Source organism: Chaetodon auriga, chromosome 15 (assembly GCF_051107435.1).
Source record: "Chaetodon auriga isolate fChaAug3 chromosome 15, fChaAug3.hap1, whole genome shotgun sequence".
Taxonomy (NCBI): domain Eukaryota; kingdom Metazoa; phylum Chordata; class Actinopteri; order Chaetodontiformes; family Chaetodontidae; genus Chaetodon; species Chaetodon auriga.
The window spans coordinates 5,446,181-5,497,668 of record NC_135088.1 but is presented as its reverse complement, the minus strand read 5'-3'; the positions used below and the strand labels follow the sequence as shown (position 1 = coordinate 5,497,668).

Below are 51,488 nucleotides of genomic sequence, written 5' to 3'. Positions count from 1 at the left end.
TGAGGGGTCTGCAGGAGTGTGGGGGCAGTAAGGCTGATACTACAACTCATTCAGTCCTCGTATAACCAGGGTGAGAGCTGAGCCTGTACCCTCAGCTTTCTGTGATTTTCATGGACAGAATGTGAAGCTCCTTCATCAGACGGTGACCTTCAGCAAACACTGAGATGGATTACAGAGTGGTGAGGATGAGAGTCAGCACCCCAAAGTCTGAGGTAACGCTTCACTGCAGGAGAAGCTTTGATTGGTCCCGTCTGGTTAGAGTGAGTCACTGCCTCACATTCAAGTATCTCAGGGTCTTCAGGTTCAGTTTCAGATGGAGCTCAGCAGGTGGACTGGCGTTGGGTTCCTGAAGGTGTTATGAGCTTCGGGTAGTCACTGAAAGAATGAGACGGTGGATCTGAACAATGACTTTCCTTGGCAGGGTGTCTGGGCTCAGTCTTAGAGACAGGATATAACTCATGTTGAGGTAGGCAGCTAAGGAGGTTTGGCATCTGTTTTAGACACCTCCTGGACATCTCCCCACGAAGGTATTCCAGGTATATAAAACTTGGAGAAGAGACTTTAGGGATTACATTTCCCATCAGGCCTGGGAACGCCTTGGGATCCTCCAGGAATAGCTGGAGGACATGGTTTGGAAGAAGGAAGGATTGCCTATGGTTAGCTTACAGCCACAGCGATCCAGACCTGGAAGATGGACGGCTGGATGTCAACAACAAATGAGGAAGTAGAGCGATGTACTGTGAAACCTCTCACTCCAGTCCGGACTGGTGTTCATTCCATTAACGAAAACTGCGACAAAATGATGTGTGTTGGTTGTTCCTGCCGTTCAAACTCGATAAAGGTTTGATTTTAGACTCTTTCCAAAGCTTCCACTGAGAGATCAACGATTTGAAATGTGACATATTGGTTTGGACAGCAGAGAGGAGCAGCACCTCCTCAACTTTGTCCTGGTTCCCGTCATCAAGCACTGAACTCCATGTCATGACGTGTTGATAAAACTTGTTGAAAATGACTTTGACTGAAAAACGACTGCTGATGAACTGTTTCATTCACACTATTCCACCATTCTTCATCATCCTGGTTTTGATTCAGTTCTGCTGTTCATGCTTTTATTTTCCTAAGGTGTGTTTGTCTGGTGTCTTTGCAACCTGTGGCCGGAGGCACGGACGTCTCTTTCTGTCTTTCTGTCTATTTTTAGGTTTGTTTATCTCCACGGGGACGAGCCTCTTTCTCTCTGTTTCTCTCTCTGTCTTCCTGTCACTCATCTTTTCTGCTTGGCTTCCTCTTTTCGAGCCTCCTCCTCGCTCCTCTCTCCAGGGAGGGAGAGGGGGAGCGAAGCGGAGCTGATTGGTCAGCAGAGTTCAGACAACAGGAAGCTGCATCGAAAGCCTGAAATCGACTCAACCTCAACTGGAACATTAAACCAAAGTTCAGAATCTGTTTCTCAAAGGACGTGAAGCTGTTTCACAAGCTGCCAGCGCCCCCCACAGGACGCACGCCTCATTACAGACAAACCACCAGCAAATGTGGGGATTCATGACTGTTCTGGAGCTTTCAGTCGTGTCACCTGATCTTCATTGGCAGGTGGACTTTGCGAGTAAACGTTTGCTGAGCAGCTCTGCCTGTTGGTATGTCTGGACTGTCCCACTGTGATGTCCTGTAACACCTGACTGAGGCCACAGCAGAGCACTGGGAACACTGGCCTGGTGGTAAACATATGTAATGGCATATGGTGGTCAAACATCAACAGATGTGACACTGTTACCTATTTGCCCATCTGTCCCACTGTAGCGAGCCGCATTGATCCACAGGTCATGTGATCAGATTACTGGTTTTCTGGAGTTCTGACGGTCGTCAGGCGGGAGGATCACCGAGCGCGCCTGTTTGATATTCGAAACATTTCAATCAAACGACTGAAAAGAGAAACAAAACGAGAAAAAATACAAAGAGACTCAAAATGAGCAGAATCAAGTTTCTGCTCTCATCAGAAACTTGAACTTTGAGAATGTTTGTTTCAGGTGGACGTCACTGAACAGGCAGCAAACCACCACAAACTGCTACCAGTGAATGTTGAAGCGTCCCACAGCTCCCACTTTACCCTCTGAGCCCAATCCCAGTCCAGCTGTGCGTTTACTCCCATGCTCTTCATCATCCGTCTGTCCTGCTGAAATATCAGTCATACAGCTGCTAACGTTCCTGTGACAGACATGAAGACAGACAGCTAAAAAACGTCTCTGTAGAATGAGACGAGGTCATGTGACAGTCGTGACCATCATGACGTCACACCTGTCACCTGCAGAAAGTCTGAGGTTTCTCTGCTGAAATATGAGCAGCTGACGATGAGGATGATGAAGACGCTCTGCTGAACAGGCTGAGGGTGACCTGTACGACTCGTCCCAGGTGTGTGTGCAGGAGATGAATCAGCCTCAGATCTGGATGAAGGCGTGTGTGTTCGTGCTCTGTGATCTTGACTCTCTGAGAAGCTTCATCGTGTTCCTGGAATCTGATTTACTGATGATTTCACTGTTTCAGGAGTTCAGTGAGTTTAACATCGGGTGCTTTTTGCTTCACGCCGTGAATACTGTCAGAATATCAGAAGACTCATTTAAATAAATAATAAATAAATAAATATGCCTCCGAGCAGAAAGTGACTCACATTAAGTCCAACTTCCAATAAAAACTTTCTAAATGTGATCATGTCTCAGGCTTTTCTTCTTCTGCTGTTATTCTCAGACTGTAGGTGGCTGTGCGGCCAGCAGGGGACGCGGCTCACACACACACACTGATGGTGAAGCAGGCTTTTCTGGAAGAAGTACTCACATTATTTACCTCAGTAAAGTACTAATACTACAATGTGATACTACTCCTGCATTCAACACCTTTCTGCAGTAAAAGTATGTGAGTATTATCAGCAGAATGCAGTAGAAGTACTCGTGTGTCAGTGAAGTGCTGCTGTCAGAGTGCTTCTATCTGCCGTTTGTGGATTCATATTCCTGCTGCATTCATGTGTTTGCTGCATTTTATTGCTGTAGATGTTTCAACTTGAGCTCATATGAACTACTTTATATCCTGTTGGCTGCCTTAACCTACAGCAATGCATCACATTCAAGAAGATCATCATATGATTGCAGCGCAGCCGTCCTGTGAGAACCACGCATCTCCAAAAAGTCTGACGAGCTCAGAAAAACAGGCTGTTTTCAGCTTTGTGACGATGCATTTTCAGCTGATCCAAGAGGCTTTTTTAAGAGTTTGTTGAGTTGAAGAAGGAGGAGGATTTCCTGATCCTCCTTCTGGAGGAGGAGGATTTCCTCCTTCTGGTTCCCGATGATTCCGTTTTTTTCCACCTTCAACATAAAAAACAAGAATCAAAGACGTAGAAAGAAGAAATTTATTCCCACATCAGATTCATCATGACAACAAAGTCAAAACCAGCTCAACACGACTTTGTGGTTCACGTCGTCGCTTCCTTCAACCCACGTAAACCATTAACGCATAGAGCTCTGCGGTGATTAGTGGAAGTGTCACATGATCACTTAGATTGTTAAAGGTAGAGTTTTGGGGTCAGGGCTGGTTGGTAGGTTCTTCTAGGTGGTTACTGTGGTGTCCTGACTCGAGTCCAGAGACTAACCTTTACAGTTCAAAGAGTCCAAGTATCCAGGTCTACAGAGTCCAGAGTCTACAGCAGGGCTTTTCAAAGTCTGACACTGTGGCCCCCCTTCAGACAAAATCCAGATAACCTGACCTGACTATCCTTGTCTCCACTTCAACTCCCCCAAAACCCGGAGAGGAGCCTGACACTCTGAAAAACCCTGATCTAGAGTCCATAGATCCAGAACTGACGAATGTGTCCATCCTTGTTCAATACCCCTAAACAACCCGCTGACCCTCTACCTGCTCCTGACCTCTGACCCCTTGCTGAAGTGTGAATCTGATTGGGAGGATTATCAGCTCCAGATCTTGGTTTTGGTTTAAAGAGTCAAAGTTTTCTGAGAGCAGAAGGACACCTGCTAATTCCTGCAGGATGAACCAATCAGGACTGGGAGACTGGGTCCTGGACAGGTTCTGCAGAGACCTCGATTGGTCCTGCTGGCTCCTGGACTAGTTCTGTGGGGCCCTGGACTGGTTCTGCAGAATCTCCGACTGGTCCTGCTGGAATCTGAACTGGTTCTGCAGAATCTCCGACTGGTCCTGCTGGATCCTGGCCTGGTTCTGTGGGGCCCTGGACTGGTTCTGCAGAATCTCCGACTGGTCCTGCTGGATCCTGGACTGGTTCTGTGGGGCCCTGGACTGGTTCTGCAGAATCTCCGACTGGTCCTTCTGGATCCTGGACTGATCCTGCAAGTTTCTTAAGAGGTTCTAAGAGTTCTGGACTCAGTTTTCGGGTCTCTGCGATGAGTCGTTTGACACCGACCATCCATTGGCTGACTTCGGTCACGTGATCGACCATCAGAGAGCGATGGATCTCATCAGCTGAGTCCCACCGACCTGCCTGTAACTCTGGAGGACAGAGGGACAGACAGACAGGTGAGTATGCAGACAGGTGTTCATGAAGACAGACAGGTAGGTCTGTAGTGAGAGCGGTTACCCAGAGACAGGGCGTCCATGCGTCTCCTGACAGGTAGGCTCAGTCTACCTGCCCTCCAGCTGTCCTCCAGGAGGCGGAGCCTTTTCGCCACATCATTACACACCTGATCCTGCACACAGAGGTCAAAGGTCACACAGTCAATCAGAACTAAGCTGTTCTCCTATTGGGCACCAGTTTAAGTTGCTCTTCGTCATGAGTGACAGCCTCCTCATCTTCATCAGTTTCTAGAGTCTGAGTTGAACTCTGAAACTGCCGCTCCGCCGGCGTTTACTTTTTCATTTGTCTTTTGTTTAAATGATGAAACTTTTATGTGACTCCATCAAACACATTCGCACACAAACACAAGTTTTTGTTTGTCTGTGACTTCCTGTCTCCATCAGTTATTGTTCTTATCGTGAGTGTAGAAAAGCTTTTCTGTCAGTTCAACTGAAGTTCGGTCGCTGCTGCGCTGTGAAACAACTTATTTCTAATTTCACTTTATGTTTTGCTGTTTTGGAAATCAGATCCACGGTCAGCTGTCTTACACTGTTATCATGTGAAAAACAGTTTAATTATTGAGGCCAAGCAACATATTTACACCTTTCTGAGGCCTCTGTGTGGCGCCCCCTGCTGCTGTGGAGGCTTAGCACTCACTTTAACAGTCTGTCTGCAGGCGGTGAGCGCTTGGTTCAACACCGACACCACGTCATCTATGTTGGGCTCACTCTTTGATTGGCTGCTGTCAGCCTCTCTCTGATTTTTCATTGGCCCCAGAGGAGGAGGAGGTGTGGCCACACAGGCGGGAGGAGGACCAGCTGCAGGGAAGAGACGAGGACTTCAGAGACATTTAAAGCTACAGTAGGTAACGTGTATAAAAGTAATTTTTTGTCGTATTTGCTAAAACTGTCCCTATGCTCAGACAGCAGTACATGAAACATGTATTCTGTGGAAAAAAAACAGCTCCATTGGTCCCACCTATTGCTGCTGATGTGGAACTTGTGTTGGTTCAAATTTTCAGGCTAAGTCTGCTCTCTTCTCCATCTTAGCTACTGCAGCTTTAAGTAATCAAGACCTGAGGTTTGGTTCTGCATCACGTCCATTTAAGAACCTTCTTCTTCTGCTTCTTACCTGAGTGGAGAGGGGGTGGGGCTACAGCATTTGGAGGTGGAGCCAGGGGATTGGAAGAGGGAGGGGTCATGGGGGGGGCTCCTGCACCTGAGGACCAATCAGAGGCGAGATGTTTGAGACATGAAGAGTTGAGAATGATAAAGTCTTGAGCTTCATGAATTCAATGTCTGTCAGTCAGTGCCAACAATAGCAGGACGAGGTCGAGTGAATCTAACAGAAACAAAGACATCTGACACCACTCAGAATAAATAAAACATCAGCTGACAAACTATTGTGACAAAACTTGTCACCTTCAACTTTTATCTTTATTTAATTTAGTTTAAGTTCTTCAATTCAAAATGCTCCCTAACATGTCCTTTAAGATGAACTTCAGTTCCCTCTACTGTGTAGTGAGAGCAGTGCAGCATCCTGATGGTGATGGAGACAAACACTTCTGACATCTCTGCACGTCAAATTAACTTTATTAACAGCATGAAACTCTCAGTTCTAAAATCAGATTTGCAGCAGATGAATCTGGTGTGTGTGTGTGAACCGCTTCACTGCAGGAAGTCCCACACAAACCAGCTGCAACCACAAACAGCTGCGTCGCTCAACATGCTGCCTTCGCTTTCAACTGTCAGAACTGTGGTGCAGGAGCCTGAGCTCCTGGTCTGGTTCAACAGTCCCTGGAGCCAGAACCAGAGCCGGAACCAGAACCAGAACTGGAACCTGAACCTGAACATGGGTGGACGGCGGTGTTTTCTGACCTGAAGCTGCTGCTGGAGCTGCTCTCTTGTTCAGGAGATTCCTCTGTGGACCTTGGGCCATCTGAAGGCCATATGAGAACTGAGGGGGGTCATTCCAACCCCGCTCCTGGTTACCTAGATAACACAGGCAGAGACACAAGTTACCTTTAAGAGGAACAGTTTGACATCCAAAGTCCACCGGGTCTGGACACATCAATAGAGGGTGGAGGCTACTTCAGCCTGGAGGCTGTCCTGACCCCACTGAAGAAACATGTCAATCATATTCATTGAACCTTTATTCAGACAAATGAAGAGAAGTAAAGTGTCAGCTTCAGAAATGCTGTCGAGTAAAAGAACCAAGAGGCATGAAAAGAAAATACTCAAGGAAAGTACAAGTACCTCCACTTTGTACTTGTTCCATTCCAGCACTGCTGTGATGGAAGAAACAAGTGACACCTCATCAAGCTCCATCATTAATCATTTAAATGTCAAGCGAGTCCGACCAAACTCCATTGAATATTTGGCTTCTTTTCGATCGGGACAGGACGACTCGACACGTTCAGGAATCGACAGTTTCTGCCACTAATGTTTGAATCAGATGATTAAACACACCAATTCAGTTCAGCACAGTCTTCTAATGAAACGTTAAAGTTGATTTATTCCACGACACGACGTTCACGAAGCCGCCATAATGCTGTTTATCGCTGAGTAAATACGGAGTGAGAAAACAGGACAATGACTAATAAACCTTCAATTCTGACCCGAACAATTACTGTCTGGTGAATCATTTGAGTGCCGAATTGAAAACAACATCTAATTAATTGTAAATGTCTTGTTTATGTCTACAAAGACAGAACTGCTTGCGTGCAGGCTCAAATGAACATTAACGTGCCTGAATTTTGAATGACGTTCGTGGAACCGGTTCTGTCAACAACACGACTCCCATTTCGAGGATGAAAGCAGGTGTTAATCTGACAGTAAAAAAACAACTGCAGACTTTATTAGCGATAATTTCACTTCATTAATCAGTGACACGAGCCGGTCAGTGAGGCTAACTCTTACCTGGTTTAATGTACATGTCCTCCATGTTGGACTCCAAACAAATAAACGGAGCTTCTTCTTCGGGCGGCTAAGCTAACGGCTAAGCTAATGGCTAAACTGACCCGAAGAGTCAAAACAACATTAAAGGTTTCAGTAACTTTGTGTTGAAACTAAATTCTTGTTGTACAGACACAAAACTCCTTCGATGAATATTACCTTTACTTTAACTGAGCTATGGCTCTGTGAAGTTTCTAGCACTAAACACAACAACTTCCGGTCAGGGTTTCAAAGTAAGACTTGTTGGCGCTCAACGTACAACAACATTACTATAATGTTTATATGTGCTTTATGTTATTCTTTCATATGATCTCTTCTTCTTATTATTGTTCCCAAACATTGTTCATTCTCTGACATTACACTTAGCTCAATATTTGTTAATATTAACATTTAATATATTTATTAATATCAAATCATGCTTGAATAATCAATCACAGCATCCAGAATGTGTCACCACAGGGAAAGGAAGGACTGTTGTGCTGCAGACAAATCAGACTCTCCTGATGTGAGGTCTCAAGAATCCATCAACATTTTTATTTTTCAGTGAAAAATTAAATGGAAAAAAATACTTTTCAAAGTAAAACGATGACTCTCTGCCAAAGATTTTGATCTGAGGTAATAAAATCTAGCTGAGTAAAAACATTTTTAAATTTGATCATTTAACACTTTAAGATTTGAAGTTGTCATTTTAAATAGAATTGAAGTTTTTATCATTTCGCATTTTTCACTCATTATTTGTTTATTTAGTAAATCATCGTCTTGTTGGAGGACATGAGCAGCATGCAGCATATTTGGCAGCTGTGGCTCAGGAGGTAGAGCAGTTGTCCTTCGATCAGGAGGTCAGCAGTTCAATCCCTGGCCTCTGCAGTCCACATGCCGAAGTATTCTTGGGCAAGATACTGAACCCTGAAGCTGCGCCATCAGTGTGTCAATTCATATGCACGTCAATTTGGATATACAAATAATATCCAGATATAAAATCTGGATATTATTTGTTGTTGTACTCTGTTAAATGTTAATTTCTACGGTTGCACTAAACTGTAGGCTTTTACCTTGAAGGAGTCCTGGTCAGACTTCCTGTAATGTTCTTGACCTTCACAGCTCCCTGCTGGGAAAACTTTTCCGGACACGTGGCCACTGTGTCAGACCAACTATGACATCATCCAGTGGTGAGTTGGTCAGGTGAAACATGTCAGGTGATGAAATCCTTGTTTCTTATTGAAGAAGGAGAAGAATATTAAAGGTGAAGAAAAGAAACAAAAAGTGCAGCGAGTCAATTATGAAATGAAACCTTAAATATTAAAACACATGAAAGCTCAGTTTGCTTATGGCGCTGCAGAGACGTGAGGACGGAGACACTCATACATCCCATAATATAATATATACTAAATATGTTCTGGCTGCTCTGGAAATGTCATTTTTTACAGTGAAGGTCGAGCGAGGCAGAGAGTCAGAGAGGGAGGGGAGTGATGACATCAGCATGAGGGAGGAGAGAGAGGAGAGAGAGATGGGAGGGTGAGGAGGAGGAGGAGGAAAACAGCATCCTTCATCAGACAGAGAGGAGAGAGAGAGGACGAGCGACAGAGTGGAGGGACGAATGAGAGGAGAGAGGGAGAGAGAAAACGCCGGGACGGAAATAAAATAAAGAGGAAGAAGAAGAAGACTGATGGTGTCGTTTGAGAGAGGGACAGAAGGAGGGACGAGAGACACCGAGACAGACAGACAGGACAGACAGAGAGAGAGAGAGAGAGAGACAGGCAGAGGGAGGCTTTAACATCTGTCATCTGGGCCTGTGTGTGTGTGTGTGTGTGTGTGTGTGTTACAAGACCATCAGCTGATTGGACCACACACGTTGGAGGGCGGAGCCATGATGGGCAAGGATTACATGTTGGCAATCCTCATAGTCAACTATGACGGTGAGACACACACACACACACACAGACACACACACACACACACACACCCTCCTGCAGTCCCTCTGTCGTTTGTGGATCAGCTGCAGACACAAACATGTGAAAATGGGAGGCTGTGACTGATTGGAGCTTACTTACCTGCTGTGGTCAGACTGTGACCTGGTCTGTCCCATCGTCCTGTTCACCTGTCAGCCAACACCTGCCTGCCTCGACAGGTGTGGCCTGTTTCACCAGCTTTACGTCATTGAACGATGAAGCTGCTCAGTCAATCACGGACACATCATCTTCATCTTAACTTCTCTGGCGATGATGTTTGACCTTCCGTTTAAAGCCGCTTTGTCTCTCATGCTCCATTGTCTTTGAACATTTAGCTAAATCAAGACAAACAAGCTAACGGATAAAAATAACTCATCAAAAGGCTCGTAAACTGGGACGAAACATCACGACTGGTGAAAACTCCACAGTCTTCAGCTACAGCTCGTACAAACAGTGACATCATCAACACAGGCTAAGACAGCACCATCATCTGATTGGGCAGATGAAGTCATAACAAACATAATGACGGATTTAAGCTAACTTTAGCATGGCTGGCTAACTCCCTCATTACCTGCAGACTCATAGCTTTCAGGCAGCGAGCAGCAGCATGCTGGGTTTACCCTGAGCCTTCCAGCCTGAACTCCACAGACTGCTGCTACATCTGTTGCAGCCGAACAGGCTGGAGCTTAAAACAGAAGAAGTGGTGATCAATAACCTGTTATAGCCCTGGAACATGTTAGCTTTAGCCTCTGTTAGCAAGAACATGTTTAAGAGCCACAGGACCCCATTTTAAAGTTAGCTGGAATCATTAGAAAGCAGCTGGACACAGTTTTAGCATGAATGTTAGCATAAAGCAGTTAGCTTAAAGCTATTAAAATTTTCTGCTGTCTGACCTCAAGGTTCACAGTAAAGTGTTTGTGCTGAGTGACACGAAAAAAACAGACAGGTAAGCAAGAGTAACTGAAGGCGGGGCTTAGTGAACGGCCAGTTACAGCATTCTGACCATCTGATAGGTCACTGGATACCCTCTACCAGTCACATGACCTCACTCTGGACAAAGATAGAAGTACAAGAGCACACAGACACACACACACGTATATGCATACACACACGCATACACTCACATATACACATGCACACACATACACACACATATACACATGCACACACATGCACACACACACACACATGAACACACACACACGGGTGTGGCAGTGCTGTGTCATGAGGGATTCTGGGACGACAGAAGGACAAACTGTGTGTGAATGAGGTCACACTCTGACACACTTCCTGGTGAGTCACTGCAGAGTAAACGATGGACACCGTCCTCCAATGAGAAACAAGTGAATCAGCTGTTCGTGAGAAAACCAGCGACCTCCTATGGTTTGAGTGAAACAGAATCGCCGTCAGGATCAAGTCCATCTTCTTTTTGAGGTGGACAAAGTGCTGCATGTTTGTGTCGGGAGGTGGACGATGGACGTGCAGAGTTCAGGGGTCACATGTGTGAACAAGGCATCGCTGACCAATAACAAGCAGACGAAACATCAGGCGGGAGGTGAAAGCATTGTGAGGTCGCTGGACGGTTCTGATCATGTCAATGGTTCAGCTGGTGTTTCTGCCTGTTTTGAACGACCAGTGAACACTGAGCATTTGACAAGCACATCTGCTGAAGCACGCTGACATCATCACACTGACATCATCACGCTGACACCATCACTATCAATCCTCTGAACCTTTTCTCCATGCAGGTAAAGGTGTGAAATCATTTGAACTCCGAACTTCAGTCTGTCCAGTGGTTTGTTTCACACACACACACACACACACACACACACACACACACACACACACACTTCCCCCACTCATATCATCGTCTCTCAATCAGCTGATTCAGCATTTTGTGTTTAAAGGTTCATTAATTATTCAGATCGTCTTGGGTTTCTCTTCCTGTCCAGCAGATCGTCCTCTGATCACTTTGTCGTTCTCTCAGTGGACGAAGACACGATATTAAAATTCCCAAAAGACGATCAAAGACAACTTTGAGTGGACAAGTGTCAGCAAAACAGGAGGACTATGAAGACAGCGAGTCCTTCCTCTGTGGAGACACTGAGTCCTTCCTCTGTGGACATCACATGGTTCTCTATAGATTCACAGTCCACTGTGAGAACGTGTGATGGAGTTACTGATTCAGACATGAAGAAACAGTCCAGTCTGGAACACAAAGAGGACACATTGTAAAGTGTACTGTAGTTTGAGTGTACTGCAGTTTGTAGCTTGAGTGTACTGTAGTTTGACTGTACTGCAGGGTGGAGGGGAGATGCTCCTGCAGGGGCAGTTCAGGGTGGAGGAGCACTGGAGGTCATTCCTCTGAACTCGTTCTCAGTCATGAAAACGTGAAAACATGTTGGCTTAAATTGTGTGATGTCACTTCCTGAACAGATCATTCTCCAATCATTTTCCAATGATCATCCAGAACAAACCTCCAGAAACCAGAACGGAAGCAGAAAAATCACAGAAAGCAGTTGAACTGTCAGAAACGTCCTCCTTATTGGACATCCGGCTCTCCGTCCACACACAGCTCAGCTCTGTCAGGACGCCTGTCCATTGGTCAATAGTACAAACTTCCAGGTCAAAACTGACCTCAGGTCAGATCCTTTGTGCTTAATTGAGTTAAAGTTAAAGCTTCATCATGTGTCTGTGCAGACAACATCTGGACCGACCAGAACCTGCTGCTGGATCCAGACCTTCCCTCTGGCTGGAGAACCATCAAAGACTCAACAGGAACCTACTACTGGCACGTTCCCACCGGCGCCACCCAGTGGCAACACCCCCGCCTCAGCAGTACACCACAGCTGCCCGTCACCCAGGTCAGACCCTGTTTAATGAAACCAGTTAGTCGTCAGTTAGTTAGTTAGTGTGAACTTTGCTCACTTTAGCTCAGGTCTGTCTGATTCATGTCTTATTCTGTGGTTTTTCTGAGCAGGAGGAGGCTGGACAGCAGAACTCCAACAGTGAGACAGACGGACAACCTGAGGCCAGGTGAGGGCACACACACACACACACACACACACACACACATACACATACACACACACACACACACACACACACTGTCCTGGTCAATGATTTTTTTATGATTTTTTTTCTCAGGTCTTCGTGGCATGAAGATTGTCTCCCCAACAACGACCCCAACTCCAAGGTAAGATAAGATAAGATAAGATAAGATAAGATAAGATAAGATGAAATGAACTACATATATGTACATAATAATAATAAAATGAAAGCAGAGGTTAGTTCAGATCTACTCTAATCTCTCTCTCTCTCCCCCCCTTGTTTGTGTCTACCTCGCTCTACCACAGTTTTAAACAGCATTAATCTGATTTAATCTGTCTCTGTCTGTCTGTCTGTCTGTCTGTCTGTCTGTCTGTGTCCTGGTTTCTCTGTTTGTCACCCAACAACTCACTGACCACTTAATCTCATCACCTCTCTCCCTCTCTGTCTGTCTGCCTGTCTGTCTGTCTGTCTCTCTTCCTGTCTGTCTGTCTGTCTGTCTGTCTGTCTGTCTGACTGTCTGTCTGTCTCTCAGTGCTTTGCAGTGCGTTCTCTGGGCTGGCTGGAGGTGGAGGAGGAGGACTTGTCTCCTGGTCGCAGCAGTCTTGCTGTCAGTAATGTCATCCAGCAGCTGTCTCACTGCAGCAGTCCTGAACAGAGAGACAGACCAGGAGCCTGGGGGGAGGTGAGACACCTACTGTACCTGTCTGTCTGTCTGTCTGTCTGTCTGTCTGTCTGCGAGTTCTTAACAAACTGACCCTGAATGAGTTCAGCTGTTGATATTTTTTAAGTTTCTAAAAAGTGTAAAATGTTTTAAAACATTTTAGTTCTGTCCTCTTAGACCCAGTTCAGACTGTCAGGATCTGGTTTAAACCTTGTCAGACGGTCAGGATCTGGTTTAAACTGGTTCAGACTGTCAGGATCTGGTTCAAACCTGTTCAGACAGTCAGGATCTGGTTTAAACTGGTTCAGACTGTCAGAATCTGGTTTAAACTGGTTCAGACTGTCAGGATCTGGTTCAAACCTGTTCATACTGTCAGGATCTGGTTTAAACTGGTTTAGGGTGTCCAGATCTAGTTTAAACTGGTTTAGAGTATCAGGATCTGGTTTAAACCTGTTCAGACTGTCAAGATCTGGTTCAGTCTCAGGATTTCGTTTTTGTCGTCCCCTGTCTCGGCCTGTGCGTCTGTCTGCAGGGTCGGGAGATGATGCTGGTTCTGAAGAAAGACACTCTGACCCTGTTGGACCCTTTAGACCACAGCCCCCTGCACTGTCAACCAATCATCAACATCCGTGTCTGGGGGGTGGGCTGTAACAATGGCAGGTGAGCCAATCAGAGAGCAGCTGACTGATCTGGGATCAGCCTCATAGCAGAATTTAGTTAACTGTTATTAATCATTAAACACAAAATTAGAAAAATGTATTTCCAAAAAAACTATCTGATGGACGTGGAGGATAAATGAATTGATTAAAAAAATGATTAATTATTTCTTCATTGTAAAAACGGCTTCAATGCGTTTATGATTTCACCCGTTCACTGCAGTCTGACTGTGGTGGCGCACCTGAAGCCCCACCTGAGCAACAGGTCCATCTGTGATGTCACAGTCAACCTGAATGAAATCCTATACATGTGCACCCACTCATTCATTCATCAGACTCATTCATTCATCAAACTGAGACGAGACACTGACACAAGGAGCGAGGAGCAGCAGGAGCACACCTGTTCAGTAAATGTACAACACAAGCTAGGCTAACTGGTCCCCCTGCTTCCAGTCTTTGCACTAAGCTAAGCTAAGCTAACCCCTGACAGCACCCACTCACAGTGTGATGTTTCAGCATGCTAAGAGGTTAAAATCAAACGCACCTTTCAGTTTGTTTTCCTGTCTGTTTGCACTAACACCGTGTTTCTCTCTGTTTCTTTAACACGCCCCCCCCCCCCCCACCCTTCCACCTGGGCAGGGACAGGTAAACCACTCTACCTTTACCTCCTCACATCCAGACTCACAGATGTTCTCACTCATCCTCACAACCACCTGTTTATGTTAGGGCCATTTACTGATTTCACCTGCTGATCACATGATCATCGGTCCATCAGCTGCTCAAGCACACCTTGACCAATGCATCTATTTATGTGTGTGTGTGTGTGTGTGATGTGTGTGCTTGTTGCGTTCAGGGACTTTGCCTTCGTGGCGGGTGATAAGGACAGCTGCGTGCTGAAGTGTCATGTGTTTCGCTGCAACGCTCCGGCTAAAGCCATCGCCACGGCGCTGCACGAGATGTGCTCCAAGGTCAGGTGATCAGCGAGACGTAACCTCATGTTCACCGTCTTAGTTTTGTGTGTTAGCATGCTAACATTTGCTAAATAGCAGTAAACACTGTTTTTTTCATAAACCAACTGAAATCTGTCAGTAACATTTGATCCTACATTTCCCAAAATGCAATTTGATAGTTTTTGTGATAAAGTGTTTGATAACATGTTTAAGGGTGTAGCCTCATCATTACGTCAGAGTGATGACATCATCGTGCCAGAGTGATGACATCACTGTGTCAGAGTGATGATGTCATCATGTCAAAGTGATGACATCACCACGTCAGAGTGATGTCACTGCCACTTGATGGCAGCACGATAGAAAATGACGAAGCTTCCGGCAGCTGAACTAAATATCTGTAATGTCTTTTCAAAGATGAAGTCTTCAGAAGGAACCAATGATCTCAGAGCTGAGAGCCACAGACAGGAAGTGAGAAAATACTGAGACGTGTTGTTGAGGAGACCGAACCTAAAAACGTCTTTGTGTGCATCTGCAGATGATGTCGGAGAAGACGCTGATGAGACAGTCTCGCTCTCTGACAATGGAGAGCATCTCACCTGAGGACTTGCCCAGACAAGGTGACTCACCTGTTCTGTTCCCGGACGTCACCTGCTGCTCTCTGATTGGTTCTCTGTTGATTCCTCCTCTTTGTTGTGTTTCAGTGGAGTTTCTGGAGGCGGTTCGGCAGCAGGTCCAGAAGTTCCAGGTCCAGTACATTGGAAACCTGCCGGTGTCAAGAGCAATGGGTAGGACAGATCACACCTGTTACACCTGAACGCGTCAGCATTCAGCATGATGACCTACCTGGTGATACCTGCTGTTACCATGGTAACCAGCAGGTATCACCAGGTAAACCTTGCAGGTGTTTACCTGGTGAAGTGAAGGTGTGTTTGTGTGATGTGTGCAGGTATGGAGGTGTTGAACCGAGCCATAGAAAGCATCATGAACTCGACAGACAGAGACGAGTGGGAGCCAACCGTCGTCCACGTCACTGATAACGTCCTGTCTCTGTGGAAGGGACAGGTAACCTCATCATCATCACCATCATCATCATCATCATCATCCAGCAGGTTAGAGGTCATCACGCCTCACTCTGTTTCATCTTTCTGATTGGATCCTGGCAGGAAGGGGAGGAGCCTTTCTGGGAGTGTCAGGTACGTTTCCTCACCTTTCTGGGCGTCGGCCACGACAGCCACACCTTCGCCGTGATCGTCGATGGTGGCACACAGCAATTCGAGTGTCACGTGTTCTGGTGTGAGCCGGATGCAGGAAACCTCTCTGAGGCGGTCCAGGCGGCGTGCATGGTGAGTAACGACGAGGACCTGAACATCACAGGTGTGCCCCCCTTGGACTTGAGAAGCACCTGACATTCCACCTGCACTCTCAGGTCCTCAGGCTTAATTCAGGGTCACGTCATGGATTACAGTATTTAAGGATTTTCAATAAATACATTCCTTTAAGGTTTAAAGGCGTTTGGCCCATCAACCTTTACATTCACCAAACAGCATGAAAATAAACCTTTAAATCATAAATCCAATTAAAATACCTCAACAGGTTATAACTGATTCATTCATACATTAAACGTCCACTTGAGGTCCATTCAAACACGTGAGGACAGCTGAAGAGGTTTTAGAGACAGTCAAACAGCTGAAGAAGCATTTCTGAATTTACACTTTGAGGAATAATTAAAGTCTTTTGAGGTTTAAGGCATTTAGCTTTTTTTTTTGTTTTTTTTGACATTTCTATCATTTCTAATGAAGCGAGCAGCGTCTGTCTCTTTGGCCTTGTCTCATCTCGGCCTGCTGCAGGAAGGTCCAGGATGCCGTCACGTCGTCTTTCTGGCTTGCGGACTCTCTGGCTCAGAATGTGCTGAATCAGGACCTGCTGATTCTGGAATGGAAGAGTTCTGTCCCCAATCTGAGAGGCAGCACAGATGGTCGTCCACCTGTTGCCTCCTTCAGGACAGAGAACCTCGTCCATGTTTCCATCAGTGGGATCTCCTGATTCAGTCCACCACCCGTCAGTGGCCTCCGAGCAGCTGAACACACTGAAACACACTCACTGTCTTTATAGCTCAGTTCGCACAGCGTTCATATCAAACGATAAATATAAAAAAGAAAACAGGAACTGCTGCCATCATCGACACTTCTACACAACAAGCCCTGAACGTCTTGTTTAGATTCTCCCACCTGCCGATTTTCCTTCAGAGCAATGCATGATGGTATATATCACTTGGCTGGTGACCATTGGCTGAACATTACTTTAACAATGCATTATGGGATTCCACTATATCAGGTCTCATTATTCAGACTAATCGTTGTCCAACATATTGGACTGTCTGACTGTCTGACTGGTGAGGGGTGAGTGATTTCAGACACAGCTGTAGTGTCAGGTAGTGGTCAGCGCCTCCTGCCACCTGGTGAGCCAATCAGAGGTAGAGTAGGGTGGGTCTTGCTAAGAAGAACAGTTGGATCCATAATCATGCGTCACTCTCGCTGATGTCATGACTCCATTTCCTCAAACAGTCCTTTTCCCTCCTTCAGGTTCAGTATCAGAAGTGTCTGGTGGCTCAGACTCCGCCTCCCAGGACCAAGTCGTGGCGTGTGACCCCATCAAAGGTCAAACGGGCCAACTCCATGGATGGCGCCGTCTTCCCTCCTCTCACATCCCGTCACCATGGCGGCAGCAGTGGTGCCATGATGCCGAGGATAACCAAGGGCAATGGCGGCAGCAGCAATGTGAGGAAAGGGATGTTGGCATTCTTCGAAACTTTCCGGAACAAACAGGCCGCCACCTCCTAATGATGGGGGCGGGACCATCAGAGACATGTGACAGCAGAGACCACTGATCGTCCAGGACTAAAACATGTTTGCCAGGACCACGACAGAGGCTCCAAACCAACATGTGACTGGCTGAACTCTGTGTCCACACGGCTCTGGTGGTCCGACTGGCCGATGCTGCCGCCCTGACAACACCAGCGACGCCCAGAGGCCGCATTCGCCCTGTCTCCTGTTTATCGGACCAGAAATATACCTGTGTGAACTTATTGTTCGTCTCTCCAATGCTGCAATGCCATTGGTTAACTTAGCTCAGTAATGGTGTTGCTAGCTACGTGACTGCAGGTAGAGCAGCATGAATGGACCGAACAGGCTGTGAAAGACCAGACCAGGAACAACAAACAACTATGGGACCTGCAAAAAGGTCACATGAGTGGATCCAAGCAGCTGTCCGTCAACTGAAGTCTGGTCAGTCCGCCAACACCTGGATTACCTGTTACCAGTTACCTGAAGATCAGCAGAGCTGTGGAGGATCATCTGACCCAAAACTGAAAGACAAACTGGCTGAAATAGAAACTATAATGAAATTATGTGACTCTCGATGATTGGCCGTAAATAAATGTTGAAAAAAAAGGATATTAAGAAATTATCAAAGGATCAGCTGACTCCACTTTAATCAGTAAAAAACGTAGAAATAACAAACCAATATGTAACGTGATACTTCCCCGCCACTGTCATGTGACCATGACGATTGTCTGAACCTTCAAACCCTGAAAACTCCTTAATTTTCTCCTTAAATTTCTCCTTAAACTTCTCCTTAAATTTCTCCTTAAATATCTCCTTGAAACGGCTGAAACGTAGAGACGTAGAGAAACGATAGAGAAGCATCTTTCCTGTATGTATTCAAGCTTCTATTTAGAGAAATATTCAAGTGTAACGGTTTTAAAGCTGCAGTACGTGATTCTGTCCACCAGAGGGCACAAAGACAAACACACATAATACTGATGACTCACCTGTCTCCTCTTCCATGTCACATGGGACGGCAGGTAAGAGGTTACCATGGTGACAGCTGTTCCCATCCTTCATTACAACTCAGGATGGCATCTGTCAGAGTTTCTGATGAGGAGAGACACAAAATCAGTTTCCTTTAAGTCAACTTGTTAATTTAGACACTTCATTCAGAAACAGAGAATCAGGGCCACGACGGACATTTAGAGTCGTAATTTTGAGACAAACAAACTGTTTTTCCTGAAATATCATGACTGTAAAACCTGAGTTTTCTCTTCTGTTATGAGTTTTCTTCATCTGAACCGATCCTCCATCATACATGGAGCTGTTCAAGGTGGTTTAGATTAAATAAGACTCGAAAACAGAAGAAAAAACAAAGGAAGAAGAAGAGTCTCACAGTATCTGAGCTCTTAAACGCCTCGTGAACCCAACATAAATTAACATTTCTTTCCTTCTGACTTTAGTAAAAAGATAAACAGCAGTTTGCATGTCGGGCACGAATGACTGCATGGAAGGTCATTGAAAATATCCTGGAAATGATTTCATGAAGAACTTTAACGTCATGATCAGACGCGTCCACTAGCTTCATGTTACTGAATGTACAGCTGGACGAGATGCTGACAAATGTATAACATACTCCACACATATTTAATAGAAAGTGACAGTGACGGTCCAGCTGCCTCCTGATTGGCTGAGCACCTGTAGATAGAGGCTTTAGTGTGTTTAATGTCAGTAGGAAATTTCAGTGACAGGTTTGAGTGTGTTAATACAACAGAGACATGTTCAGAGTCCAAACTGTCCCAGAAGTGTTTGACAATCGGTTTCCAGCTCGACGTGATGAAACACTTCTCACCTGGTTTCTCTCTTCAAGTCTGCAAGAACTCGTGAGAAACCAATGATGTCATGTACAAATGAACCAAAAATGTCAATAAACAAATGAACATCTGCTGCTGTCTGCTGGTGTTGATTCGTGTGAATGAACGGCTAGTTTAGCTAATGCTACATTAGCTAAACTGTGTGGTGGTTTAAACATGACCAGAGCGACGTCTTTGTATTTTAACGTGGATTAAACTCGACTGTTGCTGCTAATCTTATATATGCTAACATGCTAACGCCAACATACAGACCCTTTAACAGCTCAGTTCAAACCTGTGACTGATATTATAGATGAAACTACACATCAACCAGTCAAGAGGAGGAGGCGGGAGGGAAGTGAGGAAGGAAAGAGGAGGAGGGAGGGAGGTGAGGAAGGAAAGAAGAGGAGGACGGAGGGAGGTGAGGAAGGAAAGAAGAGGGAGGAAAGTGAGGAAGGAAAGAGGAGGAGGAGGGAGGTGAGGAAAGAAAGAAGAGGAGGAGGGGAGGAGAGGAAGGAAAGAGGAGGAAGAAGGAGGGAGGTGGAGTGTCAGTAGCAGTGTTGGGATGCGGACCGCAGACCTCATTAATCACTGATCGATCCGCGGACAGAGAAGCAGCAGAGACAAAGTTCAGCCTGGTCTTGAACTGGAGGTAAGTTCTCGCTCTCTCACACGCACCAGACTCCACTGAAAATATCGACACTTTAAGAAGTTCCTTCATTTGAAATGAGGCTGCGCCGCTCATGTAGCGTAGAATAATCAGCTGATTGTGTTGGGACGGTTACTCTCAGTTCGGCCTTCAAATACTTTAAAAAGTTGCAGCTTTTTCACAGAAATTTCTCCCTCTTTAAACCGCTGACTGCGCCGCCGCTCCGCGCTGAATTGTGACCATGTTATCAGGAAAAACTGAAGTATTGAAATGATTAAAGTCACCACAGCATGGCCGAATGAAAGAACTGAAGCTTTGAATCTGGAAAACGTCGGAAATATTATTTCTCCAGTGTGTGAAGTTTACTGATGCGCCTGAAAACATTAATCTACAGAATCATGAACGGAGTCTGGTGTCACGCATCGAAGGGAACGTCCACTGCACTTTCAGTGTCGTCAGTAGTGTTTGAAGGTTCGTTTCTAACAGTTATAATGAGCTAAAATTAAAGTTTCACGTTCAACATTTACAGTTTGAACATTGTCATCCAATGTTTATTTAACAGCTGCTTAAAGCAGAAAATTAAGGGAAAACGGATATTAAGGAATTAAATGTCAGTTTATAACACAATGTGTATTTGAGATTATGGGATGACTTAGAAGTGTTTTAATAGACACATTCCAAACTTCACTGAAAAAACTAACATTTTAAAAATTCTTTGGTAAAACTAACTGTTACCGCCTGAATTGATCACATCCTGATTAAACTGTTTAAAGTTTGTGTTCATGATTATTTGGAGATTTACTTAGTTTATTTATCACCAATGTGTCTTCAGCACAGATGAACTCTGACGGTTCAAGTGCAGGCAGTTAAAGCAGGAAACATGTTGACCGGCTGATTTTCTCCAAACAATCAAAATGTCTGTTTGACAGACAGAAGACGAGTCACCAACAGAAAGACGACTGTCTGGTCCTATACTGTGGTTGTCATGGAAACCAGAAGATTAGATTACAGCTGGTATGAAGGCAGCTGACCAGACGTTAGACGCAGCCCAGATTATTCATAGAAGAGAAGAAGTCAGGAGTTCAGAAATAAATGAATCAGTTCAAACATTGTTTTTATTCACACTGAAATGATGAAGACTCTGCAGAATGTTTCTTCATCAACCAACAGGCTATCCATCTGCAGCAGGAAGTCATCACAAAAGTCCACCTGTCTGTCTGTCCAGATGAGTGACCTCCCCCCTCCATACATTCCTCACCCCCCCTCAGCTCCCGGCTTCCCTTCAGGTTCGTCTGTCACAATTTAAACATTCAAATTTAAATAAAGTTTGTGTTCATTCTCCATGTTTGAAGCATCGTAGAAGCTGATTGGTTGAGCTGATATTGATCTTCAGGTGTGTCATTGCTCCGTGTCCTCTGTCAGTCCTCTGTCCTCCTCTGGACAAAATAATACACTGAAGACCTCAGGTCTTAGACGAGTCTGACAGATGTGACGGAAGCTGGAACCTGATTGGTCAGAGGCGAACAGCCATCAGCTGTTTCTCCAAATGTTATGACTTCATTCTTGTTTCCTCTTTCGTCTTGAAAGATTTCTTGTTTTCTTCATCCTGTCAGCTGACTTTGACTCTTCGTCACGAGCGTTTAGCTTCATGTTTCAGGAAACTTTATTTGTCCACGTGTTCAGATTTGTGTGGATGTTACTGTGTCCTGTTGATCTGATCATGTGACCTCTCCTTGTCTCTGCAGCTTTGAGCTCTCAACCTTCAGCCTTCGCTGGCTCGCCGTACCAGGTACCCAGCATGCACTGCTGCCGCCTCAGCAAACCTCACCTTCACCGTCAGCAGCCTCCTGTCTGACAGGAAACATCAGAAACACGTCATGTGTTCGTTTCACGTTAAAGAAGCTCAAACTTCCTGTGGTTTGATTTTCCACCACGTTTAGAGCAGAAGCATAAATATTATATTCAATGTGAAACTTTATCAACACGCGAGGCTGAAACACAGAACGCTGCAAACATCATCGAAGAGCACTGACGCAAAATAAACCCGATCAACGAAAACACTTCGAAACTTTAGTTAGAACAATTCAAGATACAACAAGACAAATTGTGTACATATACATGAAATACACACTAAAATACAAATGAAACATCTAGTGAGGACGTGACTGAAGTGTCTGTAAATTAAAGCTTCAGTTTAATGTTTCAACCTGTGTCACATGACCATCTGTGTCACTATGACGACCACACCTGTCTCCTTCCCTCAGACCTACACAGGTGGTGGAGAACACTCCTACTACCAGGCAGCACCGGGGCCGATGGGGCCCCCGGGGACCTACCTGACTCAGCCCAGGTACCAGGGGTATCAGAGCGGGCCCCCAGGAGCCTCCCAGCCCTGGGACAACCCCAAGACCTACGGAGAGGCGCCAAAACACACAGGTAGGTCAGAGGCCAAACACACACACACAGTTTGTTTATTTGTTTGTTTGTTTGAATGTTTTTAGAGTTACCTGATTGACGTTGTGTCTGTCTGTCTTTCTCTGTCTCAGTGTTCGTGGTTGATCAGAATCGTGGTGGCAGTGGCGGTGGCGGTGGTGGCGGCACTGAGCGGTCGTACCTGGCAGCGTGCTCAGCTGCTCTGTGCTGCTGCTGCCTCTGGGACATGTTGACCCGTAACTTCTGCTGACCTCTGACCTTCACTCTGAACCTCGTTTTCCCATCATGCAGCGGGGCAGTCATGCTGACACCTGCTGCTGCTGGGAAACTAATTGTTAGAATAAAACGATCCAAAACGATCCAAAACGACGTTTTCATTTCAAACAAGATCTAAAACTGATCGGACAAAGTGCAGATTTTAACATGTGGCCACATGGTGGATTTGTCTCTCTGTGGTTGTTTTGTGTCTCTTTGTGGTTGTTTTGTCTCTCTGTGGTTGTTTTGTGTATCTTTGTGGTTGTTTTGTGTATCTTTGTGGGTACTGTGTCTGATTGGATGGTCAGCTCAGGCATAAAAACAAAGTCATACTTGGTTTGTATCTTCAGTGTCGTACACAGGAAGCTTGTTTCCATCTCTTCCGTCAGACTTTGTGAAACTTCATTGTTGAAAATATTCCTGCAGCAGTTTTAATTACACAAACACAAAACGTTTCTACAGCTACAAAAACTTTATTACACTTTTTACAAACTCACATGTTCAGATATGTGCATGCATTTTTGTCACATGAACACAAAAGATGAGATAAAACTACAGGCTGTGAGATTATTTTAGATCATTTCAAAACTCTGATTATTTGTCACATTCTCTGCTTCCATATATTTGTCGTACTTAAAACTATTTTCCTTCTGCTGGATTTTTTCAGCTCGGCCAAATTTGACTTCTAAGTCAAAAATGTTGCTGCTACTCTGATAGATGCTACCATGCTAACACCAACATAAATGTGAACCAGTGATGATAGAAACAAATTAAATCCATCAGGAGGACGAAACAAAAGCTACAGGAAGGTTCTGATCTTTCGAACAGACATAAACTGTCTGCTGAAGTAGCCGTTAGCGGCTCCCTTTAGCAGCTCCGTTAATGGCTCCTGTGAGCAGGTCCGTTAGCAGCTCCCGTTAAGAGCTCCGCTAGCGGCTCCTGTTAGCAGCTCCGTTAGCATTGTCCTCATGGATGTACAGACTTTCACTGATTCTCTGTGGTACTGAAGAAACTTACAAACATGAGTTTTTTTCTGCAGCCAGTTTAAACTGGTCTGCAGCCTCAGAACCTTCCAGTGACTTCAGTCACGTTCAGCAGCGCTGATGAATTATTATATGGAATTATGACACTTTAAACTCATGTTGTCAATTATTAAAGGAACACTGACATTTAGTCAAATCGTCTTTCATCTCCAGCTCAGACATTAGCTCTGAACATGCTTAGCTTAGCTTAGCACAAAGACGCAGGGGGAAACTGTTAGCTTAGCTCAATCAAAACAGAAAAACTGCACGGTCTGACAACTTCAAATCTGTGTAATTTACATGTTTTTAGGCATCGATCTATCCTGATTCAGTAGAACACAGCACAAGAGCATATCCACTAAATAAGCTATAGGAAGGAGCACACACACACACACACACACACACACACACACACACACACACACACACACACACACACACACCAGCTGGAATATTTAATATTTATCTGTGTTCAGAGTTTGATCACACAGTAAGTACAGATATAAAAACACTAACCTGCAGTTCCACTAATGTCCACCAGATGCTGCTGTGATCAAAGTCTGGATGAGAAAACCTGAATGTCCTCTACAGACAGTCTGCATCACAGATGATGTCATTTCCTCAGTAGATGAAGGTGAAGGTGTAATATTTACAAAGTGTCCACCTGTCAAAGGTCACTCCAAACACACGGGACAACGTGTCACCACAGTAAAAGCTAACTGCTGCTCACTGCACTCTTTGCTGGGCTGGCATTAGCGAGTTAGCTTAGTTGACAGTAAATCATGTTCTTTCAAATTTGGTTCATGTTTCTACATATTTTAAGTTTATTTTTCTGTCGATTTTCTTTTAAAACCTAAATTTGAAGGACTTCCCGTCAAAATAACTGAAGAAAGATGGCGGACGCTGTCTGTCATTACAGTTAGTTCTGGATGATTATTGATTACTGATTTCAATTTCTGATTCATTGAAAAAGTTCATCATTTTGTTCTTTAAATCTTCGTCTCAGTTCGTGTTGGAGATAAAAGCTTCATCAGTGCAGCGAACACTCCTGATTGGCTGAGACATCAGGTGCTATAAAACGTGTTGAAATGTCAGCTGCTCCAGGTGAGGAGCTCCTCATGTTTCACAGGTGTATTCTTAAGGCTGAGGAGGAGGAGGGGTCAGACATAACTATATCACACCTGAGTGACCTGCACATGTTTTTAAAATCACTTCCTGTCAGTGCGGGGACATGGCCAGCTGAGGCAGCAGGTGTGTCAGTTAGCATTCCTCTGAGGCCGCTCCTCTTCGCTTTGCTCTGACCCTTCATCGCTGCCCCGCGCTGACGTCCAACACCTTCCCGGCATCCTTAGCGAGCGGGGACACGGGGCCGGGCCGGCCTTGTCCCGTCGACCCGGGGAGCAGCTCTCGGTCAGAGGAGGATGGCCAAGGTTGGGGGCGGAGTCTGGAGGCCACGCAGCGTGGGCTGGGGCTGATGGAGGACAGCGTCTGCTGGCTGCCGTTCAGGAAGGACGAGGTGTTGGAGCCCTGCTGGCAGCGGTAGTTGTAATACGCCTGCCACCCCTGACGCTTCTTCTTCCAACGACAGCGAAGGATCCGAATGAATGCCTGAAGACAGAAGAAGAATCAACGAGGACCAACAAGTATGCATCACCAAAGTCACCTGCTGGAACTCTCAGCTAACTCCAGCAGCAAACAGGCAGGACTGTCAGTGGTATCAACACTTTTTGTAGTACTATGAGTGGTGCCGGCTGTACTATGAGTATTACCTGCTTGAATTCGCGGCTGTAGCAGGGGTAGATAATGGGATTCAGGCAGCTGTTGAAGTATCCCAACCAGAAAATGACTTTGAAGAAGGTTTCTGGAGGACGCAGGCTGCTGTTGAATGAGCCTGAACACACAAACAAACACTGTGAATTTTTAGCAAGGAAGTATTTATACACTCAATTAAAATGGTGGACGGTAGATTCAGTGCTCTGCAGTAAACAGGAAGTGACTCTGCTGTCACCTTCTCTGATGCTTCCAAACCTCCAATCTGGTCTTCACACAACGTTCAAGGTGTTTTTTATTCTTTTATGGTTTGAAAAGGAAGTCAGAACATGAACACTGAAAGATGGAGAATGTGTTCATGAGTCTCAGATGGTGGAGTGTCCTTGAACACAGCATCAGGAAGAGCTGGAAAAGCTGTGATTTGATATCATCTTTGAATGTATAAACTGTTTAATGTGCAGGTACTGAGGTTCACCACCGGGGGGCAATGTTCACCACAGCACCACAGCATCACCATCTTCATCATCATCTTCAGGAGCTTCTGCTGCAGCTTTAAAGTTTGCTAATACACAGAACGCTTGGTTGTGATTGGCTGGAGGGTATTAACCAGTGACCTCATCAGTGATGTCAAAGTACAAACAGTCAAACTAACACACACACACTGAAGAGAAAGGGCAACAACATAATAATCAAATCAAATCAATAATCAATCAATCACCAAAATACTCATGATCATTCCTGTTTGGAGCCGATAAACCATCTGATCTTCATCAATAGGACACATACCGATAGGACACATATCTATAGGACACTGTCTCATGACCCCATCAACACCACAGACCAGGACTGGAACCCAAAACTGAGAGAGAGTTAGCAGAAGGTGACGGAACGTAACAGAACATCATGTGACAGATGGTAACACCGTGATGTGACAGTCCCTCATCATTCAGACATTTGCGTCTTTGTACTTCCTCCTTGCGTTACTCGTTTCCTGGACAGCACAGTTTTCAGCTTCCTGTTTCCTGCAGACAGTATTTCTAAAACGTCCCGTTGTTTCTGTCTTGTTCCCAGTTGAACAGCTAGTTTTACTGCTACCTACTGGCCAACACGACTGATAGGATCCTTTATGAAAAAGCGTTGCCTTTATTTGCATCATCACGAATGAATATTTCGGCTCTCTGGTCTTCAGGTGTTTCGTTCTCATCACAAGCTGCTCAAAGCGTTCAAAGATGTCTATGACAGATCAGACCTCGACCTTCTGAAGGAACGTGTACACATATCTGCGCCAGTCGAAGAGCCAATAGGAATGTCCTCTCTCTGAACTGGCCTGTGATTGGCCGAAGTCCACCGTCATGGGTCAGACTTTGTGCAGTCTGAAAGCAGCAAACAGGTGCAGAAGGTTTTCTGCCAGAATAAGATTCTGAAAGTTTAGAGAAGTTTACAGAAGTTTGATTCTTTCTCAGCTGATAACCGATGAGCTCGCTCCGATTATTTCACCTGGAGGTTATGAACACCTGAGGGTCATCAAGGCTGCACAGAGCACAGATGGATGATGTAATATTCCACAGGTCTGACCTCTGACCTCTGTCACCTGACAACAAGAACTTCTCCTCCAATGACAAAATGAACATCTCCTCCTCATGTGAGTCCCTGAAGGAGGAGTCAGAAACGCTCTCATCAGATTCCACTGGTGAAGGACAACAAAAGGTGAGGAGACAAACAGGATGCACAACCACAGGTAGAGTAACACCTGTACCACCTGTACCTGTCCTCACACTCTTCATCAGCATCGTTCAATCCAGTGTCTTTTCCTCTTCTTCACTCATCTCTCCTCCTCTCCTTGTCTCCTCTCCTCCTGTCCCTGGCACCTTCTTCTCTCCTCTCCTTGTTTCCTGCCCTGGTCTCCTTGCCTCCTGCCTCCTTGGGGTCAGAGCGGTGGTGACCTGGAGATGAGGCAGGTGATCTGCAGCATGTTGGAGGTTCTCAGAGGATTAAGGTGGATTTCGGTGGACTTAGGTGGATTTCAGTGGATTTTGGTGGATCAGGTTTTTGATGTTCTTCAGATAGCACCAACTCTGGAGCAGGAGGATTATTTCTCCCTCAGCATGGACTTGTAAGGCCATCCTGTGCCTCAGGCTGCACTCTCTGACTATATATGAAGAATCTGTCATGGGAAAAACATGTGACACCTGACAGTGATGTATTACTGTCCTGTAAAAAACACGTATCTCCAAGTTTGGTGATTCTCCCTCCTGAACGCAGAGGATCCGGGTTAATGGCGTCTGGGTCGCTGCCACGTTCTTCATGTAAATATATTCGCTGTTAACGGTTTCTGGCTGCAGTCCGGAGCCTCGCCACAGCTGTCACACTTTCACTCTTCTTCTCTGGTGTTTTTATGTGACGCACCTTCAAATCAGCTTGCATTTTTCACTGAATTCAGTTTCAGTCCCAAGATCACGGACGTTTAATCTTGTTCCTTCCTCTACAGATCCAGCAGATACGTATGACATGACAGGACTGCTGGATGTTACAGGACGCAGCCTCAGTGCTCAGGGGAATCTGGAACCTGGTCCACAGAGTTCTGTATCATGAGTACAGTTTAAACATTTTTATTCTGCTGCCTTTCATAACATCTGACGGAGCATCAGCAGAGGATCATAAGACGTGAAGACGTTATTCTTTCTGTCTTTCGCCCAAAACGTCAAATCATCCGTGAACTTCAACTCATCCTGTCAGCTGCACTCGGACTCTTTCATTGATCTACCTGAAGCTAATTTATCTGACGTGGTTTGAAATCAAACAGACATGAGTGGTGTTGACGAGTCGCAGACATGTTTCAGGTCTGACTTGGACTTAAAGGACTTAAAGTAAGTCGAGTGTTTTTCCTCAGACACATCAGAGCTTCTCCTGGTTTCACCTGTCTGACGTGTTCTCTTTGTTTGACCATTCGAACAAACTGGACAAAGACAAACAACAAACTGGACTCTGGTTTGTCTGGGCGTTCATTAGGATGCAGCAGGGGCTGAAGCTTTGCTTCCTGTTGGAGCTTCAGTCCTATTCTGAGCGTCTGCAGCTTTAAAGCAGCTCAGGACATCAGAGCAGTCATGCAGACGGCAGCTTTCAAACAAAACAGAGGAGGTTCAGTCCGTCCACCCCTCCGTCTGTCTGTCTGCACGGCTGATTTACTGAAGACGCAGTGCAGATCATGACTCAGCAAAAAGACGAAGCTGCATCACTGAGACTCTCAGCATTTTATAAAATTATGAAGTCAGTACAGAAGTGACTTTTTATCATCGTCATCATCATGTGTATGAACCTAACTGAACAGAAATATGAGGCCAAATTCAACTTGGAAGTCTGTTCTAATAATCCTGAAGGATCTTCGACTCTATAGCTGAAAATTCAGGCAGCAGCTCTCTGGACTCACCTGTGCGACACCTGAGTTTTACCTGGGCTTCATGTCCTCAGATGTCATGAACTCTTCCTGTTTACTCAGTTCACTTCCTGACAGCTGAAGAAAGTCATTTCACTGATGTCACACAGTTTTTGGAAATGCACGGTGGAAATACGAGCTTTTTTCTTAACTATTGGAGCTTTTCTGTGAAATACATGAAACTCAGTGAGGAGATACGAGGTTTGACCAGCAGCCTCAGACCTGCGGGACAGAGACCATCAGTCAGACTTCACCCACTTTAAGCAGGCGTCATGTAAATACAGACGGCATTTGGTGCGTTAAAAAAGTACTCCTCATCCTGAACACAGCTCCAAAAACAAGTCCCGATTTCCTCCTGAGACGTTTGACAGATTCCGCCTCTGGACACAAACATCACCATCTTTAGGCTGAGAGCGGCGGAGGATCAGTTTCTCTGAATCAACAGGTCAAATCCTCTGATCACAGGACTGTTTCTCTGAGCATCAAAGGCTCACTCGACTCACGGCTAATATTAAACACTTCATTCTCTCTCTTATGAAATCTGCCGTGGTCCAAAGGTCTCCTGTAGTCAGAGGGATTGTGGGTATTCCTTCATTTGGTCTCTGTAACATTCAAAAACTTGGAGTGAGTCGATGCTATAATGGCTGCTGTTTGAGGGTGAGAGCTGACTTCAGACAAGATTCAACAGGAACTTCTCCAGAAACCTTTTTAGGAAATCAAGAGTCCAGCTGAGTTCATGAAGGCGGGATTTTCTGATAGGAGGGAAATATCAGCTATCAACGAAGAGGTAACAGTTCATCAAACACAAACTGTTACGCTGTGAAGTCCAACGGCTAATTCAAAGAGATGAAGAAGCAGAGCAACAGCGTCTCATTAGAGTGACTGATTTCAGTCCCCTCCATGTTTCCTGTTTGAGCGTCTCGTTCCTTCTCCTTTACAGATTCTTTCTTGAGAGGTTGGGGAAAAACATATTCTTGGTTTGATCCCTGAGTTTACTTTGAGAGATCAGAGATTGGGTTTGGGGGTTTCTGAGTCATCAATTTTTGGGTGGGTGGGTGGGGGGGGCATCAGCTGCTCAGCTCTGAACTTGTGTTTTTTCATTTTAATGAGTTTGTGGTTCCTGTACGGTCTGTCCTGAACTCTGTTGACACTCAAACGTCTCAGCAGCTGATGGATTGATGGTGATAAAAGCGGTTCAGACGTTCATGTTCCCCTCAGGATAAACTGGAAGAATTTAAGTGATCCTCAGACTGTTCATGTAGCGCCACCATCAGGTCAACATGTTAGTGTGTCCAACACTTTGGTTTATGACCAAACACCTGCAGAACTGATGACTTTCCCATCAGACTCAGCTGCACTCTGTGTTAAGTGATGTGTGAACATCAAACCTGCTGAACATCAGGATGTTAGTATGTCGGTGTTAGTGTTTAGCTCTGCCCAGTTACAGTCTAGTTTAAAGTACTTTGGTTGTGCTTAGGTTCAATGCTTAAGACCTCAGAACAGATCTCAGAACAGTCAGATTTCAGAACAATCTGACCTCAGAATAGTCACTGTTCTGAGGTCTGACTGGCTCTGCTCTGGCAGATCTCAGGTCAGTCTTTGCTGGGATTCACTGGCTTTGACACAGTCTGCTCAGTATTTATGAACAGAGACGTCTTCCTGTCCAGCTGGACTAATCCGAGCGGGCTCAGCTCTAATCTGTGGTATCAGCCGGGGGGAATGTCTGGCGTCAATCCATCGTCCTTGTTGTGGGAAAGCCATGACAGAAAATAAAGAAAAAACAGAACTTCCGGCCTTTTACTTCTGCACTGATCTCCTGTCTGTCACTGTGAGCGCTCAGAGAAACCAGGAGTCATTTCTGAGGTTTGTCCTACAAACTCTGGCTGCTGATTGGTCGGTGACTCAGGATGTGAAGCATCACTGTTCAAGCTAAATATTTAAAATCTGAAAAAAACAAATCTCACCATCAGTCACACTTAGATGGTGGAGGATGTCATCGACATTCAAACAAATGGGCTGTCTTTGATGGTGAGACACTGCTGGACTCACGGCGCTGTGAAGGAGGAGACGCCACATGTCGATGCTTCGCTGTGAAAATTAGCGCTGAATTCATTTATTTTCCGTCAGTTTTAGAAATGACGGCTTGGGATATGCTAGCAGCTAGCTTCAGCTGTCTTACTGCTGGTGGGAAGGCACTGGTTTCTGAGCCGGGTTTGTAGCGAGTAACTGGTCAGACTGGAGAGAGTAACTGGTAAATATTCTGATGAAGGAAGACGGAGACGTTGAGGTGGCTCGGCCTCCTGATACCATGAGGTGATGTTGAACTGGACTGCATCATGCTGAGAGGTGATTCTAATATGTTGTCCACATCGTCTACATACAGGATCAGAAACACTGTGAATATACGGCATCCACCATGAGCTCAGTGATCAACACCAGGTGGAATTATTACCTGTCCCACAGCATCAAAGAGTGAAACATCAGACTGTACAAGTGACGAGCTGCTTCACAAAACAAACGCTGAATACGTTTACTCAGCGTCAGAAGCTGAAGGTGCGTCCTGTCACACCTTCACCTTGTTCTGACTCCACAGAAACACTGAAACTCACAGGTGACCTCCACACACCTGGAGGTGATGAGTACTGTGGTGGCAAGACAAACTGTCCTACCAGTGAAATGAGTCAATATAAGAGGAAGGCTCAGAGTGAGCGTTACATAACTGAACTCTGAAGAGAAGCTTTTAGGCCGCTGTGGACATTTGGACTGTCCCTGAGGCAGAACCTGTCCAGCTCACTCAGAGTCCACAGTTTGGTCAAATGTTTGACTTCTGGACTCAGTTTGTGTATTTTAGTCCCTCATGTCCTCGTGGTCTCAGTTCCAAATATTTTTTCATTGATCTAAACATAAGATGTTGTACCTGTATGACTCATGTTTCACTGTCTTTGTGCGTCGTCTAATGGTGTGTAATCCTCTCTGCTGATTGGCTGCTGACAGCAGTGGAGGACATGTCCCTCAGCTCATCACCATCAGTTTGTTTGGTTTTTATTTAAAACTCTTGTTAAAGTTGAGTTCTGAGGTTAAAATGCGGTGCTGTGTTCAGGGCATGACGACAACAGTAGTCTAAAGCGCCAGTGAGAATTACCCACGAACACTTGTGGCCTTGACGGGCAGACGACAGGACAGGAGGAGACAACAGTCACTGTGGCACCTCCTCCTGTAGGGAGGCTCAATGTGTGCTCCTCACAGCTCCGTTTGTTCACGAGGAGCATGACGCTTTCACGCTCACGGTTCTTTACGTTGGCGTCACGTGCATGCGCCTGTTTTTTATGTGCACTAGCTCTGAGACCAATGAAACGGCGCAGAGTGGCTCCACATCTCGACGCCATGGTGGCAGTAGAAGTGAGCTCTGTTACTGGCTGCTCTCAGCAGACGGCTGGCATCACGTCACAGAGCTGCTGGTCATGTGACCACCTCCTCACCTTCCTGCCATCGTCTCCCTGTTAAAGACTTTGTCTTTGAGACTCTGAGGACAGAGGACGTCGTCTGCACAGACTGTGAAGGAACTCAAGCATAATTTGAAATTTGTGATCTGAAACAATTCGTCCATTAATCAGTTAATCGATTAGTGGATGACAGGAAACTCTTCAGCATACAATGACTTGTTCCAGCTTCTGTAATGTGAATATTTCTCTATGACCATAACCTGAATATCTTTGAAGACATCACCTTGTCTTTGATGTTTAAAGGGACAAACTCAGAGACAGATGAAGCCATGTGGACTTAAGGATTAAAGACATTGAACGTACCGATGGGCAGAGCCAGGAAGAACGGCAGCCAGCAGAGGATGAACATGCCCACCACCACGCCCAGCGTCTTGGCTGCTTTCTTCTCTCTGGAGAACTTCAGCAGTTTGACGGTGAGCGTGCTGCGTGCGGCCGAGGCCCCGCCTCCCCCGGGCTTGGAGGCGGGGCATAGCTCCTGGATCTGCTGGTTCCGGCAGTGGATCCTCAGGGTCAGCTCGTTGGAGTCCTCCTGACGCTCCTTCATCACGCCGGCCTCCAGGTTCTTGGTGGTGCGTTTGGCCACAATGTAGACACGGAAGTACATGGCGAGGATGACCGCCAGTGGGATGTAGAAGGAACCGAGCGAGGAGAAGAGGGCGTAGAACGGTTCCTCAGTGATGAGACAAACCGTGTCGTCCTGCAGGGCACACAAGTTACCTTTAGTTTCCTCACGCAGCAGAAACAAGATCAAAGAGCAATCTGAAAACCAAAAACCTGCTCTGAGAACGACTTTTGACCCAACAATGAGACCACAAGGTCTGTTTTGTAGCTGTTCTGGAGCTTTCAACTGTGTTACATGATCTTCCTGTCAACTTTTAATCTCTGCCTTTAAGCCAACGAGAAGTGGACGAGAATCTTTTAAATGAATGGAAATTAATTCATCTGAACCGCCACCTGCTGAGGACGATCATGTGATGCGACTGAAAGCTCTGGAGCAGCTGATCTCTGATCACACATGCTGCGGATCCTTCAAACATGTTCAAAACAAACAAGTTCTTCAGTGAAGATGGAATCAAAATGTTCAATGAGTGAAGGGACTTCTGGACTTCTGGACAGAAAAAACATATTTAAAGAGAAAACCTTTGACGGCTTCTGACTTCCTGATTTTTGACAGGAAGAAGTTTTCAGCCAGACAGGAAGTGCTCACAGAATCTCTGTGGACCTAAAAACTTTACTTCCTCGTTTAAGGTTATGGTCAGTCAGGGGTTCTGTGATTGGCTGCAGGAGCCTCGATGAAGGTGTTTCAGGGATGAAGTGCTTTGGTTCAGTACCTGTGACGGCGGCTGCTTCCAGCCCAGCAGCGGGCCGATGGAGATGATGATGGCGAGAACCCAGACGCCTAACATGGCGAGCAGCGCCCGCTTCTCGGTGACGATCATCGGGTACTGCAGCGGATAGCGGACGCCGATGTAGCGGTCGATGGAGATGACGCACAGAGACATGATGGATGCCGTGCAGCACAGGACATCCACCGCCGCCCAGATGTCACAGAAGATCCGACCAAACACCCAGTAATCCAAAATCTGCAGGGACAGGAAGTGTGTGAGGTCACTTCCTCTTCAGTTTAGAGGAGATTTTTTTACTTTTCATACATCTCAGAGGGAACCTTTCACTTCTTACGGCACGACCTTCATTTTCACATCTTTAGATCCAACAGGAGACAAAATGCGTCTGCTTTGGTTTATTTTAAAGAAGTTTCGTTCGTGTTTGGAGCCAATAGGGACGTCTAATTTTTATCTTTGTGAAGATACATTCTTTTACGTCGTTAATCGAATGAAAAGAGGCAGAATCATGCTTAGAGTGGAAGATTCTTTTATTTTTGTAATACTGTGATGTGTATGTTGGGTTGTATCACCTCTGTCTGTTTAATGGTTCATTTGAGAACTGATTGACAGGCGATCGACAGTCTGAGCAAAGTTTAGTCGCAGTTACCGACTTCCAGCAGCAGAGGGCACGAAAATCTGAAAGTATCCTCAAAAATCAGTGATGACCAAAAAAAGGACAAAAATGTCTGACTGAAGCTACAAACAGCACCTCCTGTGGCTTAACCTTGGGGCTGAAGGAATGAACAACTTTTAGGTCTTCATCAGGAAAAATCTCAGAATTTAAAACCTGAAAGCGCTGAGACACAGACATGTCAAGTCACTTCCTGTCTTCACTTCTAAGAACCAATCAGCTTCAGTTTCTGCTGTTTTTACTGTATTTAACGTTGTAGCTTCACCTGAGTGTCAGTGCTCCATGAACACAGGTGTGAAATCATCGAGATAAATGGTGATATTGTGATATTTTTATCCAGTCGAAGCATGAACGTTCACACCTGCTGTCAGGTGAACTTTGACATTTTAATGCTATTAATTATCAAACTGCTGACAGATCAGCAGATCAATAATGACGAAGCAGAAAACTGAAATACTGATGAACTCTGAGACAAAATGTCTCTTTATTCATGTTCAGTTTGTTGATTTTGTCCCTCTTCTTCATCACTTCGGTAGATTGATTCCCTTTTTCCTTCATCTTCACTTTTCCTGTCCCCCTGCCTCATAACTGTCTACTGTGTGAGTCATAAATGACTTTTAAATTAATTTATTGATCGTTTAGTCACGAAAATGTTAAAACAAACACCAAAATAACCAAGACAACATCTTCATATTCAGACATCTGCATTTTACAGAGAAACAGCAAATATCATATAACAGACAAACAATGACTAATCAATGAATTATTTCTAAATAATCAATGAATTATTCCTTCCTCGTTTCTTTCTCTCTTTAGGCGCCATTCTTTCTGTCTTTCCTTTCACCTGAAAACGTGAACATCTCCACTTGTTGTCATTCAATGATCAATAACGGATCGATCAGAGATCGCGCTCCGCACTGACCTCCAGCGTGGCGGACACCGGCAGCACGGTGGTTCCCAGCAGCAGGTCCGCGATGGCCAGGTTGATGATGAAGTAGTTGGTGGGGATCCGCAGGTGTCGGTTACAGACCACCGACAGGATGACTAGGATGTTCCCCACGATGGCGAACATGATGAAGAAGGCCAGCACCATGCCCACCGGCACCGCCCGGCTCAGGTCCAGCGGGGCGGCGCCGTGGTGCTGTGAGCCGTCGGTGCGGTTGACGGACGAGTTGGAGCCGAGAAGCGGCGGCTGCGTCTCGGCGTAAAGATCCGCGGAGGATCGGTTGGTCCACAGACTCATGGTGAGGGGGTCTCAGTCTGAGGTGGTCCAAGGTGCAAAAACGGTTTCTCCGGAGGTGGCGGTTCTATTAAACCCTCAAACAGGACTATTAATACTAAATGTACTTTAACCGTTACTTACTTTGGGGGATTCTGGCGCAAAAACAGCCGCAACACATGAGTTTTTTTCATTTTCCCTCTTTAGTATCTCTCAGGATAGTTTTGCGGTTTTCTCGGCTCCGTAATGTTTGAAAAATACGACTATTTTTCGTAGAAAATCCCTGAAAAGAGACCCTGACAACGCTCGTGCCTTCGATTCAGCGCCATGGCCGAGAGCAGCGCTCGCGCCGGGCTCGGTTTGCGCGGCAGGCGCGCGGAGCAGCAGCAGGTGGAAGTCCGGGTCAGCTCGCGCTCATCCCGCCGGCCGGTAGAGCTCCTCCTCGGGTTAAAGTGGCGATTGAGGAGCGGGTCAAAGATGGCCGTGTCCTTTTATGGTCCAAGTGTTTAATGTGGGAAAGTTTCGAAAGAGGAGAAAAAAAGGAAAGAGAGACACAAACCGCGACATCTTTCTCTCACGGTGGGAGAGAGACACTGACTCACTCTCTCTCTCTCTCTCGCTCTGCCTGTTAGTGTCTCTCTCTCTCGCTGTCTCTCTGTCTGCCTGTCTGTCTCTCCAGACTTAATGCAGTATAGTCTAAGCAGGTTGTAAGTATGGTGGTTCTGAGGTGCAAAAATAACACTATGGCTGAAACTGGCCGTTAGCTCGCGGTGGAGTTTCCTCAGAAAACGCAGCTTTTTCTAATTAAACATATTTTCTCATCGTTCAGTCATGCAGTTTGGCGAACTGAGCTAAAAACACATGAACATTTTGTTTATTTTTATCATATGTTGTGTTTTCATTTCACATGCATTTTCTGAAATGTTGGGTTTTGTTTTTTTAAATGTTGTGTTTTTGCACTTCCAGGCCACCATACACAAGTTTTAGCACTAACAGCTAGATTTTGTGACAAAATCTGTCTTCTTACTGCAGAACATTCTGAGCTGAAACATTTGGCAGTTAAAATACTGTTTTCATAATACAGGATATAAATAAGTGTGGTGGCCTGAAGGTGCAAAAACAACATGTAAACAGAGATTTACAGCTGCTTCCAAAAAGTTTGTCAGATTTCTTTGAATTGCAAATGAAATTTTCTAAACGTATCTTTCCATTCAGTAGTTTTATTGTTGTAACTGATTGTTTTAGGAGGCAAAAGTAATTTTAAGTAAGTTCAAAGAAAAATTAAAAATTAATGAACGCAAATGAAAACTGTCTCAGTATTTGACCCCCACACAGCAGAACTCAGTGGAGCCACCTTTTGCTTCAATAACAGAGTATCAGGATCTGTTTTGGGTTATTTTCCATGATTCCTCCTGGCAAATCAGTTCAAGCTGGTCACATGACACAGTTTTCAAACAGTGGAGCAGATTCTGGATCAGAGCTGGACTTTGACTCGGCCTTTGTAACATTCTGTGAAAAGTTGCTTTTGTTTCTTGTTTTTTGTGTTGTGTTTGGCACTTCTGGGCCACCGTACTTAATCAGAAAAGGATAAATGTTCAGATGAAAATTTTCTTGTTCTGAAAATTCCTTGTTGAAATATTTCAAACAGCTGAAGTGAGTCACCTGTTAGCTCCAAAGACCCGCCCTTCTTAGTACGAAACATGGCGTCGGCAGCTCTGTTCAGGCCCGGCCTCAATCTTTGGAGGGCCAAACAGATGGAGGACATACCTGAGGAGGTGCCATCAGCTGGTCTGCCTCAGGAGGCCCAAACCAAAACCAGCAGGAGGAGGATTCTAGGTGTGAGTCTCTGACAACAGGTGAGGATCCAGACGGCCGCACATCAGGAAGACCTCACAATCTTCTTCAGTCCTCATAATGCTCATCATCATCGTTCCGTTCTTCTCCCAGGTGTTACTACACATGAAGCAATGAATCCCATTAGAAATGTGTTCAGTGATGACTGGGAGCTGATACATGCCAATGGGTCACTTCCTGCTTCAGCGTCTCATCACTTAACAGCAAAACATAATAAATAACACAGTAATAATACATAATGCAGTAATACTACCAAATAATACATAATACAGTAATAATAAATAATACAGTAATAATACAGATATAATATATAATACAATAATAATACTTAATACAGAAATAGATAAATAGAATACAGACATCAGTAAGCACAGTGTGTGTGCGTGTGTGTGTGTGTGTGTGTGTGTGTGTGTGTCTATTTTCAGATCAGTCAGAAATGTGCACCATGCTGTTGGCAGCAGATCAATAATAACCTCTCATTGAGGTCCTGTTGTGTAGAAAGTGTGACAGCCAATCAGAGCAAAGATCCTCAGGTGGGCAGAGAGTCTCACTGATGAGTCATCGTTTTATTTCAGAGGTGTTGAGTTTTGTATTGACAGGGTCATGTGACTGACAGGGGTAGTAAAGATAGCGAGCTAATGTGTTAGCATGCTAGGTGTCATGTGACCTCCGCGGACTGTGAGTTCGTGTCCTTTCATTGGTTTTTCTTTGGGTCAAATGTCTCAGTGGATGAACTTCAGCAGGATTGATGACATAGAAAGTTTGTGTCCATGTGACATCGAGCTGTGTCTTCTGCAGCGTTCGTACAGCGCTGCTAACTGAGACACTTTTCACACACTCGTCTGTTTCCTCACAGACTGAAACTCAGGTTCACACCCGAGAGGACACAGCAGCCACTGGTTCAAACCCGAGAGGACACAGCAGCCACTGGTTCACACCCAAGAGGACACAGCAGCCACTGGTTCAAACCCGAGAGGACACAGCAGCCTCTGGTTCAAACCCGAGAGGACACAGCAGCCACTGGTTCACACCCAAGAGGACACAGCAGCCACTGGTTCAAACCCGAGAGGACACAGCAGCCTCTGGTTCAAACCCAAGAGGACACAGCAGCCTCTGGTTCAAACCCGAGAGGACACAGCAGCCACTGGTTCACATCCGAGAGCATACAGCAGCCACTGCCTCACACCTGAGGGGACACAGCAGCCACTGGTTCACATCCGAGAGGACACAGCAGCCACTGGTTCAAACCCGAGAGGACACAGCAGCCACTAGTTCACACCCGAGAGGATACAGCAGCCACTGGTTCACACAATCAGGGCCAGAGTGAGAAACAACACAAACAGTTCATTCAAATGAATGCCGTCACATCAGTCAGCTGCGTCTGACTGGCAGGAGACAGTTTCTATGGCTACAGGGATGTTCTGTGTCTCTGTGTCTCTCTGTGACAGAGAGAAAGAGACAGACAGAAAGACAGACAACACATTACATTTTAGGATGCAGACTAGGGTTTAAGGTTAGAGTAACTCTCCAGGAAATGAATGTAAGTTCATGAAATGTACCCATAAATTATGTACACACGACCTTGTGATTGTGTGTGTGTGTGTGTGTTTGTGTGTGTGTGTTCAGTAACTGTTCAGTATCACCTGCAGGCCTCACAGCAGCAGCTCGCAGACAAACATCCTCACAGCAGAGCTCATTAAAGACTGCACACGTTAACAAGTGACCTGAGGGGGGCGCTGACAAGCACATGATCAATAACGTGACTACAACAACACAGAGTCCATCAAACAACTGCTGAGATGCCTCAGTCTGAACAGACAGACAGGCAGACAGAGACAGAGAGAGAGAGACAGAGATAGACAATCAGATGGACAGCTTAGAATCCACAGAGCCATGATGCTAACCTGGCTAACATCATGGATTGACACCTGCTGTCTGTGATCACCTTGACTTAGGTAGGTCTACCTGCAGACTCCCAGAGCAACACGACTCACCTGCTGCGTGACACACCCGAGTGGTGGTTTGCTTCAGTTGAGGAAAGATGTCGGCCTGTGTGCCGTGTCCTCTGTCCTCGGTCCTTCAGCCTGCATTAATATCAGATCAGTTTATATTTCCTTAGCATACCTGAGCCAGGCCCAATTTATTTTGTGATCCAATGACATTTGGAGGATGCAGTTTACATATTGGGTTTACTCAGAAGTAAACTTTACATACGTACTTCAGGGCTAGGACGTGCTACATGCTAATGCTAACAGGCTGCGGTGACTATGCACTTTGACGACATGAAGGAGAAACACGTTCTTGAATGTTCTTGAGTCACGTTGAAGCCCTTCAATGATTCAGACGCTAACGAGAGAAAAACACGTTCGATTTTCAAACAGTTTCAGTTTAACGAGAGAAAAAGATCTGAGGACGAAGATGAAGCGATGCGTCCGTCACTAACATTAGCTTAACCTCTGATAGCATCCAGCGTGGACTCCCACGCAGTGGATGTTCAGTCCTGAAAAGGTGTTTAACTTGTAACCCCTCAAAGGACTGACAGGAAGAGCAGGGACGCGTCCTTCATAACAACACCTGGTTACGAATGTGTGTGTGGTACAGAGGAATAAATCAGGCTTTGACACACACACACACACACACACACACACACACACACGCACACGCACACGCACACACACACAACATTGAGCTTTGGTTTAATGGGACTAAAAATGTGTTAAAAGTCAAACGATGGAAGACAAAATGAGGCAGAGAGACGACGTCACTGTGGCTGTTATTAACCGTTTGAGTCAAGAGCTAAATTAGGGACTCATTGTGGTCTCACTGGCCTCATTGTGGTCTCACTGGTCTCATTGTGGTCTCTCTGGTCTCATGGTGGTCTCATTGTGTCTCTGTTGCCTGTTATTCAGCTGCAGGAATAAACCTGCTGACTGATGGTTCCTGCTGGACTGAACGAACACTTGAACTGTGTGGATCAGCGCTGAGCAGCAGGACGCTGCAAGGACAAGAAGACGAGACAAGAAGACAAGAAGACGACAAGACAGGACAGAACTGTGACAGAAGCAACAAGACGCTTCAGATTTCCATTTGTCTTCACTTTAAAATAATGTGGACGCTGATTTCTGTCAAGACAAGAAAACGTGAAAGTTCCGCATAAAAAATGAAAGTTAGGATTTTGAGACACTGTGTGAAAATCTTCTGTTATAGAAAATAAGTGAAAACTCTGAAGTACTGAGAAATGAATGATTGTAAGAAACTACACGAAACTAAAAAGTCAAATTTAATTTCTTGTCTGACTTGATGTCACGACGTCAGATCTGATCATTCTGACTTCTTTCCTGTCTGTCATGATGACTACTTCCTGTTAAAGGTTCCCAGGTGTGACCCGCCGCTCCACCCTCATCTCCACCTCTGAGGATGCTGCAGCTCCTCCTGTGAGCGTTCAACGCAGTTGATGGTTTGAACCATCTGACAGCCTGAAAAAGACACTTCTGTCCCTGAATCTGCTGCCCCAGTGCATGCTGGGAGTGTTTTCAACACACCTGTACCTGCCGTCACATCATCAGCTCTCGGCCAATGAATAACGATCTCGGTTTCAGCTCTTTCGTTTCATTTGTTCTTGAGGCCCGTCAGCATCCATGTCCATGTTCTGGATTCATTCGGAGCCGTTGGGTCTTTGGGCTCGTTGCCGGGAACACCGACTTCCTGGAGTCTCTGCTGATTTCCTAGCAACAGCTCAGAGGCAGGAAGCAGTCCAACTCACAGCCCCCCCCCCCCCCCCCTTATTTCTACCAAACCAGTTGTGATCTTTCTGCAGGAAAGCGTCGACTCACAGACGAAACGTGAAATAAGAAAAAACTTGAACTCGTCCGTCAACATTTCATCATCAGCAAAACGTTTAACGATGAAGACAACAACTCCCATGATCCCTTGCTGTTCCGCTGTGTCAGATTGCGTCTGTTCTGATTGACAGAACTTGACTGCCTCAGGTGTGGTGTTGAGTTGGAGCCTCTGTCTGGATCTGTGACCTTTGACCTCCCGGCAGCAGAGACTGGTTTCCATAGAAGGAGCAGAGAGGAGGACGGCTGGTTTTACTGGGACAGAATGGTTTACGTTCACGTTCGCCATCTCAGTTTGAGTCTCGTCACATCTCTAAAGGAAAAGCTTTGTGGCTCTAAAAACAGCTCAGAGAGGCAGAGCGAGAACATGTGAACGAACATTAAAACGTCAGTGCAGCCCCCCCACCCCACCCCCCCCACCCCCCCCACACACACACACACACACAAACACACACACACACACACTGGATTATTAACTGCCAGACTAAAAGGCTAAAAATGGCAGCACGTCCCTTTAAATTTCAGCTGTGCATTCCTGGAATTACAGCTTCCACAGAGCTGATGTCCTGACGTCCTGATGTCCTAATGTCCTGATGTCCTGTCTGAGACTAACGCTGGTGACGGGGTTCACTTCACATCTCAATGCCCCCCCCACATGTCCTCTGTCTCATCAATACGTGCCTGTTCCAGTGTCTTCAAACAAAGAACAAGAACTGAACCGCAAAATACACACTGTGTGTGTGTGCGTGTGTGTGTGCGTGAGAGAGAGAAAGAGCATGTGTGTGTGTGTGTGAGAGAGAGAGAGAGTGTGTGTGTGTGAGTGTGTGTGTGTTCTTTACATATACTGGATACTCTTCACGTTTAGTTTGTCTATACTTTGGCGTCCTGTCTTTCCGCTAACAGGACGTTCAGTGCTGATGTGTGTTTTATTCTGTAAACACAGTTTTCTACTTCCTGTCTGTGCGTCCTGAGAAACGAGCGCTCGTCTGTTGGAGGTTTTTCTTTGTCTGACTGGCGGTCTGGGGACAGACGTCGTCATCTTCTCGACAGACTGTGAACTCATTTGTTATACTTGTCCAATTGCGTCACATTTACTGGACTTGAAGTGGAGGCAGAGAGCGTCTCAGCGCCCCCTTGTGTTTCGGAGTGACATCACTTAAGAGAAAAGAGAGGAGGGAAAGTGTCGTCAGCAGGAGTTGGTGTCAGGGAGGAGGAGGAGGAGTTCACTCATTCATTCAGTCCATTATGATGACATGAAGGCCTTCATCTGTCCAGGTGATGGTACCTGGCAGGCAGAGTCGCTCCTCATCATGACTCCTCAAAGCTGAACGCTGCCAGGTCAAAGGTCAGGAGGAGTTTTCAAGGTTCATATCAGAACATCAATGGAACGTCTCAAAGGAGACAGACTCCACTTTGAAGTCCACAGACAGGAAACAGCAGGAGGAGCAGGCGGTCCAGAGAGGAGCTGGAGCTCCTTTTTTTGTTTGTGATTGTTTTTACTGCTTTTCTTAAGGATTGTGAACATTTCTCCATCACTCATGTTTTCTGAAGAACTGTCCTCCTGAATGGATGAAAGCGGCGTCTGGAGCAGCGTGCAGCCTCTTCCTGCGTCCTACTGGTCCAACCTGCAGAAGCTCGCAAAGACTTTCAAAGTTATTTGTTGTTCTTCCTCTCGGGTGCAGTTTGTCCTCCTCCGCTCCAGCTGGAGCTGAGTTATGGCGGCAGGCAGCAGCCGCTCGTACAGCTGGTGGGAGTTTCACTGCTGATGGATGGACGAGGAGGAAGAGGAGGAAGAGCAGAGCGCCTCATGGTGTTTTATTATTTTATCCTCCATCAGATGAGATCTGATCAGACATTTGGTTTCAGTTCATTTGAGTGAAAATCAGCCAGCAGAAAGATCAACATTCACTGTGTCTACATTAACGCTGAAGAAATATACATGATCTGCAGAGAGGAGGAGGAGGGGGAGGAGGGGAGGAGGGGGCTGCTACTGTTCAGTCATGAGGAGGCAAAGACGTAGAGGAGGAAGGGAGGTTGGATGATAGATGGATGGACAGATGAATGGATGGACGGATGGATGGATGGATGGATGGATGATGGATGGATGGATGATGGAGTTTCATCGGTCTGCTTGTTAGCAGATTATCACTTTACATAACTGCATGATTCAGAGAAGAAACAGTAAGAGCAGATTTAGTGATGAAGATGAGGATGATGACGAGCAGGTGGAGGTCAGGATGAAGAGGTGGAGAGTGAGGATGATGATGATTATGTTGGGGTCCAGCTGGAGCCTGACAGCAGACGATGAATCACAGACCGAATCCTTCATCTGTTAGTTTTCCTTAAGAAGACGTCGACTGAGCACACACGCACGCACACACTCACGCACGCACTCACGCACACACACACGCACGCACACATACTCAGACACTCACACACAGATGGGCGCGTGCGCAAACACACACGCACGCACACACACACACACACACACACACACACACACACACACACACACACACACAGTGTTTATGGCTGCAGACTATTTTTAATCCACTCAGACGTTGGAAAACTTCGCCTCCATTTTTCATCTTCATCACATTTTAAACAGACAACTTTATTTGTAATTACAGTGAAGTAAAAGTACCAAAACAATGTAAAAGTGCTCCATCACAAGGTTAAATCTCCTGTGGTCAAAATCCTAAATATACAAAAGCACACAATTAACCTCACCTTCATGCAGTAAAAGTACAGCAGTAGTCAGCTTCATGCAGTAAAAGTACTGTGTGTGCAGTATGTCTCCTGTGTCTGAAGCAGAGGGTGAAATATTCAGTAAAGATATCTTAGATATTTTCTGGTGTCAGGACGGAGGACAGAGGATTCACAGTCGTCAGCAGACAAGTTCTGTGAAAAGTCTTGAGGGACAGATGAGGGACGCAACTCTAAGAAAGACAGAAGACGACGTGAACGATGACGAACAGGAAGTGTATCGAATGCAGCAGCTCCTCAAAAACCACAGGAAACACAACAACCTGAGAACGGCGTCCACAGAGCACCACGTCCCATAGACTAGACGACAGAAGACGAACCAGCATCAGAACCACAACCTGCAGGTGAGACCACCACCAAAACAAGAAGACCACTGAGACCACTGTGGACCACTGAGACCACCTCTAAACCAGAGACAGACAAACAGACAGATAGACAGAGGGATGGACAGAAGAACCTGTAAACTCTTCTACTATTGGCTGAGCTCAAACAGGAAACAGAAAAGTTGCTAAAAGAAAATTAAGAACACGTTCTCCTGTCCTCTTGTTTTTTTCTTCAGATTCTTTCGATGTTTGTTTTGTTTGTGGTGAACTGACAATAAAGTTGGTTTGACATCTAGCGTCCTGTGGATTTATTGTCCTTCCTGTCAGACACAAACGTTCCCGTCTGTCCTCATATGAGACACCATTCAGATTCACGTCAACGATTGACTCATTGCGTTTCACAGCAGGAGGCTCAACAAACACCAACAGCAGACAAACAGCTGATTTCAAACAGAGCAAACATTGAGGACACTCACTGTTGACGTCTCTCATTGATCCACAGATCAATAAAACTCCAACAGAAACGCTGTGAAATGTCCAAAAGGCTCCAGAAGATCCACTGCAGTGAAGACATTTAGTCCAAAACATGAAAATCGTCCACAGAAACATGTTTTCTGCTCTCAAACTTGCAGCCAGACAGAAAACACAGACGGACGCCATCTTGTCTCCGTTTCCTCTGTGGAGTCTCAGGTTTGAAATGACAGCGGACCAATCGCGAGCTGCCACATGAGGCCTAGCAACCAAAGCAGCCAATCACAGTGTGAGTTGAAATGAAGGGCCTTGTTCTTCTCGTCCATGTGAAGATTGAGCCAATCACAACCAGTTCAGTGAATGACTGGCACTTTGAAGAGCCAATGAGACTCTGAACACACTGATTGGCCATTTTGTGGATATGAAAGAGTTTGAAGTGAAAAATACAGTAAATGAGCTCAAAATGAAGATATACAGCTAAAATATACATACAGACACCTTAAATATGAACACAGACGGACAAAATGTAGATTTCATGAACAGAAATATAGATATTTATGTAGATAAATGTATTAACCTGCCTTTTTCTGGAGGACACCTAAGAAAACACGAAAATATTCAGTTTCTGTGGTTTTGTTGTCAGTTTTTATTGAACTTAGATGAGGGTAAGGCTTCATGCTGTGGTCTCATCTACAGGAATCTGTTTACCAAAAACATCCAGGTGTTCATAAAAAGCTTCTCCTTCAGTGTGTTCACACTTCTGCTCCTCAGCAGCTCTGACTCTTATTCTGACTGCTGGGAGTTCAGGTTCAGAGCCCGTCAGGACTGAGATCACCTGTGAACACAGTGAAGTGTCATCGTTCACTGTGCTGAGATCAGCTCACACAAAATGACGTGACTTCATTAAAGGCTCGTTTATCATCGGCTGAACAAAAGTCTGAACGTTCACTGGAATCAAATCTGTGAGAAAATACGATGAAGCTGATGATGAGGAAATCCATAAAAATGAATGAATAACACGATAAACTTAAAGCTCACAGACCAACGAGCTAACACACACACACACACACACATAGACACTGACAGATATACACACACACACACAGACACTGTCACACACACACACAGACACACACACACAGGATGTGATGGACAGGTGCAGAAATGGAAACGTGGAGCTCTGGAGGTGAAACGGTCGACGAGCAGGAAGGCGTCTGATGTTCGGTTCAGTGGGTTTGATCTGGATCCGTCAGACCGGTTCACTGCGTCTCTCTTTGATTCCTCTCCGATGTCTAAACATTCGGTTTTAACTGGTCCTGGATCTGCAGAGCTTTTGATGTTAAGTGGTTGATGAGCCACGCTGTAAAAAGTTACGAGCGCTGTCTGAAATGTGATCTTCTGTTGAGCTTTCAAGTGTTTTTGGCAAAAAGTCACAAAGTCTGACTGACTCACTGCATAAACATGTGGACATACAGAGTGTGAGGGACAGGGACAACACAGACAAACCAAATATATACAGAAAATAAGAAGAAGAAGAATCAAATACTAGGAACATTTAACAAATGAAACTACAATAAGTCAAGATTTTTCATATAAATTCATTATCATGTGCTTCCCTGCTGGTTCTGAAATTCACGTCACTCTGCAGCTCTGATGTCACTCTGCAGCTCTGATGTCACTCTGCAGCTCTGATGTTACTCTGCAGCTCTGATGTCACAGTGTTGACAGCTGTCATCCTGTCCTGACGTGTTTCGTGGCGCTCTGCTGGTTTCTGACAGCAGGACAGAGAGCAGAGCTGAACAGGCCTCAGAGCGTCACGTGATGAGCGGAGCAGTTAAAGTTTGTTGAATACGAGCTGAAACACGAACAAACTGAAAGTCAGAGATTTATTTTAAACTGTTCTTGCATGAAGTCCAGGCGCTGACATCAACCAAGTCATCTTCTCTGGCGAAGCGTTGTATTGGCAGAAAATAGACTCCTACACACTCAAAGGCCTTCACAGCCTACAGCAGGTCTCTGACGCAGTGTGTGTGTGTGTGTGTGTGTGAGGAGGAGGTGTCATTAATATAGTGATGCTTCAGATTTAAACTGTAATGGATTTTTTTTGGCTCTGTGCATCGATGCAGTGGAATTAAAAATCTGCTGTGTGAGCATGAGGGTGGCCGGCTGTGTGTGTGTGTGTGTGTGTGTGTGTGTGTGTGTGTGTGTGTGTGCGTGTGTGTGTGCCAGCTTGGCTCTTATTCTGTCCTTCATTAGTTGTCTGCCTGCTGCCTTCTAGGACCACTGTCACAGTGGTTTATTTGAGGCTCATCACATCCTGGAATCAATAATCGTGATCAGGGTTGATTTCGTCTGCTTCCTGCTGCAGAGAGACGAGGAAACGCCAGCATCAGCGTGGAAGGTTTCAGAGGCCGAGAGGCCGGTCAGGAGACACGCTGTTAAAGAGGTCATCTCTGCCAGTGGGCTGTTACGAGCCGTGATCACGCTCGCCGTGAGGCAGCGACCTCGAGTGGCCGTGGTGATTATGACAGATCAGAGGAGGAGGTCAGGTGAGGTCACGAGCAGCACGGAGGACGGCGAGGTGGGTGGATGCTGACACCTGCAGTCAGTTGCTTTATTTCAACTAACCGAGCAGGTTTGTGACTGTGTCACAGCACCGACCGCAGGATGATGAAGGCGGTTCACCTGTCGCAGGTGTGGGTCAGACACAGTCCAGCTGTTCAGTCCTTTGGACATGAAGACGAGCTGCAGGTGCAGAAACATCTGTCTGTCCCTGTGAACTAACAGAGCATTCGTGTTTAGTTTGCTGTATATGATCAGCATTACTGATCCTCCCAAATCAATGTCCTTTAGATTGAAACAAACAGCTGACATGGACAGACAAATGTCAACTGAGGCAAGAAGACAAAATGTCCATGTGGACAGTTGACAGATTTCAGATCAGCAGTTTGAGAGGCATAAACTCTTAAAGTGGTCCAGTTAGAGGTCTGCTGATCTGAGATCAGCAGATTGCCGTGTGGAGGAGGACACCTGCTGGTTTGATCCATCAGCCTCAGACGGAAAACGGTGGACGCTACGCTGCGTCTCCTACAGTGCCGTCCTGTTTGACCACAGTCAGGTTTTACATTACTTCATGGGTCATTAAATCTTTATTTATGAGCTGGTTTAGTTTATTTTATTAATTATTCATCTCAGCATTTCAGTTTCTGAAATGTGGAGAAGTAGAACGTAGCAGAAAATGGGAATACTCCATTTGTACTTGAGTAAATGTAAATGTGCAGCAGTGCGTCAGTGTTTGTAAAAGGCTTCACAGAGTCGACTTCTTTTGCTTCCCTTCAACATTTCACATCACACTGTAACACTGAATCAGCTGCCTGAGTTACTGTGATTAAAGTCGCTCCTCTAACAGGACTTGGTCGTTTGATCTGGTAAACAGACTCACAGGAAGAAGAATGTGAGCTGAAGAGACTCAGGGCTGAAAGTCCTGAAGACGCTGTCCCACTCTTTGAATATGAAGAGATGAGAGAAAGACAGACTGAGTCTAAAGGGACAAACAGATGGAAGAAAAACTCGATGTCACAATGTCACATTCAAACGAATACAATTAAAATGTTTTCATGTCAGACGGAAAAGAAGTGAGAATTTAACTCACAGCTCGTTCGTGTTCCATGTCTTGCCAACAGGAAGTAAGCAGAGTTTTCCTCCTCGACGTCTGCAAACGCGGTGACATAAGCAACACAAATATCTGCAGAGACTGAATATTAAGTATTAAGTATTAAGAAAAACCTCCAGGTTCAAATTAGGCAGATCACATGAAATCAACACACACAATATATTTATATAATTATCAATATTTATATGTTGGCTAGCTTTGTTAGTCTTCACATCCTGAAGCTGTTTCAGGTGTGAATCACTCACTGGCGAACGCGTCGTTTCAGGAAGTGATTCAGTTCATGTCATTGATACAAAAGATTCGTTCTCCTGAACTCCCAGCAGGCTCAGCGCCGCCAGAGAAACTCATTCGCAGTCGCAAGCTGTCACTGTCCATCGTTTGGTGGGATGGAAAGCCTAATACATTAGCAAGCTCGCTAACATAACCTCTGCGTCGCTCTTCATCCTCTCCTTCTCCAGCGCTCACCAGAAAATGAAATGTTTCTGACCTCACCTGTGGGCCGTTACTGGCTGAGATCAGCAAACACAGGCAGAAGGTCTGTGCAGGTAAACACACCTGCACACTCTTCCAGAGGGTCGTCAGTGATGATTGATGCCATTCGTCATGCTGTTTGTGTTTAGCTAATGAGAGCTAAGCTAGCTGCTCCCTGCTGAGAGAGACAGGTGGCATGTGATTGGCTGAAAGGTGACCAGTCTACAATAAAATTATTATCAGCATCTCATCAACAAGAAACATGAAATATTGAATAACAGCAAGTTTAGTTTCCATATTTGCCTGTTTTCTAATTTATTTCAGGATGTGTGTGTTTCATGGTACCTGAAGGCATCACTGGTCACAGCACACACAGTGGGGGTCTCGGCCCCGGGGCCTCCTGGTGGGTCAACCAGACCGTGACCATGTTGAATGAAACTGATCAGATCCATTTTACACAGTACTAATGAACCTGTGTCGCTGCTTCGCTTCCATCCCGTTGCCATAGAAACGTCTCCCCGTCTGCTCATTAAGCGTTTGTGTCGGATCCACATTAGCATCTGGCTAACAGTAGTCAATAGCTCAGATGCTAATGAGGACAGACTGATGAACGTGGACGCAGCTCGGAGTGAATGAGCGTCCGTCAGGCTATTTAACGCGATGCTGCATGATGCTAATGAGGATGAAATGCTCAGTGACACTCGAGGGGCTTCAAAGCGTCTGGAGGGACGGCCGTCCACGATTCACTTGAATGAAAGACGTCCATGAATAACTGATGGTCAGTGAAGCTTTGAACATGACAAACACGCTCTGAGCTGTTCATGTGGTCACGTCCTTTTGTTGCTAACAGTCGGCTCAGCAGTAACGAACTCACGAGCCTCTTTGATCGTATTGATCCTGATGATCAGAGACAGCTGATCGCCTCCCGCTGTGAAACCTGTCGTATAACCAGCCTGCATTTCTCCCATAGACCTTCAACTAACTTCAACCATTCTTCATCTGAACCATCCTCAGACCTCGTCTGGACTGTTTTATCCTTCACTGGCTCTATTAGATATGATCAACCTGTCTTCGTCTACAGGAGATGTCTCACAGTCCTTTAAAGGAGCTAGAATCAAACCTCGATCCGGCTCGCCGTAGACCTCCATCTAACCTCCCATTTCTCCCCAAAATCCTTGAGAAAACAGTCGCTAATCAGTTGTTGTTGACTTTGTACATAGCAGTAGTTTATTTGAGGATTTCCTGTCAGGATTTAGAGTTCATCACAGCGCAGAGACGCACAGCTTCAAGGTCTGTCTCTGGACTGGTCCTAACGCTGCGTCTGACACCAGAGACCATCACATCCTGTCTCAGAGACTGAGCTCAGGATGTCTGAAGGTCGAGTCCTCCTCATTCTTCTTCTTCTTCTTCTTCTTCTTCTTCATTGTGATGTTAACAAGACTCTAACCTCCACTCGTCATCCCTCCTCCTCCTCCTCCTGACATTGTCATTATCGATAACGTCACAGCTGATGTTCAGAAGCAGAGATTAAAACTCACACACACACACACACACACACACACACACACACACACACATTAACGAGTGATCTTGAACTGAAATCAGTCATTCAGCAGAATGCAGTAAAACTCCTGGTGTTTGAGTAAAGTGTTCTCGTCAGTGTGTTTCTATCTGCTGTTTGTGGATTCATATTCCTGCTGCATTCGTGAGTTTGTTTCAGCTTGAGCTCACTGAACTACTTTATATCCTGTTGGCTGCTTTAATCTACAGCAATGTATCATATTCTAGATGATCATCATATGTTTGCAGCACGGCCGTCCTGTGAGAACCACGTATCTCCAAAAAGTGTGATGAGCTCAGAAAAACAGGCTGTTTTCAGCTTAGTGGCGATGCATTTTCAGCTGACCCAAGAGGCTTTTTTAAGAGTTTATTGAGCTGAAGAAGGAGGAGAATTTTCTCCAGACATGAAGGAACACTTCATCCTTCAGTTCATTACAAACACTCAACATCAGCACAGCTGGACATACGAGCTTTTCACTGGACAGAGAAATCTGAAGAGTAACTAAAGCTGTCAGACAAATGTAATGGAGTAAAAGGTTCAGTATTTACCTCTGAGATGTGGTGGAGTAGAAGTATAAAGTTGCATAAAATAGAGATGCTTCAGTAAAGAACCTCAACTTTGTACTTAAGTACAGCACTCGAGTACATGTACTTAGTTAGTTGTTGTTATCCAAACTGCTCTGACAGTGTTACAGGATTTTAGTGTGTTCAGATTATTAAGGAGAAATTTCACTGATGTTTCTGTCAAACTGCTGCTGTGAAGAAAATCTG

At 45.5% G+C, this 51,488-nt stretch overlaps 4 protein-coding genes across 4 annotated transcripts; 2 read left to right on the top strand and 2 right to left on the bottom strand.

Annotated features, from left to right (window-relative positions):
* Positions 1–3,370: 3,370 nt before the first annotated feature.
* Positions 3,371–7,733, bottom strand: sra1 (steroid receptor RNA activator 1). The gene is made up of 6 exons (XM_076749683.1): positions 7,480–7,733; positions 6,439–6,552; positions 5,693–5,779; positions 5,219–5,379; positions 4,586–4,694; positions 3,371–4,497 (listed from the first exon to the last, which is right to left on the bottom strand). The coding sequence occupies exons 1-6, from the start codon at positions 7,502–7,504 to the stop codon at positions 4,031–4,033; spliced, it is 963 nt and encodes a 320-aa protein (XP_076605798.1). The 5' UTR covers positions 7,505–7,733; the 3' UTR covers positions 3,371–4,030.
* A 1,277-nt stretch (positions 7,734–9,010) lies between these two features.
* On the top strand, positions 9,011–19,552 carry apbb3 (amyloid beta (A4) precursor protein-binding, family B, member 3). Its single transcript, XM_076750108.1, has 12 exons — positions 9,011–9,431; positions 12,165–12,328; positions 12,445–12,500; positions 12,612–12,660; positions 13,048–13,197; positions 13,709–13,836; positions 14,686–14,800; positions 15,318–15,399; positions 15,484–15,567; positions 15,729–15,844; positions 15,946–16,125; positions 17,365–19,552. Exons 1-12 carry the CDS (start codon positions 9,383–9,385, stop codon positions 17,620–17,622), a joined length of 1,431 nt encoding a protein of 476 aa, XP_076606223.1. The 5' UTR covers positions 9,011–9,382; the 3' UTR covers positions 17,623–19,552.
* A 289-nt stretch (positions 19,553–19,841) lies between these two features.
* Positions 19,842–22,902, top strand: LOC143332730 (uncharacterized). Its single transcript, XM_076750491.1, has 5 exons — positions 19,842–20,112; positions 21,280–21,395; positions 21,855–21,898; positions 22,374–22,545; positions 22,656–22,902. The coding sequence occupies exons 2-5, from the start codon at positions 21,335–21,337 to the stop codon at positions 22,790–22,792; spliced, it is 414 nt and encodes a 137-aa protein (XP_076606606.1). The 5' UTR covers positions 19,842–20,112; positions 21,280–21,334; the 3' UTR covers positions 22,793–22,902.
* Positions 22,903–23,256: 354 nt separating this feature from the next.
* Positions 23,257–36,543, bottom strand: LOC143332729 (alpha-1A adrenergic receptor-like). The gene is made up of 5 exons (XM_076750490.1): positions 35,464–36,543; positions 33,857–34,108; positions 32,829–33,222; positions 25,589–25,710; positions 23,257–25,427 (listed from the first exon to the last, which is right to left on the bottom strand). The coding sequence occupies exons 1-5, from the start codon at positions 35,782–35,784 to the stop codon at positions 25,125–25,127; spliced, it is 1,392 nt and encodes a 463-aa protein (XP_076606605.1). The 5' UTR covers positions 35,785–36,543; the 3' UTR covers positions 23,257–25,124.
* Between the last annotated feature and the right edge of the window lie 14,945 nt (positions 36,544–51,488).

Bases quoted from the DNA above. Each gene is read 5' to 3' on its own strand.
- LOC143332730 (XM_076750491.1), top strand. From the start codon at position 21,335: ATGAGTGACCTCCCCCCTCCATACATTCCTCACCCCCCCTCAGCTCCC. The intron at 21,396-21,854 runs GTTCGTCTGTCA...TTGTCTCTGCAG, and splicing joins AGCTCCCGGCTTCCCTTCAG to CTTTGAGCTCTCAACCTTCA. The intron at 21,899-22,373 runs GTACCCAGCATG...TCCTTCCCTCAG, and splicing joins TCGCTGGCTCGCCGTACCAG to ACCTACACAGGTGGTGGAGA.
- LOC143332729 (XM_076750490.1), bottom strand. From the start codon at position 35,784: ATGAGTCTGTGGACCAACCGATCCTCCGCGGATCTTTACGCCGAGACG. The intron at 34,109-35,463 runs GTCAGTGCGGAG...CTGTCCCTGCAG, and splicing joins CGGTGTCCGCCACGCTGGAG to ATTTTGGATTACTGGGTGTT. The intron at 25,711-32,828 runs GTACGTTCAATG...TTGTGTGTTCAG, and splicing joins CTTCCTGGCTCTGCCCATCG to GCTCATTCAACAGCAGCCTG.
- sra1 (XM_076749683.1), bottom strand. From the start codon at position 7,504: ATGGAGGACATGTACATTAAACCAG. The intron at 6,553-7,479 runs GTAAGAGTTAGC...TGTGTTATCTAG, and splicing joins GGACATGTACATTAAACCAG to GTAACCAGGAGCGGGGTTGG. The intron at 5,780-6,438 runs GTCAGAAAACAC...ATTGGTCCTCAG, and splicing joins AGCTCCAGCAGCAGCTTCAG to GTGCAGGAGCCCCCCCCATG.
- apbb3 (XM_076750108.1), top strand. From the start codon at position 9,383: ATGATGGGCAAGGATTACATGTTGGCAATCCTCATAGTCAACTATGAC. The intron at 13,198-13,708 runs GTGAGACACCTA...GTCTGTCTGCAG, and splicing joins GACCAGGAGCCTGGGGGGAG to GGTCGGGAGATGATGCTGGT. The intron at 15,400-15,483 runs GTGACTCACCTG...GTTGTGTTTCAG, and splicing joins TGAGGACTTGCCCAGACAAG to TGGAGTTTCTGGAGGCGGTT.